We start from the raw sequence: 72,089 nt of genomic DNA on the forward strand, positions 1-72,089 counted from the left end.
TGGCATTTGTCACAGGAGAGACAGAACCGTTTTACGTCTCCCTGGACCCCTGGCCAGTAAAACTCTTTTACAAGACGGTCACGCGTCTTAGCAATTCCCATGTGTCCACCCATGAGACTCTCGTGTGCAAGTTTCAGTACTTCGCAACGCTTTTCCTTTGGCACGACGACTTGCTTGAAGTGTTCGTTGTGTTTCCTGGCGTGGCGATACAAGATTCCCTTCTTGTAGACAAACTTCACCGCGCCGTTCGGAGTTTCCCTTTCTGTTCCCGCTTCTGCGTGTTTGTGCAACTGCGCCAGAGTTGCGTCCTCCTGTTGCAGCTTCCTTAACTCCGCTGGAATAACATTACTAACCGGTGTCGATGTAACTTGGATTGGCTTTTGTTTCGGCTGTCGACTCATGGCCCTGGTTTCAACAGCACTCACTGGCATAGGTGTGCAGGTTTCGGGGTTCGGCTGGGGTAACACATAACGGCAACCCAATATGACGTCATGTGATAGCCCCTCCAAGCAAGCAGCTTCAATTTTCCCCTTCACGTAGGGTGAATCGAGGTCAATGACAGCTACTGGTAATGAGTCACGCGCGCAGTTCGCGTACTGAACTTCTATTACCTCCCCTGTATAGTCCTCCGGCTTGACATATTTCTTGTCGACAAGCGCGGGGACGCTGCACCCAGTGTCATACAAGATGGTGGCGCCTTCACCATTGACAGTTGCGGCCGCAAGGTTGGCTGGGTTGCGACTCGCTTCCGGCACACATTCCTTCTTAGCTACGACATTCACCTGGGTCTGCCTGCCCTTGGGACAGTCCCTGGCAAAATGCCCCAGGCGCTTGCAATTAAAACATGTCGGCGGCCCTCGCCGACTTGCAAGTCCTGGTTTCGTGGGTGAGGCCTGTCCAGGTCGATAGGCGGCAGCCCTACCTGTAGGTGCCCCTCCGACCTTCCCGTCGCCCTGACGGTTACGGACAGCCGGCTCAACCTCCCCCATACGACGCGACTCAGAGGGTCGGGGTCGGTCAGCAACCCCGGAACCTCCACTCTTCGAGTGCGCCTGCTCGTATCGCTCCGCCATGTTAGCGATCTCTTCGAGCGTCCGGTGTTCTCTTTCTGCTAAGAAAACTGTCAACTCGCGACGGTAAGTACCCAGGACATGTTCCTTGAGTATTACCTCGCGTAGCCCTTCGTACGTGCGTTCGACTTCGGCCATTTTCATCCACTTCTCAAATAAACCTCGAACACGGTTGTGGAATTGAGAGTGGGTCTCTGTTACCTTTTTCACCGAGTCCCGGAAAAGTTTCCGGTAAGTCTCGGCGGTCAGCCGATAATGGCAGAGAAGCGCCTTCTTGAGGGCAGTGTAGTCATCAGCCTCTTCTGCAGTTAAGCCGTGGTAGACTTCCCGAGCTGCACCTTGCAAAAAGGCTGAGACGTTAATGGCCCAGTGCTGTTCAGGGACCTGATGAGCGCGTGCGAGTTTCTCAAACTGGACGAGAAAATCGTCAATAGCCTCCTCCCTATCATTGAAGCGTGACATGTTGATCTGGACTATCCGGTGGTCGATGAAAGGTCGGCCGGTTGTTCCAGAGCTTGTACTGGCGTCGTCCCGTCCGTTGGTCCTAGCTTCAACTCTGACCTTTTCCATCTCCAGAGTGTGAGCGAGTCTGGCTAGCTCCAGCTCTTTCTGGGCGTCTCGGTCCGCTGCTATCTTGGCTAACTCTTGGTCCGCTGCTATCTTGGCTAGTTCTCTCTGGGCTTCTCGGTCCGCTGCTATCTTGGCTAGTTCTCTCTGGGCTTCTCGGTCCGCGGCTATCTTGGCTAACTCTTGGTCCGCTGCTATCTTGGCTAGTTCTCTCTGGGCTTCTCTTTCCGCTGCTTTTTCGGCCTTCCATTCCTTGATCCTTTCTTCTACAAAGGTTGCCAGGCGATCTCCCTCGTATCCAAGATCTTCCGACCCCATGGCGCGGTATTCCTTTATCATTTGTCGTTCGGTAGCCATTATACTAATGTAAAGTGATACCTTGTCTCAAAATTCAAACAATATACAGATATTTGTAATACCAGTTTAAATACTTACCTGTCGACAACAACTAGTTTCGTTCAGGTAAGATATTTGTTCGATATCTGCTTCACACGTACTGCTATGAATGGAAGATCTACAAAGCCTGCACATATGACAATAAAAATACAAGATGAGAAAATCACAAAATTTCAAATACAAAGAATGGAAAATATCTCACACTGTTCACTAATACTTCTACCAATAACTTTAAGTCCCAAAATAATATATATGTCTAATTCATATCCCGGACGAAGCGCCCACTGTGGGGGTGTAGTGGTTGTCTAGGGGTGGGGTTCTTCTTATAGACTTTAACGAATTATGAGAAGTTCCCCTGGTCCTTATTCAGAAGGTTAATTCTGGACACTATATTATTTATTGACTAAATATATTTATGGCTACGAGCCCCCAGTCAGCAATGCCTACAGTTAAATTAAAAGAAATACAAAGATGAAATTTAAACAATAACAATTTAATAAATGAAATTTAAAAGAATTTAAAGTAATCAATGTCTCTCTTTCACCCAATGATCCCTTTGATCATCATTTGAGTTCACAGTGTGAGGAGATTTTTCCCTTCTTGAGTGCTACTCATCTAAATCTCTTCGTTCCCTTGTCTTTCTCTCCTTTCGTGATCTCCACTTCCGCTTCCTCTTCTATTATCCTTGTTCCTTGCCGTTATCTTGACTTCCGGTTCGTCTTCTAGTATCCGGAACCCTTGACGGTATCCCTTGAGGTCACCCGAAATTCACTCGGTATCTCTCACCGTCACCCGAAATTCTCTGAACTTCTCTCGTCCCCCGAAATTCTCTGAGATTCTTTCGTCCCCCGAAAGCTTCCTGTTGAAAGGTATAATGCATTAGCATAGGGTTATAAAAATCTTCCCTCACACTACGTCACTGAACTGAACCATCAGTTTAAGGCGGGACATTTGGGTCGCGCATGCGCACACATCGAAATTCCCATACACTTCCGCCGCTTACAAAAATGGCGCCATAACACAATCACACAAAGGATTCAAATATCTACATACTGAGCCCTATCAGTATATACATACAAAATATTTCAAATATGATTGTACTAAAATATTACTACGATTAGTAATATGACTATCTATATATTTATATATATTTATATATTTCCTACACAAGCGTACCAAATCCACAATATTCACATTCAAATGGTGATAAACGGCAATCCGTTACTCAATGGCAAAATCTATCATTACGTAAACAAATTTCTTGTCTACCAAAATATAACTACGCAAAGAAATATTAATTCTTATAGCGGCTAGCGAGCAATACAATTCTTCACAAATACAAATCGTCCTTTCAAAAGGGCGTAAACGTAATAATCCACGAAATAATATGCACACATATTACTAGCGAAAGAAGAGAACATTTTCGCCTCACAAAATAAGGTGTACATAGTAACATTATGAATAATGATGCAACGAATCAACATCGTAATCAATCGTAAACAAAAGTACTAGCTAAAGTCATGAAAAAAATGCAAAATATTAAGGTCATAATTAACTATTCATACTTCAATACAAGTAAAATGTATACATACGACAAATTCTCTTCAATTAACAGCAGTCGTATCAAGCAGAATCAACGTAACATCAAACTTACCTGATCGAAGCTATTTCATGAATTCCCTAAATTCCGCCAATTTTTACGAATGGCTAACGGAGTGTGTGTCACTGCGACTCTTAAACACCAACTGACGAATTTCAGGCTTGTACAAGTCTTATTCCAGCTTCTCGAATCAAGTCCCACCTACAACGCATCCCGATTGGATGGCGACGGACTCTGGTCATTTGATCGAACTGTCAATCATAAAATGTCAGTCTGTGTGTCCCCATGTACTGTCCAGCCTACCATTGTCGGCTTCCGGCTCTTTGAAGTTGTCTACGTCACGTGTTCCCATGTACAAAGATTCCCGCCAGATTTCCACTCAAGAGCTCAAACAAAGACTGGGTTACGTAAGAGGATTAGCCAACTTAGGCACTTGGAAAAACAAAGCTTACCTGGCTCCACTTACAGACTTATAAATACATGTATAATACAAGGGGTTGGGGTAAAACATCACATATATATATATATATATATATATATATATATATATATATATGGATCATGTCTACATGAGCATTGCTGATAGCTGTTTATTGGTAATTAAGCACTGGGAAGGACCTAAGGTAACTTGTTCAAGTTCCATATATGGAAAAGGTTAGTTTACCATATAATACTTCACCTTTGTGTGTGTATGTAATAAAAATAAAGATGGTTCGATTAGTGTAAATCAAGGCGAAGAAGCAATGTACATTGATTTTGGGGCAGACCAGAGACATGCAATATTTGTTGGTGGTGTGTAAATAGAAGTTCTTTTTTCGACAAAAATGTTTATTTCTATGTTGGAACCGGTGTTTATTCTTCCGTGGATACTTAGTTGCGTTGCAAATGGACACCTTAACTGGGAAGCTCAAAAATTTGACATATATGTAGTAGTCGAGGAAAATGCAAAAGATGATGTCTTCCAGGAGCTGAGACAAAAATACGATGAGGTGGAGGAACAATCGGTAAGTATTTACCAAACTTTATTCTATTTCCTCATCGACTCGGTTAATTCAGAGATATGTGCTCGATATTATATATTCTGTATGTAGACTCTGTGTGTGTGTGTGTGTGTGTGTGTGTGTGTGTGTGTCTGTGTCTGTCTGTGTGTGTGTGTGTGTGTGTGTGTGAGAGAGAGAGAGAGAGAGAGAGAGAGAGAGAGAAAAGACTCTGGCTAGAGACACGTACTAGTCTTCGGCATGTCCACAGATAAAATTGGAAATGAGAAATATTTATATCCACATTTAAAATAAATAATCACATGGTTTTCCCTCTTTACCCGTAGATGCGTTTGTTCATAACGTAATCTTTAAACACACACTATAATTATTTAGTTACTTTGTTAATCCGAACGTACACACTGACTGACGGACAGTAATATCGCATACACATTGATGGATATGATATTAACAACTTGAGTTAAATATGCATCCACGAGAATGTATATATATATATATATATATATATATATATATATATATATATATATATATATATATATATTCAACAAGTCGCAAGTATCACGAGAGACAGATAGACGGACAAGTAGAACCATATATAAAATATTTGCGTTCATAGGCAAGAATAATTATATCCGATCACGTTTAGGTGGTGTTTTGGACATTTCTTCATACGAGTAAAGACAAATAATAGTGTTAACATAAAGAAGGAATAACCAGTTTTCTTTAAAACATAATTGAATGAATCTGATTTTTAGAATAATGTGTTGTGCTCTCCTCAGGCAATGTACCTAATGCAAGGCCGAAGGCCTGGTTGTTGACGCCCATGTATTTAATTCAAACGAAAATGGTTATAGTGATGATTTAGGCAAAGGATTAGCCTCAATCAAGATTCAATAGTAAGCATATTTCCATATATTTTGTAGCTGTTTTATCTACAAGCATTTAAAATCTTCCATCATAGCTGCAGTATCTTTAGGTCATATTGACTTTGCTTTAGTCAGTTATGTCCCCTGACTGCGATGGTGGGCCTGGTGAATTGTATTTACACCTCTCGTGCTCTTGATACATTTCTTGATCATTTACACGCATATTAGTCCAATACCGAAATTGCTCGCAACATATAATTTGAATCAGCGTGTCTTCGGTGCGTGTTTTACTGAACACATCACAGCAGCAGGGAAGTTTAACAGACCATCCTGAACAGACAAAATAAAGCTTTCTACGCGAACTTTCTCCGTAGAAGCCTCGGATTTCACTTTTACAGCCTTCTACGAAAGCTAATTTTCGTGCATTTCAGACCGGATGCATCAGTTGGTCGCGCCGGTGTGTTAGTAAATATAGCGTCCAGGACAGGAAAAATAAATTAAGAGAAAATTCTCTAGGATAAGTTTTTTGTGTTAATTTTTTTTGTTGTCTTTGGGGGCTGCTTTGGCCAATTTTACGTCGCATTAAAATAATATACTTGAAAATAATATGAGTCGGAAAACCAGCACAGTTGGAGAGCCTCATTCTGCTAGATTAGCGCGAGAACAATTAGCGTCACTAAAGAAACTTATTCCAACAAAACAATTATTTAAGAAAAATGTTCGTGATTACGAAGATACGCAATACGGAATTACCGAGATATCGTCGAAGTGGCTAAAGCCAGTCACCGAAACCGTCGAGAGAGTCGCATATGGTGAGAAAAAAGATGATAAGGAACTCAGGAAGCGCGGAATTGTTCCCATGATGAAAGATATTGAGGAACACACTCGAGTAGTGCCAGATAGACTGGATCAAATTCACCAAGCACAGGTACAAGCACAAGCGCGGCAAGAACAATTACAGCAGGAAGAAGAAGAAGAAGAAGAAGAAGAAGAAAAGGAGGATATTCAGGGGAGAGATCCTCGGGAAGTAATAAAAGAAAAATTTACCGATGATGGTTGGAAAACGTTGATAAAGGAATTTGATTTATTTGGTAATAACATTGGATTACTTGGTATATTTGCGGAAGATACCTTTGACAACAGGAAGGCTTTTTTAACGGAATACGGATTGAAAAAAATTAAATCGCGGGGAATTTGGTATAATAATATATTCCGAGCTAAATTTAATTTAAAGGAGGCGAGAAAAACTAATGCTCTTTATAATAGTTTTCTAGACGCCGCAGATACAAGGAGAAAAGACAACATAGAATCTTCGAAGAAATCACAAAAAACAACTCAACAAGAGAAAGAAAATTTGATATCCGATTATGAAAATCTTCATCGTGCTATCAAACTTGTTTTTACCGATGATGCATATGAAAAACTCAAAAAAGGGGAAAATTTAGTTGATATTGCCGCAGATTATGATGAAAGGGACAAATATTTAAAACCAAGGGTTCAAGGAAAACCTCTTGAAAAACACAAATGGATCGAGTGGATACATTTTGCCAGCAAAAATCCTCCCTACAAATACGATTCTGAATTTCGTGAATTTAAGAAAAGCGTAGAACAAAGAGAAAAGGAGAAAGAAGAAGAAAAAATAAAACAAATAGAAGAAGAAGAGGAAGATGTATTATCGGAGTGGTTTAGTGAGCCATCAACACCATCAGAACCAAAAACAGGAGAAGGATATACCATTTGCCCTGACAGCGTCGTTAACGATGTGTCTCGCCTCGAAATATTAATCGGAGGAAAACGAGCCGGAAACAACTCTCGTGAAATAATCAACGAGGCCTCCGATATTTGTCAGCGATTATTCCGTGGTGGCGTCATCGACTCCTACATTTACAAGGAGCTCATTGATGAACTCATCGATTAAAACAACACAATTGAAATAACATGATTGTTCACAAACATCAGCGCAGACCTAGACAGGTCCGCATAGTTAACTCTCGATTGCCTGTATATAAATATATCCACGGTAATGGAATCGGCGACATCGTTAAAAGCCTCGTCACGCGAGTAGTCCCTAAAATAGGACCCGCAGCCAAACAAATCGCGTCAAAGGCAATAGGAAAGATAGGTGAGACTGTCATTTCTGGTGTTGGTAATTTGGCCACTAAAGGCTTCGATGCTGTCAAAAGCAAAATATCAAATTTAATGCGTAAAAAACAACCCGTCAAATTACCTAGTACCAGCGAAATGCCCCCCGAAGTCAGTAAAGCTATAAACGACGCAGCAAATAAAAAAATAAATGACCTAGCACAGGAAGTCGCGAATACAAGTTTCATATCAGGCAGCAGTCTTCGTTTTAGATGAAATTCTTATTAATAAATGTTCGCACAAGTGTCAAATGAAGTGTTCGACATGGACGAGCCTGTAGGTAGAGATACATCCGTGCGAGATTTCCAGTATTTCTCATACGATGCAGTTGAACCAAATACTGGAAATCGCTTGGAAATTCAAGTTCACGATACAACAAGATATTTTCTTCCATCTGAGGCGTATATTGAAGTTACCGGGGAAGTTATTAAAACGGATAATACCGCCTATGCAGCAGATTTTAGGGTCGGATTTGTTAACAACGGCATTATGGCATTATTCAAAAACGCCACTTACATGATCGACGGAAGAGAGATTGAGTCAATTACTAATGATGTTGACTTAGCAACAACGATAATAGGCCTAGCTAGATACTCGGATGATTTTACTAGATCAGCTGGCCCTAGTATGATGTTCGCCAAAGATAATTCTAATAACGCTGATCATAACCAGTATACCGTCAGGAGACCGAGAAATCACGCTAATAATGCTGACGCTGACGTCGAAGATATGATTATTAATACTAATCCTGATTATAATCTCGGATTTGCCACGCGAAAACTTATGCTAGAAGGAGGTCGCAGAAGATTCTCTTGTGCTATTCCGTTATCCCATATATTCGGATTTTGTAGGCATTTCAGGAAAATTATCTACGGAGCGAAACATACCGTAACGTTTGTCAGAAAAGGAAATAGCGATGATGCTATCTGGCGACAAGGTACTATTGATCCCGCTACTAATTTGCCACATGCCAATGATGCCGCGAATAATGGCGGCCAGGTAAAATTACTCAAATTTACCTTGTGGATGCCAGCGATAACCCCATCAATAATCGAAGAAGAAAAATTATTGTCATTTATGAACCAAGGCGGTAAATCTGTCATGTCATGGCTGACAACAACAACAGATTCCACAAATACCGATATTGATGGTGATTTTACCTGGCGTATTGCATCGCAGCAAGGTACCTCTGCACCTAGGCATATCTTTATCGCTTTTTTGCACACGCGAAGGTATCATCAAATGTACAGCCACATGATATTTGATAGTATACACGCAACAAATGTGTCTCGGAGAGTAAATGGCCAACAAGAACCATCCGAGGAAATATCGATTGATTTTGCCAATTATTCGACGGCCCGCGCGTATCATCGCTTGCTAAGTTTTATGGGTCGCGATCAAAATATCGATACCGGATTGCAAATATCGCAGCTGGATTTTAATAAATTTTATCCTATCTATTACTTTTCCCTGGAACATCTCGATTTGGTAAAGCAATCTGTCGTTGATATCCATTTCAAAGCCAGAATTCGCACGGGAAATAATTTATATAAAGCAATCGCGGTGATTCTCAGCGATAGAACAATGATCTTGGAGGGAATCAGCGGAAGAATGAGAATTATAGACGCTCCTGTCGAGAAAATGTAACTTTAAAATCGAAGATTTTAAGATTTTCTAAATTTAGATTAAATGATTATTAATATGCCATACGAACACGTCAGCGTAACTCTGACCCCGGGTCAGATGATAAAACTCCAAACAGCAACAGCAAAGCGATGCAGTACGAAATTAACCCTGAAAAATGATCAAATTCAGGGCGGTCCTAACAAACTGTCGCTAACTAAAAATCAACGTGAACGATTCACCAAAGCAAAATCAGCGAATTCCGGCGTTCATGTGAATCTTAGTATAGGTGCCATCAGAGACATGGTCAAAACGGGCGGAATTTTCCCTCTGCTAGCCGCTATTCCCGCGTTAATAGCAGGTGCAAAAGCGTTAGGGTTAGGTGCTGTTGGAGCCGCAGGTGCTAAATTAGCGCATAAAGTAATGGGAGGGCGATACGGTAAAAAAAAGGGAAGCGGCCTCTATCTAAGACGACCTCCCATGTACGGATCAGGCCTTTATCTAAGACGACCCCCGTACGGATCCGTCTGAAATTAGCCTACCAGCCTCAAATTTAGATTTATTCAACGAAGCAAAGAATAAAAAAATAAAATTTTTCAGAGGCGTATTTATGCGGGATCAACTACCAGAAAAACCAAATTCCACCGAAACAGGAATAATAAATCTCGATTCAAATACTGGTCCTGGCACACATTGGGTCGCCTACGCGATTAATCCTCGCGAAGTCGTTTATTTTGACTCGTATGGACTAGCGCCACCAAAAGAATTTATCGATTACGTGTCAAAGTTAAATATTCCAATTTGGTATTCGACACTTCCGACGCAGACGTTAATGGATCCACCGATATGCGGTCCTGAATCAATTAACGTCCTCGACGCAATTTCAAAATCATCCGGTCCGTATCATAGAATCGTATTTGAATATGCCATAGATAAATATCATGGTTGATATTTACGGTAGATTTATCTACAGGAAGAAGGAAGCAGAAGTGACTGACGTCGATCTATCAAAATTCGCCACAAGGGATGATATTAATAATCTTCTATCGCTGTCAGAAGTGGATCCTGGCGAAGTTGCTATTTTTCAGAACCGTGAAGGAAGATTACAAACCAGCAACGTAAAAATAACCGATATAATCAAGCGGGGCGAATATAATGATCACATCAATCAATTTACTCGTCAATCAGAATTGGTGTTGAAATCTATAGCTGATATCACCGATATTATCGCGGAGTTTCCCTCGAAGGCTAATATCGCGGATGTGGAAAAAAAGAATAACGAGTTATCAGCAACGTTGCTTCTGAAGGCCGATAAAACATCACACGACGATCTTCAGGACAGAGTGACAAAAAGACTTAACAGGCTAAATAACGATCTTAAAAAACTCGACGATAATTTAGCTAAATTTAGTAAAAAAATCGAGGAAGATATAAAAACATCCAGCGATACTTCCTCCGCCGCAAACGAACTAGCAAAGAAAAAAGCCGATCAAGCATCGCATGACGATCTTAGCGATAAAGTAAGAAAAATCAACGAGGATATTACTAAAATCAACGATGATATTACCGAAATAAATACCGTAATGAGTCAGAAAAGCGATAAAACATCACACGACGATCTCAGCGAGAAAACGAAAAAATTCAACGAGGATATTGCCAAAATTAACGATGAAATTAACGTAGTACGTGAATTGGCGCGTCAAAAATTCGATACATCGGTGTACAGCGGAGAAATTCGAGATTTAAACACGAAACTTCTCGACGCAACTACAAAAATTAGCGATATTAACACAAAAATATCGTCAATGAATCTTGGAAGATTACCGCGTATTTCGATACCAGCGGAGGTAGAAACAAAAAATCTTTCCTGCCATGTACCATTTGTGGTAAAAATACAATATGTTGAATGGACACCCGAGAATAACACATTTAGCTTTACCCCGCCAATTACAGGCGTATATCGAGTATATATTATCACCGCAACGGCAAAACTCAATGTAATAATAGACGATGATTTTAAATTTCGTGAATATTATCCTGGGTTTTTTGTTATTGGTGCATTTGAGGGTAAAATAGAAACCTTTAGGCTAGAACCACAAATTAGAACCTTCATGCATGTCAATTGTCAAGTAATTTTCGAATATTTATCCGGAGAACACGCAATTGGTTAGATAACCTAACTAATAAATGACCGCATCGGACTACCGATACAATCAGGCGCGTTCATGGCAGGATTCGCTAAAAAAGCTCCTCGACGAGTATCAGATAAAAATAAAAAAATATCAACGCAGATTAATTGCCATCGATGTTGCCGTGTACCCGGTAAGTGCAATAGTCGCTGGTGCTGGTATAATCTTATCCGCGGTAACAACAATATCATCGACAACGACAATCGCTGGTGTTCTCAATATCATCGCGAAAAAAATATCCTCGTGCACGAATGAGAAATTGTCTCTATACACGAGTAAATTATCCCAGGTCAACGAGGCGTATTCGAAAATATCGTCGTTGCTTTCTGAGAGTCTCAACGACGGCGTTATATCCGATCTAGAATTTTCGGCAATGGTAAATATCTACTCCGAGATTGAACAAATGAATATCAATAATGTCCGAACTAACTCAAATCGTGACAAACACGACACCGCCGATAACAACGCTGATATCGGCAAGCTCAACCAGGCCAGAATTTAGTATCGATTTTCCAATACCAATTAGCGTCAAGGAAATTGCGCTGTCACAATTACGCGTCTATAATAGCTGGCCCAATGTTAGGTCGAAATCATTCGGTAGATTATCGTCGAATAATTCGCTTGTTTTTGCCAATAAAAACCGTCCTGATGGAACTCCCGATTGGATCGTCGTTGGCATACCAACAGGCAGTTACGAAATTGAGCAACTAGATAAGGAACTTACCAGTAGAATATCAAATATAACCGGCGATGCTACTCCAGGAATAAAAATATCCTCGCACGATCCAACGTTGTCGTCGATAATCGAAGTAAAATCGCCATATATCGTTGATATTTACCAGTCATCGATTAGGACAGTTCTAGGTTGGCCCGAAATCGCACCTCTGGCAAAATCAGAAAAACCAGATTTTATTATTCCAGGTTGGCACGAAGAAGCTCCTCCAGAGCTACCGGAGCCAAACAAATCAGATTTTACCACCGACGAAGGATGGTACGGAGATATCAAACACAAGCCTCTGATCCACAATGCCATCAATCTCATGAATAACCACAAATTTAACTTGGTAATGTTCGCTTTTACTTTTAGGGACAACAAAATTCTCTCGTGGTTGCCTCTTCCTAAAATTCCCCCCGGTGTGAAAATCTTCGACGCTACCAATATTAACAGGATAATATTCCCCATAGACGGTATCTTGATAAGAAAAACCCTCGACGAATTTATTCAAGAACATAAATTACAATTAAATTTATTGCGGGAATCCTTTCATGAATGCATCTTAAATAAATCAGGTTCATGTAGCGAAATTATCGAACGCGTGAAGATTTTAAATCAACTCGCGAATGATGTTGAATATTATCATGGTATGTTCATTCGGGCGATAATCGACGATATATCAATTGCCGATTATGTTCTTCCTATTAGCAAATTCGAGTTGATCAGAAATTCAGGAAAAAAAACAAAATTCATGACAGTATTCGGATTAACCGAGGAAACGCTACCAAATTTCAAATTTCCCGATTATGATGTTGATAAAATGAGAAAATCCGTCACTGATACCATCGATGATTTATTTCCGAAATTACATGCCGCGTGGACTAAAAAAATACAATCAGAATCGATTCTCAAACATAATAATGATCCTGTCGGGCAAGGGCGGCATATCTCGCCGGGTATCGTCAATATAACAGAAGTTATCGCGATTTATCTTCACGCGGATGTCGTTGAAGGTAGCTACAACGTGGATTCGTCTGTGTCAGAGCAGGCACAGCAGGGATTTATCTTATATTCGTTTTCACCTAGCGCATCTCCGGGTTTTTTGATAATAAAAGAGCCAGTAAATCCGTTTTACCTGCGATGCCACAATCGATTATTATCGAAGATAAATTTCAAACTAACAGATCAAAATGGACATTTGCTTGATATACGCGGAGAAACACTGAGTATCAATTTGTTGGTGAGATCGTAAATCTGTCCGCCAAAGAAAAATGGCCAAAAAAATAAATAAAAACCAGGAAATTTTTCAAAATTAGTAAATTTCTTAATTTTGATGGGGTAAATACCCGTCAAATTGAGTAATTTATATAATTTCGTAAATCCGTTGGGGTAAATACCCGTCAAATTGAGTAATTTATATAATTTTATGTTTTTGATGGGGTAAATACCCGTCAAAATTAAGAAAATTGCACAATTTCAATAAATAAATTATTTCGGTAAATAATAAAAAAAATTAATAAAAATCAGAAAAATTAAGAAATTTGCGTAATTTTATGTTTTTTATGGGGTAAATACCCGTCAAATCGAGTAATTTATATAATTTCGTGAATCTGCTGGGGTAAATACCCGTCAAATTGTGCAATTTATATAATTTCGTGAATCTGCTGGGGTAAATACCTGTCAAAATTAAGAATATTGCACAATTTCAGTAAAATAATAAAAAAAAATAATAAAATCAGAAATTTTTGTTTTTTTTTATGATAAAATCTTCAGAATCTTCAAAATCTTCGATTCCAATTCTGATAATATCTGAAATCTTCAGAATCTTCAGATTCTTTAGAATCTTTAGAATCTTCGATTCCAATTCCAATTCTAGAATCAGAAATCGAGGATTCCTTGACTCTAGAGTCTTTGACTCTAAAATCAGAAATCGAGGATTCCTTGATTCTGCTTTCATCGACCAGCTTTTTTATCTGCCTGACACGCGAGCTGGTAATTTTTCTCGACTCATACTCGTCGGATAATCTCGATCTAACTTTTTCTACCAGCGTCGATAATTTAACAAAATTCTCGATTTGATCATCGCTGACGGTCGCAAGTGATTGGTACATGGCAATCTGGATTTTCTTTATAAACTTGTATTCTGACGGTAGCGTGTACCTGTATTCGAGTTTCCCCTGAACAATCGTCTCAAATTCGGACCGGATTTTACCTGTGTGCAAATCTGAGGATAAATTTACGTTTTTTTTCAGATCCTCGATGGCTTCGATGATGTCGTTTACGTTTTCCTTGTTCATTATATAATTTTTGTAATATTCAATTAATTTTTAGAAATCTTCGATTTCACTTTCTGAATCTGAAATTATCGGAATATAGTAAAACTCAATCCACTCGCCAAATAGATATGAGAATGTTGCATTTTGAATTTTTTCTGCCACTCGCCACACCGAGACTATATTAATACCGAAGTATCTTGCAGCGGTCCTCATCGATGTAAATGCAAGTTCCTCGCTTGTTTCTTTATTTATTGATTTAACCGCCTTAGCTATTCGCGGTCCGCCGGTATTGCCGGATCTGCAATTTTCACTCTGAGTTACCGCTCGAAGATTAAATAATTTATTATTAGCTTTATTTCCATCGATATGATCGATAACGAGACCGATTTCTATTGGTCCGTTGAAAACCTCGAATACAAATCTGTGATTACAATAGCTTGTACATCTTCGTTTTTTGTTTTTGTTGATGGTAAATCTGAGATATCCAAATCTATCACCTTTACCAACACGATTCTTTGTTTTAATATGCCTGACGATACCATCCGATGATGCCTCGTATCCCATGATCGTAGGATGAGATTTAAACTCGCATGTCATTGTTGTTTCTGGAGTTGCTGATTTTGGATTCATATATAATAATTATATGTCTAAATCGTTATTTGCCTTGAATCGATTAATATAATCTTCTTCACATGTTATAACCGACGAGGATCTTTTTTCATAATACCGACGCAATTCTCGATAATTGTTTCCTCCGCAGGCTAAACACAATCGAGTTTTTCCTCGCGTGCCAACTTGACAAACTAAGCAACGTTGTGGTCCTTTACTACCACGCCGAATCGCGTGTATATGAGCGCCGCAATAATTGCCTCTGCAGGATTTATCACAGAAATTTGTTGAACCGATTAGTATCCACTTGCAATGCATTATTATAATTTAAACATTTGTCTAAAATATAATCATGGACACATTTGATCTTGATGAGGCAGAATATATTATACCTGAAGTTGATCGGGCCAAGAGAGAGTTTTTCGATGACGGAGCGATTCACACTTGGTCGACTTGGAAAACGAACTCTGTTGACGCTACGATGAATCTGGAACGAGCCAAGAAAATAATCGAGCACATAAAAACCGAACACTCCGAAGAGCGATTTATCTTTGGAATAAAATTTATCGCACAAATGCCCGACGATACTTGGATTATTCGCGATAAACGAGATCCAGTGCGTTGCGGTAAGAAAAATGTTGTTCTCGATAAAAACTCTAAGCATGGATTGTTACTGGGGATCGACGGTCCCTATTACGCTAGGGCATATCCATCTAGTGCAGTTGTTTACGGTATTTATCGGCTAAATAACAACCCGGATGTGAAAAATCTACCTGCGATGAAAGAATCGCCAATGATAAACTGCGTGGCCGAGCGCGTAATCGAACACATGAAAAACGCTCGACGTGGATCTGGTTTGACCCAGTTGAGGCTGAATAAAATTAACGCATGGGCGAAGACTGTCGCTGATGGTGCATCTGTGGACGATGTAGCTGCGTTGAGCAAAAAACTTAAATTTCCTATCACAGTGAAAACGCTATCGGGAGAAATATTATACTCATCACCGTATAGATCTCGAGGAGCGCCAATCGAGATTGTCGATCACAATTCACATGCGTGGTCGCAATCGGTGATGATATTTCCACGAGATCGTGTGGTTAAATTTTATCCCGTGGAATTTTCCACGGTAGATGCCGCGAAAGATAATTCCGATGTTATGTTTAGATTTATCAAAAAATTAAGCGCATCTGATCCAATATCGATATGGTTATTCTCGAGCGAAGAAAGATACGATCAATTTATTCTGCCATGCGGCGATATTTACCGGGATGAAATATTACATGAGTCGATGAAAAATCTCGCGGTGAAATATTCGTCGAATCCCGATCAATTACTGACAAATTGCTTTACAATTTCGTCTGTGGCCGCTCACGCCGCTAGAGAGAAAAACTCGTGGAAACCTACAAGGAACGAATTCCTCGCTGATATTCAACTTAGCTGTATCGAATACGGCCATGGCGGATTGTGGAATACCAAATACAATTTCGAAGATATGATCTCCGTTGACATGAGCGCGTGTTATCCTGGAAGTTTCCTCGGATATGGCGATTGTGCAGATTATTTTGCTAAATTCGGCCATCCTACCAGCGAGATGACAAGAGTAGCGATTAACGGGCCGTTACCTGATTTTGCCATAACCGGATTCGCTTGTGTTACGTCATTCGAGTTTGCTGAAAATTTGCATAAAATTTGCTATATTTGGTTTGGTAGGCATTTCTCTCAGCGCCGTTGGGTTCCTACGGTGTTGTTGAGATATATGCTAGATTCGTCAATGTTAGTGTCGTTGACAGTGAGCGAGGCGATTATATCGTATAGGAAACAAACTAATGTGTGGTTGCCGACGGACTGTGACAACGCAAAAGATATAGGAAGAAAAATAATTGGTAAATTTACTCAAGGTGGATCCGTTGATCATAAACATCGACACGCTAGATTATTTATCAACGACGCCGAGATGGATTTTATAATCGCCGATACGGTATCACGAGGAATATTTTGCAACAGAGAGAATATTATCATTGACGGAGCGAAGTTAGGTACCGTGATTAGCTACCTTGACGGAGAATCAGCGCAATATACGCATTTACGGTCGTCGATGCTCGCTTATGTAAGTATAAATTTACTCTCGATGATAAATAAATTTTCTGATATCGCGGTAAGAGTCGCGACGGATTCATTTTATATCGATAAAAAATACCAGTGCAGGCTGGAAAATTTAATCACCGATGGTAGTTCATGGGGAACCTGGAGGATAAAAAACGAAGATATTCTAGATTATTGCGAAGATGCCGATGTTGAAGATTGTGATAAATTTCATCGAGATAAATTTGAAGATTTTTCCAAAGCCGCATCTGCATTTGATCCAATTTCGCGCAGTAAATTCGTCTACCTAAATGGACCTGGTGGTAGCGGTAAAACAACGCGAGCGATAAATTTATTTGCAAATTCCGATATGATCGTGTTGACTCCGACTCACAGATTAGCGCGAGAAATAAAGCAGCGCGGCGTTGGTTCTTGCACGTATCACAGTTATTTCAAGTACAGCGGTGGATCATGGGATTCGGCTCGTATGGGAAATAAATATATCAACAAGATTATAATATTTGATGAAATTTGCACGGTGAATCTAGATATGCTAAAATCGATCTTAGCTTGGTTGGAAGGGAAAAATACCGCTGTGATAATGTGCGGAGATCACGGCCAGCCTGATCCTATTGATGGTGAATCTCCTCACGAATGGCTCAGAAACTTTGTTGATTATTACGAGGAAATCGACGCTGATTATAGATCGACTGATATTTTACTGACCGAATTTAAGAAATTGATTCGACTACAACCGAATAAGATTCAGTGTGACGTCATGAGGAGAATAATCGACGAGACTCCGATGAGCGATTTTCTAAATTTGTGGCGTCCCGATCATTTGATCGTTGCTAGTAGGAAAGTTGTTCGTGATATTATCCAGGAAATGTTATTTAAGCTGCATTGTGAGAAATTTCCAACGCTGCAGGTACCGTTATGCTATAGGCCCGCCAATACTAGAAAACAAAATATTAATATTATTTTACCATGCGGAGAGGAAAAGATTTTGGTCCTAAATGATATTATCTTTGTTGATATTAATCTTGTTAATGACGCGATAAATGCAGAAAAATCGCCATGGAAACTAGGATACGCAACAACGATACACTCGTCGCAGGGATTGACCGTAGATGGTCAAGTTTGGATTCGTCGATGACAGAATATCTTAGTCAAATTTGGTATATTTGGCCGTATCGAGAGTAAGAAAATTATCCCAACTAGGACGAATTCGAGTAAATTACATCAGTGATGCTGGCGGTAGTTGAGTATCTTCGGGTACTATTTGTAATTCTTCTTTGGTAAATCCGCGTTGTGGCGCTAACGAATCTAGAATATAAATCGCTGGTCTTTCTGACGATCTTGTTACGGCTGATATTTTGTGAGTTGTAACGCTCCAGGTTGGGTCGGTTGCTCTTTTTCTGCCTCCCTCGGCCTCACCTTCCTTATACAAATATCTGACCGTGACACTACCTAGTACAGGTTGAATTGTGGAATCTCGCTTCAAAGGTATATTCGATTTTGTAATTGCAATTGCAGGTTTCATTGCTATTGTTCGAGTTACTTCGTTATTTAACGCGTTGATTACATGAAGGCAATCTTGATACCCAATCGTGAGATCGATTATCTTGAATAAATTCACGCGCGTATTGGTATCCAAATAATCGTTCTGCGAGCGTTTTGTTGAATCTTTCGACGATAGCTTGATTGTGATGAACACCTACAATACCGCGACGGATTTTAACATTATTTTTATTCATTAATGAAGTAACCGCGCCAAGAAATTCTCGACCTGGATCAACCTGAAGAAGATTTGGCCATGTCAACGGGGATCGTGAATAAATTTCGCTAAACGCCTTAGCGATCTCCGTTGCTGTTTTATTCGATAATGGCTCGGCTTCTTTATACCTGCTAGCGATATCAACGACTGTTAGGACATATTTATATGTGACTCCGTCAACGGTATCGTAAGGAAGAAACATAAGATCAGCCTGATGGACCTCATTAGGGATGCTGACAGTGAAACTCGCATATGGTATTTTTTTAGGCGGAAGAAGGTATATTTGCCAAATTGCCTGTTTCGATAACCACGATTCAGCGGTGGATTGTTTTACTTTAGCGGCTTTAGCGAGTTTGGCAATTGCTGATTTTCCTCGCCAGAATCCTCGCGGAGAATAATATATCTGCTCCATTATTATTTACCAGCGCCGAGTACTAATTTACCTTTCATTGCGCCTTTTACCAGCCAGGTTGCTAATTTCTCTTTGAAAGTTTTATCAGGAATCGCGTCTAGTGCGTGAATTAGCCTGATATCAGCGAGATGTCTTTGTTGTAAATCTCCGCTGCGATATGCGAGATCGTGAACATAGCAAGCGCTATCGATGGCGTTTACCGGATCTTCATTTTGTTTTGGTTGGTTATTATCGTCGAGTCTGATATCGAGTCTTGTTCCGGGTCCACAATAATTGTATCCTGGTAGATGCTTCTCTCCGGGATATTTTGCCCAGGGCAGCCCAGGTAGATTTTTCATGGAGGCGGCAATGTCTCCTCCGGTTCTTCTAGTTTTTTTTTTTACAAATCTGAACTTGCGTGTCTTACAAATTTCACATTCTCCTGCAATTGCGTTCCTGTTGTTGCGTGTAATGATTTCGGTTGGATTTATCGTGGCTGTGTGAGTGCGACACTTAACACAATATAAATCCATGTATTCTAGTAACATGAATGTAATTGATTTTTCAGCCACGAAGCGACGCGAGCAGGTGAAACATAATGCGGTATTACCGAATTCGATTAGAATGATAATCATTGGCCCATCTGGATCTGGTAAGACACAATTGTTGCTAAATTTGATCATGCGATGGCTGAAATGGGATAAGTTGTATTTGGTTGCACCGTCAGTTGACGATCAACGATGTTATCAAGTACTAAAAGAATTTAGCGACAATACCGACGAAGGCACAATCGAATTCATCACAGATATCAATGAAGCTCCATCTGTGGAAAATTTAGACGGCGATGTTAATAATCTTGTTGTATTCGACGATGTTATGCTGGACAAGCAAACTAATCCGGCTAGGATATTCTCGCGTGGCAGACACAAGAACACTGATGTGATTTACGTAACACAGAGATTCCAAAGGTGATCAGGGACAATTGTAATATTTTATCGGTGTTCAATGGCGTAGACACGCACACGCTGAGAAATATCCATCAGACTTGGTGTAACGGCGACATGGACATAAACAAATTCAAAAATTTGTTCAGCCGCGCTCAGGCAACACCGCACGGTTTCATCACGATAAATCTTCACGATCCACGCAGTCGGTATCGAATTGGTCTCGATCAAATTTATTCATGAAAAAGCAGCCCAACGTTGCAACAAAAAACATAACACAAAAAATACTATCCTAGAGAACTCTCCGTGGTTTATTTTTCCTGTCCTGGACGCTATATTTTACTAACACACCGGCGCGACCAACTGATGCATCCGGTCTGAAATGCACGAAAATTAGCTTTCGTAGAAGGCTGTAAAAGTGAAATCCGAGGCTTCTACGGAGAAAGTTCGCGTAGAAAGCTTTATTTTGTCTGTTCAGGATGGTCTGTTAAACTTCCCTGCTGCTCATCACTGTCAGATTATTTCTTGACAATACAATTATGCTGCCTATGATATTAGTACAAAGAATTATTGGAAAAGATACACATTATGCTGTGAGAGAGAGAGACAGATACAGATACAGAGAGAGACAGATAGAGTTTATGGTCGGTGGTACTATAACTAAAGCAGAATAATGATTTAGATCAACTGTAAATATATTAAATTAGTACCTCTTGCTGATTTTTCATTTTGCTTAGGGGTTTTTTTTCTCCACATTAATTCCATGCGCCGGTACGTGCATATGAATGGCGTAGCTAACCAAGTGTTTGTAGTGCTGTACTTATCATTAAACCATTAAAACCACCTTTCGTGTATAAATCATAAGTGTGTATTATATTGGTTTAATGAATGTGAAGATAAATAGAAACTAAAAAAGAAAACAATCAACTTATCAATATGCAAAGGTGATTTGGAATAGCCACAAAACGCATAGAACTACGTTTTTTAGCGGACGCACTCGGGGATGTGAGGAGTTCATTCACTCAGTCAATAAACAGCTGCCTGTTGTAAATCTTAACTACCTTCAAATGGCAAATATATGTATTTATTTGTGATATAAATAAAATATATGTACAGTATGTACGCTGTATGAATAATATACTATTCGTTGTTTACATTTTTCATTTAAAGGAAACTCTGCAAGCCTCGTTTTCTTTTAATGTATACTTCTCGCGGTATATCATTGATACAGCGTACATACTATACATATATTCTATATATCTTGCATTGCTCTTCCTCGTGTGGTTTATGAGTCCGGTACGACATGCGTATGCCCTGGATCAGTGTGTGCACTGGATGCATGAGTTGGTTCTTGACGTTGAGGCCTTCCTGTGTTCCCTGGCGTCGGCGACTTACGTCGAGGTGGTGGTTGTGGTTATGTAGAGGATTCCTGCTTTATTAAATATAATCTGAAATTTACAGATGGAGTTTTTTTTATAGATCTGAGTAGAGATATATAATAAAGCATCAGAATCTCCCGTAAGTGAACTGTAACACTTGAATCAATTATATAAAAAAAAAAAAAAAAAAAACTGAAGAATGAAATATTATTAAACTGTCTTAGAAATAGTTACTAGTTCTGACAAAATGCAATTAGCCGTTCTCTTTATAACGATACGACACATTTCATCATAACATCGAGTGACCGATTGAAATATCTTGCTCTGCATGCATGCATAACGTGGATGCCTGCCGGTCACTCCAAATACAACGTTGGTGGCAAGTTAGAATCGTTCTTTTCCTTTTTCTCCTCTCTTTCTCTTATCCATCCCCATTCGGATCATCAACCGTAATGTATTTTCTCTCCTTGATTTAGTATGTGTGCATATATTGAGCTATTTCTATTCTGTTTTCGATACTAGCTCAGTTCTATCGTAGCAGAATCTCACGATACCTTTAAGGTTTCGTTTCTCTAAAATCTCCTGACACCCATCCCATATACAATGGTAACGAGAAAGTACTTCCTATTTAATCTGAGCTCCGAGCTTCCTGCCTTCCAACAGAAACTCTGACTTATGTTTAGACGGAAAAATATTTAAAACATTATATTTCGTCTGAATAACAATAGCCCCTTATTTAGATTAGCCAATCAAGATTAAATCCGTATAACTGCTGAAAATTAACACACGCCTTTCCAGGATTGCGTAACTCCTAATATTTCCGCGTTTCATTAACAAATCACAGCAGTTAAGTGGGGCGATTTGGCAACAGTGGGAATTAGCATTACAAGACCCCCTTGGGCCTGTTTAGCGACAATGGAAACTTAACATGGAGAAAAATCGTGGGCCTGTTTAGCGACAAGGGGAATTAACATGGGAATAAATCGTGGGCCTGTATAGCGACAAGGGGAATTAACATGGGAATAAATTGTGGGCCTGTTTAGCGACAAGGGGAATTAACATGGGAATAAATTGTGGGCCTGTTTAGCGACAAGGGGAATTAACATGGGAATAAATTGTGGGCCTGTATAGGGACAAGGGGAAATTAACATGGGATTTAAAAAAAAAAAAAAAAAAAAAAAAAAAAAAAAATGGGTAGGCAATGGAAAGTCATTCTCTTTTCGAGACCTATGAATGGCCCTGAAAAGGGCCTTTGGGTTTATCTTAATGTATCCATTAATATAAAGGGCAGCGCATTGGTCTTCTTCTTGTCCTTAGGCTACGTCTCACTGTAGGACCGTAAATCAGGACTCTTTTGAGGCATCCTTGTCTTTCTACGTAGATGCTACGTATCCACAGACTGGTGTCTGTCCTGTGGACAACTGTCCACTTGGATCGGACATACATAGGTATGTCCGTCCGGAACATCATTGAAGACGCAAGCGTAGAAGATTGCACATCACTCCACATCTTGAGGCGCCGAGAACAGGTCAATCAATGCAGTGAACTGCGCTTATTTATAGGTAGAGGTAGGATTGAAACGGATTGAGTTTGTTGACCAATCCAAACACGCGTTACAAAATTCAGTCAGCCCGCATCCAATCCGGAGAGAGCAGTCTGTGACGTCACGTGGTCTATATAGATTTGCTAGCACCTGTGTGCAGTCAATCTATGTGACAGTGATTCAACATGACGGAAACTCAGAAAACGATCCATTGGGGTGCACAAGCAGTGGAGACCGCCCAAGGGAACCCGGACTTACTTTCAGAAGAGGTAAATTGGGATTTTGTGGATTTTCTTACCTCGCAAGAATTTGTTCCGGAACCTTCGTCACCTTCTTCATTACCGCAATTGGAGAATTTTAGACAGAGACAGAAAGAAGAATTGGAGAAATTTATACAACGACAAAAGGAAGCGGAACAAGCTTTTCTCCTACAGCAACAGCAGCAAGAAGAAGAGGTAAGAAAAAAACAACAACAAGAAGAAGTAGCAGCAAAGAAACAAGAGGGTGAAAATCAAACGGTCACGGTACTGTTGGACATTTTAGCGGAGTTAAGAAGTCTGAAACAAATGTATCAGACTTCTTTATCACAACCGAAGAGAATACGACCTTCCCGAGCTAAACACGTCAACCCTGTGACTAAGCCTGTCGTACCACCTTTAGTGATTTCAACCAAATCATCATCATCAACATTACGCAGTCCAGAAGTAGGCCTTGGCCGTGGCAAAGGCTTAAGACAGTTAAAGTTGATTGCTTAAACTCACCCCTACACCAAAAAAAGGGCCCTTTTCAGGGCCACCCACGTCTCTCGAAAAGAGATCGACTTTCAATTGCCAATAACTCAAAAAAAAGAAGAAAAAGAACCATTTTACCCTATAGTACGTGTCTGTGTATGAGTGCGTGAGTGTACGTTCTTATATTAAAATCAAAAACCAAAGACACTTACCTTTTTATACCTAATTTATTCTTTTATCAATAATTACAATACAATTCACAATTCACAACAGAGCTCTTTAAAAAGTTCATACACTTCTTCTGTCTCATTGTTTAGTCTCTCTGTTTCTTAAATTTCTTCACCGTTACAGTCTTTTCCTCCTCTTCCTCTTCACTTTCTTCCCTTCTACTTTTCTTCCCCTTTTTCTTTTTCTTTACCTGGCTGCTTTCTTCCTCTGAAGAATCCCTCTCTTCTGAAGAAGAATCCCTCTTTTCTGCTGACTCCTCTTGTGTCTTTTTTGGGCAGTCTGGAGACCAATGTCCTTTTTCTTGACAATAATAACAGGTATCTTGACTTTTGTCTTTTCTAGCCCCTTTTTTTTCTTTTTTGATGATCTGGACACTCTGAAGACCAATGCCCTTTCTTCTGACAGATATAGCAAGTATCTTCACTTTTATCTCGAAACGAAGGAGAGTAGTCCGTCGGCTGGTCTGAAGAGAATTTTCTAATGACCCCTCGCAAAGCTCTGATGAAACGTTCGATTTGGCTAGTCTCTTCCATCGTTGTGCTCGGTTAGAGAGTGAAATGAATAGTGAAAGGACAAGACACACACCCTTTTTTTACGCTGGTCTGCCATGACTATAAATTAGTCTATGGTGTTTAAACTTTAGTCATTTGACGTTTTTCACTCAAGATGAAACGATCCTATTCATTCGAGAAGAAAGAAGAAGAAAGTAAGAGGCAGAAACGTGATATATCGCCTCGTACCAGGGCTGAAGTCTTGGCACAAATTCATGCCAGTGATTTTGAAGAGGACATGAGTGAACCAGAATCCGAACCCTCTAAACAAACTTCATCACCCTTAGTAAACCCTGAAAAGTACTATTTCATTCGAGAGACGGAAAAGCGCTCCTCTAGAAAATTTAGAACCACGGCTTACAAATACACAGTGAAGTTTAAAGATTTCAAGGCTGAAGTACCGTTGGAGAAAGCAGAAGGGTTCATCACTGGGGTGTGGGATTCTTTGCTCACCGTACTCAAGCGACAATGTCAACCCAAAGAAGACGATCGCTTGAGACTTTCCATACAACACGACGGTTTGAAATCCCCTGTTTGGATCGAGTTTAACAGACCCGCAGAACTAACTGCTTCCAAAGTCATGGACAAGATTCAAAACGTGCAACAATCTAATGACCAGTTTGACATCACCGATGGAAAAGCCACACTGGACATGACCCACGTCTCTCCTCCTCAAGGGATCGGACAACGCAATAAGGTGTTACTGGTGAACAACCTTCGCAACACCAAAAAGAGTCCCGTCCTAATTCACGACCCTCAAAACCAGATGTTCTTAGCCCGAGCCATCGTGGTGGGACGAACCTATGCCAACAAGAACGACACGGCAGAATGGAAAAGAGTTTGGAAAACTATCCAACGATCGGACCGAGCCAAACAACGAAACGAAGCAGAACTCCTGTTGCAACAAGTTGACCTATCCAAAGACAAACCCTGCGGCATTCCTGAAATGCAAAAATTGCAAGATGTCCTAGCTCCACGCTACACCTTGAAAGTGCACCCTCAAGAAGTGCGTGGGCCTCTGTTGTTTCGAGGCCAAGACTTTAAGGACGGAAAATACATTCATGTCTATTATCACGATGACCATTTCGATACCATTACCAGTATCACTGCATTCCTGGGATACAGTTATTACTGTGAGAAATGTGACAATGGTTATAACAATCGAAAGCAACACAAGCTTTGCGGATCGAAATGCTCAGGATGTTTGGCCTCTCCACCCTGTCTGAGCGAATGGCAAAAACCATTGCATTGTCCTGCTAGTCTGCGCACGTTTGTCAGCCCTGCCTGTTACCAACAACATCTGAAGACGCAAGGTTCACAGCAGAAATGTGCTTGTCAACTCCTGAGACTGTGCCCTACCTGTGGACAAGGCATACGTACCAAAAATGCCAAGGCACACGTATGTTCAGGAAAGAAAAAATGTCACATTTGTCACCACATCGTGGACTTGGAACACCAATGCTACGTGCAAAAATACCAACCCCCACCAGAGAAAGAGGATGGAGACAAGAAGAAAGGCAATTTCATCTTTTTCGATTTCGAATGCATGCAAGCGACCGGCATTCACATTCCAAATTTCTGCGTGGCTCATCGAGCGTGCGAGAAGTGCATTCAAGAACCTATCTTCAGTCATTGCCCTCACTGCAGCAAGATTCCCGGAGGGAGTGAAAAAATCTTTCGGGGACCGAACACGCTAGCCGATTTCGCCCGATGGGTCTTAGACCCCATCGACAAGACGTGGAGCCAAGAGGACATCGAACGTTACGGAGATTGTCATCGTCATGCCACGGTGATGGCCCACAATTTCTCCGGATACGATGGACAGTTTCTTCTCAGATACTATACGGAACATGGCACCGAACTTCCTAAAGTCACTCTGAACGGAGCCAAAATCATTTTCATGCAAGTGGGACAAGTGTAGTTTAAAGATTCGATGAGCTATTTGGCCATGCCTTTGAGTCGAATGCCTAAAACGTTTGGAATGACAGAAATGGCTAAAGGGTACTTTCCACACTTTTTCAATACGGAAGCCAATCAACATGCCGTTCTACCCCATTTGCCTGAGGCTCACTGTTACGACCCGGACAACATGCGTACCGAACAACGAGAAGCTTTCTACGCTTGGTACCAGGCTCACCCCTCGGACCCTTTTGACTTTCAGGAAGAAATGCTAAAGTATTGTCGTTCCGACCTGGACATTTTACGGCGTTGCTGTGGAAAATTTCGAGAACTGTTCATGGAACACGGAGGGGTCGATCCTTTGAAAGAAGCTTGCACCATTGCCAAAGCGTGTTCCTTAGTGTATCGACAACGATTCATGCCTGAAAACACCGTGGCTGTCATAAGTCCTCAAACGACCAACTATGTCAAACGTCAATACTCGGTCAAAGCCCTACGCTGGTTACATTACTTGTGCGACAACGAAGACAAATGGATTCAGCATGCCCGCAACGGAGGAGGCGAAAAGACCATCGGAACGCATTCGGTCGATGGTTGGGACTTAGAAAACCCCAAGATCGTGTACGAGTTTAACGGTTGCTTATTTCACGGATGTCCCGTCTGTTACCCTGACCGCGACACTAAAAATCAGTTTTTACAACGAACCATGGAAGACTTGTACCAGGACACTTGTCAGCGACGCCTAAAGTTAGAACAGGAAGGATACCAAATGGTGGAAATGTGGGAAGACGAATACGATCACGGTTTGAAAACCGATCCCGAATTTAAATACCTCGTGGAAAGTTACCAGTTCATGGACCCTCTGAACCCGAGGGATAGTTTATAAGGAGGAAGGACCAATGCCACCTGTTTGCTGTACCATGCCGACGAAGAGAAAGGAGAAGAAATCAAATACTTGGACGTGTGTTCGCTGTATCCCTACGTGTGCAAGTATTGTCGCTTTCCTGCAGGGCACCCACAATTGTTCACGGAACACATCGACCTTAAAAACTTTCGACAATACGAAGGCTTGATCAAGTGCAAAGTTTTGCCTCCCACGAACCTATACCATCCCGTCTTACCTCACCATTGCCAAGGCAAACTGATGTTTCCTTTGTGCCGTACTTGTGCCGAAACGTGCAACCAAGATCAGCCTTGTCAGCACACCCAGGAAGAACGGGTCTTGACGGGGACGTGGGTTAGCGTGGAATTGTTCAAAGCTCTGGACATGGGATACCAACTGTTAGAAGTGTACGAAATTTGCCACTTTCCCAAGACACAACAATACCACAAGGGTGACCCCACTCAGAAAGGCATTTTCGCCGACTACGTGGATACCTTTATGAAACTGAAGCAAGAAGCCAGCGGCTATCCTTCCTGGTGTCACACTCCCGAAGACGAAAAGACATTCAAAGAGAAATACTATGAACAAGAAGGCATCCCTTTAGATCACATCGAGAAAAACGAAGGCAGGCGATCGTTTGCCAGAGTGATGTTAAATTGTTTGTGGGGTAAAATGGCACAACGACCGTGTTTACCCAAGACGGAATATTTGACCGAACCATCCCGCTACTTCCAGATGATTCACGACAAAACCAAATACATGAAACACGTGGACGTCGTTCGTGAGGATTTGATCTTGGTCAATTACGAAGAAGATCTGGACTTTGTACAAGACGATCCCTTTGGAAATGTCATCATTGCGGCTTACGTGACAGCCCATGCTCGCTTAAAATTGTACGAAGCTTTAGAACTGTTAGGGGAACGTGTCCTGTACTTTGACACGGACAGTTGCATTTACATCCATCACCCGAGTCAACAGCACCCTGACATCGAAGGAGATCGTTTAGGAACCTGGACAGACGAGCATCCCGACGACAAGATTCTAAGTTTCGTCAGTGGCGGTCCCAAACATTACGGCTACGAATACCGGGACAAACAAGGAGAAGTGCACACGAAGTGTGAAGTGAAAGGATTGACTCTGAATTATCGTACCAGTCGAGTGGTCAACTTTGGGGTACTGAAAGAAGCCTTGCAGTCTGGAAAAGATCAACACTTTAAAGTCACCACCTATCAACCGAACAAGATTGTACGTTTACCCACTCACCACATCGTCAGTCGACCCTTGGAAAAAGTCCATCAAATCGTGTACCAGAAGCGAGTGCGACTACCCAACCACTTTACTTTGCCGTATGGACACGTTGGTATAAAACATTGGTTGTGAGAGGATAGCCACCCACCAGAAGGATGACTTTGCCACAGCAGGAATCGAGTGAGAAACCCGATGAGAACTCCATGTTCAAACCCTACCATTTTCCAGTCTTCTTACCTGACTATTGTGATTGTGCCCGTCGATTGGACACGCTTCAGAAATGGCCTACGGATAGGGAAGGATTACCTTCTTCGCATGTTTAGCTAGAACAGGATTTGTCTACTTGGGACCTGAGTCAGGATTGGGATATGAAGTACAGTGTTTCGCTTGTGGCCTGAAGTTACGAATGGATCTATGTATCTATAAAGATTCAGCTATTCTGGAACATACTCGATGGTCTCCGCACTGCCCTTACCTTTCTATGGCCTTTCCACCCATGACATTACGGTACAATGATGACGGTACCGAACAAGATGAATACTTTCAGAGAAACACAAAACAACTTTAGACAGGCACAATTCAAGTGTGGGGCTTCGGAAGTGGAATGCGATTGTGAGCCTTGCGATGGGTACGATGCTGTACGTTGTGACCTTAGCGATGCCGTAAAGCATCATGGGAACTTTGTTCTCACTACCCCTATCATGGAAAGTGATGCTGTGCGTGTCAAACCTGAGGGATGCGAAAGCGATGCCGCTCGTCCTCTTGGACATTTTACTGGGTTTCGTTTGAAAGGGGAATGTTCACCTTCACGTCTACCTCCCTACGGATGTCATCCAGCCCTGAACAAACTCCTGTCCATGTCACCCAACCCTCATCGAAACGAACCTGTGAAAGACGAATATTCGTTTCCTGTGCGTTTGTCGGAATACTGCGACTTTGAAAATCGTCTTCAATCGTTCAAAGGAAAATGGCCTAAGTATCTGGGAGGACCGACACCCGAAGAATTAGCCAGAGCCGGATTTTTCTACTTGGGCGAAGGAGATAAAGTCAAGTGCTTCAGTTGCGGTGTGTCGCTTCACCACTGGGAACCGCAAGATTCGGCCTACGTAGAACATGCTCGATAGTCACCGAATTGTCATTACTTACCCTTAGTGGGACCGAGACATTGAAGAAACTTACCATAATCTGTTTATGGATACTATACAAGAGAACATTCGCGCTTTGCCTGTGGAGTTGAGAGAAAGGATTTACCGAGAGCTGGTCAAAATACAAGTGAAACGTAAAGAACAATTGCATCCGTTACGTCACCAGATGTTTAATCACTGGTACCTGAATGCTATACAAGGACTGATTCAGTTGAAAGTGTTCCATTGGACAGACATTGATCAACAGCCCCCTTGTTTTAAAAAGGATTGGTTTGCTATTGATGATTATATCTTCTACAATGTAAACGTACTGCATCGAATTCCAGAGGAAGAGTTAACGAATTACCGACATCTTTTTACACAATGTCAACTTAGTGAAAGAGGAAACTTCTGAACGAATTGTAATATGTAAATTAGTGACTAAACGATTTCGATTCGACAATGAATTAAAACTATGTCTGTGCAAACAGTACATTTCTTGTGTCAGACAAAAGAGCATTTAGTATGACCTATTCATGGATACTTTACAAGAGAACATTCGTGCTTTTCCTGTGGAGTTGAGAGAAAGGATTTACCGAGAGCTGGTCAAAATACAAGTGAAACGTAAAGAACAGTTGCATCCGTTACGTCACCAGATTTTTAACCACTGGTACCTGAATGGTATAAAAGAACTGATTCGTCAGAAATTGTTTCAGTGGCCAGACCTTGTTCAATACTTCCAGGCCCCCGATGATCGACGTGTTGATCATTTTGGTTACTTCGAGATTCACCTAGTACAACACATTGAGGAAGACAAGGTGAAGGATTACCGACATATTTTACGTGGAATCTACTTAGCGGAAGAGGAAACTTCTAAACGAAGTCTGACGTTTCGGTTACAGTATGCAACATTTAAATTTCCCACTGGAAAACGAAGATCTCTGGCTAAAAAGTACGTGTATTGTTTCCGAAACAAAGAGACTATAAAAACAGGCTGCCATGCCACGACTTTTATCACATGTAAATCCAACAGATTCCGTGGAAGGAAGTCAATGACCATATTCAAACCGTGGATCATTACCATCGATTATTACAAGAACTGTATCCATTCAATTTGGGTCGACAAGTGGTGTGTGTCTTAGTGACTTGTTTTCTGGGATTTCGTTTACCAGCCGATTCCTTGTGGACTCTTTACGAACAGTATTTACCACCCCATTCAACATGAAAGTGGTACCTTTAAATGTTCACGAGAGACTCCTTTTGCTCCAAGCCTTACGTTTTCATCTGGATACTTCTCGACCTCTACGTGAAAAAAAGATTCGTCAACTTTTAGCTACCCAAGACGTGTATGACGATGTGTGTGTAGCTTGTGACTTACACCCCCATTGGACAGATGTCCGTACCTGGAAAAAATGGGATTTTGAGGCTTGGACCCAAGAAGTGGCCCAGTGTGCTCGAGAGTTTTGATAAATCCTTTCAACGTCCAAAGAAAAAAGTTGCTTTTCAACCTGTGTTAGTGACGGTGCCAGAAGAACCCGTCACCCAGGACAGGACTGTCGTGGACAGACCTGAAAGACCCTTTCGGGAGGACACTTGTGTGACCTTACCCCCATAGAACTGGTCAGAACTTTACCCAAAACATGTTGTAAAGACACTTGTTTCTATTCCACGTTGATGGTCATCATGTGCCTTTTCTCGTTGTACTTAAGCCTTTGGCTTTTATGTATTTTTGTCTTTCGTGTTCATGTTTAAAACATTCAATAAACGTGTTCTGAAAAAAAGTATATAAACTCTCGTCTCGTTTGTTTTCGTGTCACAAGTGACATTCCTGACACTATGGCTACTTCTGCTGTCTCTGCTCCTTCTTCCTCCACTGTCAAAGTCATTGACGAACACTTAGATCGTGCCAGTTGGGAGACTTTGTATCTTCGTCATCCCTTTAACATGCTCATTGCCGGACCTAGCGGTTCAGGCAAAACCGAATTCGTCAAACGTTTGATCGAACATAAACATCATTTGATCGATCGACCCCCTCAGCGGATCGTGTGGTGTTACAAAGAGTGCCAATCGGCGTACAGCCTCTTGCGAGAAAGTCAAGGCGATTCCACCATGTTTGTGGAAGGCATTCCTAAAGAAGATGACGGCATCGTCTCTGACTCCCGTCAAACCCATTTGGTCATTTTCGACGACATGTTAGGAGAAGACGAAGAAGAAATTGAACTGTGGTTCACGCGCAAAGGGCATCACCGTAATGCCAGTGTCGTTTACATCACCCAAAATGTGTTTCAACAAAGTAAAGCCCATCGCACCATCAGTCTCAATGCGCATTACGTGGTCTTGTTTAAAAGCCCTCGAGATAAATCGCAAGTGCAAGTCTTAGCCAAACAGTTAGGAACGCCTTGGCTGACTCAGGCGTACGACGATGCCACTCAAACTCCACACGCCTATTTACTCGTCGATTTGAAACCTACGACTCCCGAGGATTTGCGATTTCGTACCCACTTGTTTCACCACTAGTGCCAAGACGGAGGGCCTGTCCTATACACGTTTCCGTCCTCGACTTAATTTCACTCCACAAAAAAATCTATAAAACCTCAGACCCTTTTCGTCTGTCTCACACACATTTTGAACATGACGTCCGTTCAGTCGCATCTTCCCGTCAAATTGATTCGTGCCTTGTATGGCATCAGTCGAGAAAAAAATCCACAAATACGAGCTCGTGTCTTAGAAGCTAGTCTCAAAGAAGTCTTACGATGGTTCACGGTGACGGCACGTCAATTACTCCAAGGAATCATTCAGATTCCTCATCAAACCAAACGCGTTTTTGATCGAAACAAAGTCGCTTTGACCCAACTGGCCGATCCCCGCATCGGCACTCAAACCAAAAAACAAATCAGTTTGAAACCTGGAGGGAGCGGTACTCTAGGAGGGGTCATCATTCGCTCTCTCTTAAGATGGGATCCTAATGCCCCAAAACTTCTCCCCAAGAAAAAAGTCAAACGAAGCTCCAAGAAGAAGAAAAAGACCAGGTCCCCAAGGAGAACTTCTCCAGTGGCGGGACTCTCCTCTTACCAGACACCACTCCGGAAAAAAAAGAAGCCCCCAGAAAAAGAAACAGAGAAAAAGTCCCCAGAAAAAGAAAAGTCCACAGAATAAAACTAGTCGCAAGAGAGGCACTTCGGCCAAGACGCAACCTTACACTCGCAATCCACGACCTGCCACGGCGGTGACCGCGTCTCCGGCAGCCTCACGTTCATCCACTTATCCGTTGATGACACCAAGAACTGAAGAGTACTTGGAGACGTTGAGCACACCAAGAACTTCTCCGTTGATGACCCCAAGAACTTCCCCAGTGGCAGGACCCTCCAATTTAGTGACAGTGGCTGCTGCTCACAAAGTACCTGCTCCCAAAATCAAGGTTCAAGAAAGATCGGGCATATTACAAAGTTTACTGGATTTATCCAAGCAAGAACTGGCTCGATTTAGTCCGTTGTGTACCCCTGCACGACGTGTCATGCCTGTCCTGAAGTTGATGCGACGTAAAGACAATCAGTGGCGACGCGTTCCAGTATAAAAAAAGGTGTGTGACCAAGTAGGGTATCAGTGTTTTGGTGCTCCTGAAGATGTCACCCTCCAGAAAACATCCCTCTTCTAAACAACTCCAAGGAAAGAAAAGGAAAGGACTGCCTCCTCATTTAGTCAAACATGGGGACATGTTATCTGTCCTGTCCAAAGCTTCTCCACCTCTACGAAAAAAGCTCATTCAATCAGCCTCCAAAGAGGTCATCGATACCGTGTGCGAATGTTGTTTGAACGTCTTGAAAGGCACGATCCCTTTGCCCAAACACCAGAAACAATGCTTAGGCAAACATCGTCACGTTCATCGCCAAATGGTTCAAAATTCCCATTCGTCAAAAGAAGAAGATGTTGGTCCAACGTGGAGGCATTTTACCCCTCTTGTTAGGCCCCTTACTGAAAGGAGTCTTGTGAACCATGTTGGGAGGACTGGTGGGAGCGAGATAAAAAGGCCCTCTGAAGTCTCAATATCTCAGAATCGACCCCTGACAACCCCATCGAAGGACGAAAACTAGCTTTAGTGCCTTACAAACGATGGATGGAATACTATCGTTGGCAAGAACAACGCACCCCGCATTTACCTCCCAATCCCCATTTGAGCGAGATGTCCCAGTTACAACACGAATTGCAGTCCTTGATGGATCGCCAAGATTTGTCCTAAACAGAAAAATCGCAAAAGTACGATCAACTCTTGCTACAACTGCAACTCTTTCACCAGAAAGCTTTAGACGAAACAGCTCTACCCACTCTGAAAGATTTTAAGACCTTGATGAAAAGTCCAGCACCATCATCACTACCACCACCACCACTACTACCATCCCCAGGGGTCACCAGAGATGCTACCCCACGAAGACCTGAGGAAGAAGAGATGCGAGAAGTGTTTCAAACACCATCAGCAGCTCCCATTTCGAGTAAGATTGCAGCATCGATGTCCACTCCTCCTTCGACAGAAGTGAAAAAGAAAGAAGGGAAACCAGAAGTGAAAAAAGAAAAGAAGACCAAAGAGATTCCATTACCACCTCCACCACCACTACCTTCGACTTCTACTCCCGTAGCCCATCGGATACGTAAATCCGTTTCTAAACCATCCTTTCGTCCCACCCAAAGCAGCATCACCGAAGAGTGGGTAACTTATTAACACACAAACAAACACAAAAATGGAAAAAGTCTTAGCCAGTATTTACTACGATCCCTCCCATCCTGCAGGTTACGCAGGAGTTCAAAAATTGTATCGTGCTGCCAAAACGCGACTGAAAAGTCTCCGTTTACCTCAAGTGCAACGATGGTTACAAGAACAAGCTACCTACACTTTACACAAACCCATTCGACGCAAGTTTGCCAGAAGTCGCACCCGAGTGGAAGGCATCGATCATCAATGGCAAGCCGATTTAGCCGATGTCTCTCATTTGGCCAGCTACAATCGTGGCTACAAATATTTGTTTTGTGTCATCGACGTCTTTTCCAAATTTGCCTGGGTCGTGCCCTTGACTTCCAAATCGAGCAGCGAGTTAGTGCGAACCCTGCAACGGGTGTTGAAACAAAGCGGTCGTCAGCCTCTTCGATGGCAAACGGACAAAGGTACAGAATTTCTGAACCAAGCTTTCCAAAAAGAATTAAAGAAACGTGACATTCATTTTTTTACCACCGAGAATCCCGAAACCAAAGCCAGCATCGTGGAACGTTTTCAACGCACTTTGAAAGAACGCATGTGGAAATCTTTTACGCATCACCACACTCTGAAGTACATCGACATCTTACCGCACCTGGTGCAAGCGTACAACCAATCTTACCATCGAAGCATCGGACGTGCCCCGCAAGAAGTGACCCCCGATAACGAAGTGCTGGTGTTTGAGCGCCTGTTTGGTACGTCCCCAACGAGGGCTGTCCCCAAGAAAAGTGGAGAGTTGACCGTAGGAGATTGGGTGCGCATTGGCAAAACCAAACGCACTTTCGACAAAGGTTACTTACCTAACTGGACGACCGAATTGTTTCGTGTCACTGGACGAGTGCATGGCCGTCATCCTGCCATCTATAAATTGGAAGACATGAACGGAGAAGTGCTCAAAGGAACGTTTTATTTGCCCGAGTTACAACGTGTGACCAAAAAAGAAGACGACGTGTACGACATCGAAAGCATTCTCGAACGCAGAACCCGTAAAGTGGGCAAACGACGTGTCAAAGAAGTCAAAGTACGTTGGAAAGGATACCCACCCAGTTTTGATTCTTGGATCGACGCTTCGCAAGTCATCGACTATAAAAAGAAGTGACCATCATGCCCTTTCACACAGACGCAGCTACGTCGACCACTCCTTTACCCAGTTCTTCTGTGCAAGATTTACAAAAACAACCCTTGTGGGTGTGGTGTGGAGAACGTGTGCCTAAAACGCAAATCGTCTTTTTCTGCCAAATCTTTGTGATGTATTGTGTCATCGGGGCAGCCATCGCCAATTTGAGTTTGCAACAAGGAGACAAACAATTGTTTGACCATTTTATTGAGCAGTTGCACGGTTACCTGCTTCCTAATCCCTCCCTGAAATTCACCTCGAACGGGAACCACGGGAACCTTGTGTCCAGTGCCAGTGCCAGTCACCACTCCAACCACAACCAGAACCCCATTTTGAGCGGAGACACGCCTCTGACTTCCAGTAACCCCTCTGAGAGCCACCGAACTCTGGAATTATGAGCCACCAAAACCAATTTTACTTAACCTTACCCAGTGACAGTTCCATGGAGGTGTTTCCCAAGAACACGTTGTGCTGTTACACGGCCAAATTACCTCAGGCCATCCCATTAGATCATGAAGCCCATTGGGAAGTGGCTTTGGTAGAAATGATTTATCCAACACAAATCAAAAACATCACTGAAACTCAAAACACTTTTGACGTCGAAATTCTGGACCCAATAGTGCAGCAAACCATGACGGCCACTTCTCAACATAAATCACTTCCGAAGACCCCAATACCCCGCAGCAGCAGTGACCCTTCTCCTCCTTTTTACGTTTATCACTTTAAAATTAACTGACAAATTCTATGCAGCATTTGACAAAGTTCTGACCGGACTAAAAAGACGTGTCACCATTGAGTACCACAAACTGTCTCACCGTCTACTCATCAAATTTGAAAGTGAGGACAAAAGTATACGTATTAAATTTTGCCCTGAATTGTATGACATTTTGGGTGGAGACCTCAATTTGGTCACGGATAAGCACTCCAAAAAGATTGAGAAAGCAGAGATTGACAACAACGGGCATTTTGCGAGGTATTTTCGTTTCCCGGTAGAACTGAACCAAGGACTGAATTTGATGTTGGTGTACTCCGATGTGGTGGAGTACAACGTGGTGGGACACACCTCCGTGCCGTTACTGCGTGTCATTCCTTTCAAAGTGGATTCTGCCACGGTCACTGACGAGGAAGGTGGAAACACTTACCACGTCCACCGCGAATTTGTACATCCTCATTATTTGCCTGTCAGCAAGTGGTATTAGGACACGGTCAACATTGCTATAAAAGGAGATTTGGGACAAAATATTTCATTCACCAAAGGAAAAGTCACGGTGAAACTCCATTTTCGAAAACGGTTCTCTCACGACTCGTAAGTCATGTATCCAGTGTACCGAGGGATTGCTCGACAGCGAGGACACGGTTTAGGAGATATGTTAAAATCGGCCTTTCGTTCGGTGGCCCCTGTGTTGAAACCGATGGTGACACGCGGATTGCACGCCTTGAAAGATGCGGCACTGACGCAAGGCAAAGAATTTCTCCAAAATGTCATCATCGACAAACAAAACCCCAAAGAAGCCTTCATGAGGGCAGGCAAAAATGTCTTGCTACAAACGGGTAAAGACCTTTTGGGCCGACGAGACACACCTATAAATGCCCTGCACGCTACCGAGTCAGGCATTCAGCAAGGACAAGGCAGAAAGAGACGACGAAGAAAACACCCTTTCACCAGACTTCACACGTCTAAAGCTAGAAAGGCAAAGAAAAGAAGAACGGTTCGAGACTTAGACATTTTCGATTATTGAGAAACAGCAACAAAACAAATGATGCACCGAGAGTCTTGCGCCTGTTCCAAGTCGAAACTGGATCTGTTTGCCATGCCCTCCACCATGATGACCATGCAAGAATCCCAATGGGTGGAATTTCACCCCGTCTCCTCTTTAACAGATTCCGCTCCCATCGAGTTTGAAATCCGAAGATTACATCGATCTGAATAGCAGTTACTTGTACCTGAAAGTCAAAGTTCTAGATAAGAATGGAGGTGGTATAGACGGTGACGAGAAAGTAGCTCCCGTCAACAATTTCATGCGTTCCTTGTGCAGCTCAGTGGACTTGTACTTGAATAACAAACTGGTCAGCAGCAGCATGGATACTTACCCTTACCGTGCCTACCTGGAAAATCTCTTGACGTACGGAATAGATGCCAAGAATACTCATCTCAATGCTTGTGTGCTATGGGAACCTGACGAAGCGACCAAGTTTGACATAATAGATAAAGACAATGACGGCTTTGATGAAAGACAAAACATAATCAAAGATGGAAAGAGTTTAGATATGATGGATCGTTTGCATTTGGACATGTGGTTGCAAGAGAAATATTTGCTGAACGGGGTAATGTTCGCTTGAGACTGAATCGTAGCAGTACTGCTTTCCATTTGTTGGCTGATGCTGATGCTACTACTGGTGGCAATCCTAAAAGCAAAATCGAGGAGGTCAAACTCTACATACGACGCGTGGACGTGTTACCCAAAGTGGGAAACGACATTAGTCAGACGTTGAGCAGAACGACCGCCAAATATCCCATACGACGCGTGGAAGTGAAAACCTTCACCATTCCCACTGGACATCATTCCATGATCGAAGATCATCTGTTTCAAGGACAGTTACCCAAACGTTTAATCCTTGGTATGGTCAAGAATTCAGCCTTCAACGGAGACTTCACTAAAAATCCTTTCAAGTTTAAACACTTTAAGGTGAAGAAAATCGAAGTCAGTCGCGATGGCAAGACCTTCTGTACCAAACCTTTTGAACCGGACTTTGATCCCACGAAGATGAATTACTTGAGATCATACTTGTCCCTGTACGAAGCCACCGGCTAGTTAGGGACCAACACCAGTCACGGCATTACGTACGACGATTACGCAGGAGGCTATTCTTTGTGGGCTTTCGATTTCACTCCAGACCAAGGCAGTGACGAGGGACATTTCCACCCTATAAAATCCGGCCAGATTCGTGTGGAACTTCAGTTTGGAGAAGAAGTGAAAGAGACAGTAAACGTCATCCTGTATGCAGAACTCGATAATACCATAGAAATCAACAGTTTGAGAGAAGTCATTCTAGATTATTAGAAGTCATGGAAGACTGTTATCCCTCTTTACCTAGTGGAGAAACTTTGGAGATGGAATGTGAGGAGACCGTGGAAGGAGAATCCCAAGACAAAGACGAAGAAGTTGTCATGATGAAGTCGAGATGGCCAGAACAATAAGCCCATTTAGTCTCCTGTTTTGCCAAACACTTGGTCGAAAAAATGACGGAATTGATCAAGAAAGATTGCTATGGATGTCAAAACGATCATCCCAGTCAAATTCAACACGATAAATGCCTGATACTGAGTCAAGAAGAAATATTGAACGAGTATCTGGACGAAGCTTGGAGTCTCATCTCGGACGAAGTCGTGTTGCACCAGTGGTATAAAGACTTGCGTGAACATTCGTGTCCACCATTAACCACTCAAGAGATCGATCGTATCGAAGCTCTCCTGAATCAGAGTGAGGAGACGAAACGAAGAAACGGTTATTTGTCAGACATTTTCAAGCAAAAAGTCAGGATCGAATTGATGACTTATTATTACCTGTGAAGAAGAAAAAAACAAAACATGGATACCTGGGAACTTTATTACCTTTTGAACCACAGTTCGTATACGGCTTCTTGGAATCCTGTCGTCTGTGCTAAAGATGAACTCCCTCATCGCAAACCTCAAGACCATCTAGCTTATGTGATCAACACGGACGACAGTCATCTCCCAGGAACCCACTGGGTTGCCGTTTACTTTCCTCAAGAAGGATGTGTGGAATATTTCGATTCGTACGGATTGCCCCCTTTGGAAGATGATATCATTGACTTTATGGGAAGAAATGCTCAGACCACCCGATTCAATAATGTGAAATTACAAGGCACATATTCCTTGGTGTGTGGACAATATTGTGTGTATTTTCTGCATCATCGCAGCCTGGGCTATTCCTTAGAACATTTAGTGACTCATTTTGATCCTCGTTCATCTTCTAGAAACGATGTGAAAGTAGATCAATGGTTTTGTGACCATTATGCTTATCTTTTGTCTCAAGCTAGGAAACGTAGTGTCCATCAATGGCCTAATGACTTCCAACAATGGAAATTACAATTTCATTCACAACGTTGTCAACCCTGTTTAATGTAGAGTGTTAATTAAAAAATGTTTGATGTTATATTGTTGAATTATTATTGAAAATGTTAGAGTTGTTGTTGGTTAGTTTAAGTGATTTTGAATAAAAAATGTTGTGTTTTGAAAAAAAAATGCCTTTGTCTTTTGTTTGGCTATAAGAATGTTGATTCATGGTCTTTGACTTCTCTCTATCTCTCTCATGACACTCATTGATCGTTCCGGCTCGAAAACCGTGGAGGGATGTTTTCCATCACGTCCGCGCTTTGACTTTAAGAACCGGGGTAGTTTCCAGTCTAACCATCCATTGTCGACTCATCCTCCTACGAAAATGTGCTCCAAACTAGCTAAGCTAAACGAAGCCTACGTGAATTTGCATAGGGTCAGACACAGTCTGATACCGAAGCCAGAAGAGATAGAGAATGTGAGAATGTTAAAAGTCACTGAAGACCTGATAGAAGAGCTCTTCAGAGAAGAAGTGAACATGGAGAAAGAAGAATGGACAGAGAAGTATAGACTTCAGAGACAGCAGCAACAGCAACAACAGCAGCAGCAGCAGCAACCTGAACCTGACAGAGGCTTTGTCGATTGTCGTATCGACACCAAAGAGTTCTTCTTCTATTTCCGAAGAAGCAGACCTATCGTCAGAAAGTCTATCCTCAGAAGACGACGCATTCTTAGAAACTAAAAGATTGCCATAGCAAACAAAAAAACCCAGCCCTTTTCAGGGCTACCCCAAACTCTAGAAAAGAAATAACAATCGATTTGCAAATGTGTGTAGGTAGAGTAGTGTGAATATAAACACTGACTCTTTTGTGATGTGAGTGTATGTGTTTGTGTATAGGATTGTGTGTTTGTAAGTGCTCACGTACGTTTGTGTGGATAGTAGATTAAGATGATGTTTTTGGCTGTTTGAGGTGTGGGGAGAGTAGATTTGGAGTTTGATTGGATTGCTTTACGTATGTGAATAGTATATTGCTTGTTTAATAAAATGTTTTAGGATAGTGATGGGCAGTATAAAAAAGTGAGTGAGTGTTTCTTTTAGGTCCGCGCGTTGTTTGGTCATGATCTAGGTAAGATCAATTTTGTTTTAAGGGATGTTTTCCATCACGTCCGCGCTTTCACTATAAATTGAAACTCTCTGGGGATTCTAGCTACCCTGTTCATTCGTTAACAAGACAATGAATACCAGAATTGTAAAGCTTCTAGAACTCCAGATGCACCTGGAATATGCCAGACGCATACTAAATGAACTGGCCGCGGAGGCCATTGTCGAAGAGGGAAGGATGAAAGAGGAGGAGGAAAGAAGAAAAAAAAAGAAGAGGAGGAAAAGGAGAGAAGAAATTTCAGAATCCCAGAAACAGAAAATTGGGATTCTGAAGCCACTTATCCCGCCTCTACACTCCCAAGAAAAAAGATAAGAGGAGACTGGGGAAGAAGATGTGTGTGTGGTGCCAGGCCAGGAAGGTGCCAGCATTAGATAGGTGCATCTAGAGTTAAAAACAAACAGCCCTTTTCAGGGCTACCCAAACCTTTAGAAAAGAAATAACAATCGATTTGCCAATGTGTGTAGGTAGATTAGTGTGAATATAAACACTGACTCTTTTTTTTATAGTGTTTGTGTTTGTGTTTGTAAGCGCTGACGTAGGTTTGTGTGGATAGTAGATTTGGGTTTCATTTTAATGCTTTGCATGTGTAAATAGTAGATTAGGGGTTTGTTTATTGATGCTTAACGTATGTGGATAGTAGATCATATGAAATGAGAAAAGTGGGGGATGTTTTCCTTCACGTCCGTGCGTTGTTCGGTTATGATCTAGGTAATATCAATTTTATGTTTTAGGGGGATGTTTTCCATCACGTCCGCGCTTTCACTATAAGAACCCACAGTATTCATCGTTCAAACCATTCTACAAAGAAGAAAAAAGAAGATGGCTTCGAACCAGCTTGATAAAATGAAAACATTGCAAGACTTCCTGGACAATTTGGGTATGATGGAGCAAATGTTAGTGAGGTTAAACGAGGATCACTATTCTTATAGCCCCCATCGAGTGAAGATGGAGATTAACAACTTAAGAAAAGTAAAGGAAATGATAAGTGATGTGATGAAAGAAATAAAGGAGGAGAAGGAGGATGAAGAGGAAAGGATAAGGATAAGAGCATGGAATAAAAAAATTGAAAAAGAAGAAGAAAATGAGAAGAGGAAGAAAGAAGAGGAGGAGAAGAAGAAAGAAGGGAAGAAAAAGGAAGAAAAGAAAGAAAAGAAGAGAAAGAGTGTAGGACAGAAAATACGAAGTTGGTGGAGAAATAGAAGAAATTAGAAGCAGAAGGAACCCAAAGGCCCTTTTCAGGGCCTTTCATAGGTCTCGAAAAGAGAATGACTTTCCATTGCCTACCCTTTTTTTTTTATTTTTTTTATTTTTTTTAAAATCCCATGTTAATTTCCCCTTGTCCCTATGCAGGCCCACAATTTATTCCCATATTAATTCCCCTTGTCGCTAAACAGGCCCACAATTTATTCCCATGTTAATTCCCCTTGTCGCTAAACAGGCCCACAATTTATTCCCATGTTAATTCCCCTTGTCGCTATACAGGCCCACGATTTATTCCCATGTTAATTCCCCTTGTCGCTAAACAGGCCCACAATTTTTCTCCATGTTAATTTTCCATTGTCGCTAAACAGGCCCAAGGGGGTCTTGTAATGCTAATTCCCATTGTCGCCAAATCGCCCCACTTAACTACTAATCACGTTCTGGAAAGTCTCAGCCTATGACACTTATTTAAATTGGTACAAAAATTGTTTCCGCATTGATTCAACTTTGTGATTTTTCGATATATAACTCTCCCACCCATCCCAATTCACCTTGCCGTAACCTGTCTGACCGTTACCATGAACTCTAACTAAAAATCAATCACGCCAACATCCAGGGATATTTAAACCACTGCTGTCTAGCGAGGTAATAAGGTGCCAAGCCCATTAGTCAATCTTAGATGGTATGTGACTCGCTGACTCGCTGCTAATGTACTTTATCAGATCTTCTAAAACACACAATTCATCCCTCAATCCATCCAATATATATATATATATATATATATATATATATATATATATATATATATATATATATATATATATATATATATATATATATATATATATATATATATATATATATATATATATATATATCTGTGTGTGTGTGTGTGTGTGTGTAGTTATCTATATTACAATTACTTGCTTGTCTGTTAGTTTTACAATATTTTCCCCATTAAATGTTATTGTAATGTAACAGTGTTTACTGGACTTGATTTTGTCCAGAATTTAGTTAAGCTCTGTTTGACTTGATTATTTTAATTTATTTCATTGATGTAAATACCTAATAATAGAAACATTATATAAAGCTGCTGATCTTAAAATTATTGACAGTTTTGGTAAACAGCATTTTTTTATTTTTTTATTCATTCTATGAGTAAGAATCATTAAGTTGAGTGAAGGTCATACCTGGACTACATGATTTGAAGCACATGTCAATTTGTAAACAAACGTCTATTTTTTCCAGAACAATGATCCTTTGATCCTCATCCGGGAATCTATTTTGCGTTTTAAGTATAACATATATTATGATAAAAAATTCTATCAGTCGTGCTTTAACATCTGACACGTTAAGTTGTATTATTTTGTGACCAGATTGGGCTGAATGTTTTTTTTTCTTCTTTAAATTATTTGAATTTAAGTGACTATGTTCTCTGGAAATACAAAATTGTTCTAAATAAATTATTGGGCAAAGACATTCACTGGAATTTATACGGAATTAAAAACTGGAATAATATTTTGTGTGATTCAACAAGAGACTGTTGACGCATCAGTACGGCGCTGTTTGTTATTATATACATCTATACATACATATAAATATACATATATTCATATATATATATATACATATAGACATATAGACATGAATCCTTTTACGAACCCTAAATAAAGGTATTTATACCCAAGGAAGACATACAACATATTTGTTTTCTGTAATACAAGGAAAGAACGATAGCCCACCCACCCACCCCCGCCTTTTTGTTTTCAGTGTTTCTAATGAGAAACACAACTTTAAATTTATTTCAGTTCTTCCTACCCAATAAGGCTCTGCTTGTAGCAAGATCAAAGAGACAAATTGCCGGATTCCACATAAAGAATATGTCAACCGATGAAGAAATCATGGAGGACGTTCAAACCTTCAGGCAAAGACCAAATGTGTGTATATTTATGCTATTAATATTGGCTTTTTGTGTCCATTCGCTAGGAATATATCATATTCATATATGTAATGAAACCTAACTTTGTATTGCTCTACCCCTATTAATACACTACAGAGTGTTCATGTCTTAAAATATTTTACACGTATCATTTCATACAAAGTTAAGAAAGGAAGACAGAACACACACACACACACACAGTATATATATATATATATATATATATATATATATATATATATATATATATATATGCCATTATTACATCAATTAAGTGATACCCAATTCAATCAAAACAGCAAGCTTCACAGAGGACGGTCAATTACAGACCTCATAACTAACAACACAAAGGACGGTCAATTACAGACCAAATAACTAACATCATATACAATAGGCTGGACATTATAGATATTATTATTCTATCCATGCTAATTTATTTTATTAATGCTTTAGATATCTACAAAACTATTACAAGCTATTGACACTGTCATTGATTCAACACAAAATCGGAAAGTTACATTTACTCTCATCACGAATTCTCAATTGTGACTTTAATTTATAATGTGGACTTACTGGTCGGAATAAGCGCTACTAAATTGCTTATTGTGCAGATGCCTGAGAAAGCAGCTTTAAAACTGCAACATGCTATCAAATGTATTAAGCGACAAATTACCTTGATTGACACAGCTGAACCGCATTACCACTGAATAATGCCATATCATATATCATTCCAGAAAGAGACTCACAAATAACCTATATTATAATTAAAACGATTCATTCCCGAAAGAGTTCACGTTTGACTTGTTCTAATACAAATGATTCATTGCAGAAAGAGGATCACATATGAATTTTGTAATAATTAAAATGATTTTCATGCCTGAATTCTCCATTTACAGCTGGCAAATAATGATTGCTACGCTGAATGCACAAACCAGCATAGTGGAATATTTTATGATTAATATTTATCGTCCTTTACGTCAGACATTTCGTGAACCTTTAGAAACAATCGCGTTTTGCTGGACATTCATTACCAATAATACAAAGATGTTTCAAATGTACGTAATATACTTGTATTCTGTTTGTTGTCAGGTTTTTCTCTCAAATAAAGTAGAACTGTTAGAGAGACACGTGAGATATTTTGGAACCAATGATACACAGTGGTCAAACATGTGGCAGATTGTAAGTTGATATCACTTCACTATTTGCAATTGTACATCCGGTTTAAAATACATTGGATATATGGAACTTTAGAGCAGTTACCAACGGAATACATTATCGCAAATATGGATAGAAACTAAAATATTTTAGCCTGTGTACGCTTTAAAAAAAATGAATATATCTATCTATCTATCAATATAATCTAATGTACCTAATCTAATCTATCTTAATCCATCATAATCTAATGTAATCTATCGTAATCTAATGTAATCTATCGTAATTTATCGTAATCTAATCTAATCTAATCTAATGTAATCTAATGTAATGTAATGTAATCTAATCTATCTATCTATCTATCTATCTATCTATCTATCCCACGAATACTTTAACGCACCCTAAATAACGATATAACTAGCGCACACTGTCGACCATATCCCATGTTCATTAAAGTGTCATAACAATGGAAGAAAATGTTGTAGGTTTCAGCAAATTCTACCGCTAACATTTTAACTATTTGATGCATTTCGGGTGGTATTGTTTTCATCCTCGAGGACGGACTTTAATTGAACTCAGAAGTGATTCAAATCACAGCATATCATTTTTACTACTACTACTACTACTACTAATAATAATAATAATAATAATAATAATTCAGAATGGGGACGTGTCACCGTCTATGAAAGTCATGGAAGCCTGGCAGTCTGGCTATAACGGAAGTGGAATTATTGTGTCAGTTGTGGACGACGGACTGCAAACGAACCACAGCGATCTGGATGCAAATGTTAGAGTAAGTCTTCGTCGCGAAATGGCCACGAAAATTTAGCTATGTTTCGGATTTGTTATTTCAGATCGGAATAAGAAATCAGATAATTTTTAAGAACAATAAGGGTATTCTTTCCTGGCCTCCTAAATTTCATTATGATTGATCACCTCAGTTCGAAGTTAATCTGGATAGTATCTTCAGATGATCATTTTGTGTTTTATAGTACAGTGTGCGTAAAACATATTATCTTTTTGTGCGTCTTACAGTACCGTGTGTTTAAAACATAATTATCCACTGTATTTTGTAGTACAGTGTGTGTAACACAGATAATTATCTACTGTGTTTTGAATTACAGTTTGTGTAACACAGATAAGTATCCACTGTGTTTTGAATTACATTGTGTGTAACATAGATAAGTATCCACTGTGTTTTATAGTACAGTGTCTGTAGCACAGATAATTATCCACTGTATTTTGTAGTATAGTGTCTGTAACACAGATAATTATTCACTGTATTTTATAGTATAGTGTCTGTAACACGGATAATTATCTACTGTATTTTGTAGTATAGTGTGTGTAATACAGATAATTACCATCTATGTTTTGAAGTATAGTTTTTTAAACATATGATTATTCTCTGTATTTTGTAGTAAAGTGTGTATAATGTAGATAATTATCTGTTCTCTAGTATATTGTGTGTAATATATATCATCGTCTTCAGTGTTTTGTAGTATAGTGTATCATAGAGATTGTCATCATCTGTGTTTTGTAGCATAGAGTGTGTAATGAAAAAGAGCATCTTCGATATTTTGTAGTATAGTGTGTGTAATAGAACATCATGTCGGTTCTGAAAAAAAACGTATTTTCCAGAAAATGGTTAATGTTTACTGTGAATGGAAGTGTATTATTGGAAATGAGTTATGAGAACTGAATTATTGTCGAAATTCCAGAAAGTTTAAATGCTTGACATGTTCAAAGTATGTGGACTGTTGTTGCTAAATAATATTAAATGACATGGAATAATACGATAAAATATTCAATTAAATTTTATGATGCTGCGTTCTATTATGTTCTGTCCGTTTTTACACTATCCTGTAAGATACAGATTTATTTCAGTAATTAAACTGTATCAATAGGAAAATTTTATAATGCAAATTCAAGTCAGGATTCGTCTTTCGTTACAGTTGGACGGCCATTACGACCTTGTAGATAATGACACTAATCCTTATCCACCTATTAACTTCAGGTGAGTAATACTGTTGAGCAAATGGTGATGCTAATACTACTTGCAATAATATAGATACTATTAATAAGAACAATCTTTGCTAAACGATTACACACTTGCTTATTAAAGACGTATCTTCCGCGCGATTAAGAGTGTATAAACAGGTTATGACATTCAAAAATCAATTAAGAACATTCAGGTAAAATCGCACACCCACACATACAGATTTAAAATGGATTGATATGTTGGATTTATATTTTATATTTGTTAATGTTTAAACAGCCCTGTCCGTGGAAAGTGACTCTAAATTATGGGTATGGATCATTAACTTCAATATATTTTTAATATATAGAGTTGAATAAATATATAACATCATCTCTCTCACAGTATATATATATATATATATATATATATATATATATATATATATATATATATATATATATATATATATATATATATGACTAGTTTTCAGAATATAGAACTATGAACATGCATGATAACGTGCCACACATATTGTACGATGTCGGAAGTCATAACAACAAATAAGGAATAAAAAAGCCATTGCTCTTTGTTTTATTGACGGGAGTAGAGAGTTTGGAATAATTAAATAGCTTTGAAAAGTTTTCTTCTCGACCTCGGAAACTGCAGTTCGTTATTAGCGGAAAATCTGAGATTACGCTGAGTTTTAGATGATGTTATCTTAGTTAGGTTAAATATATAATGCATAGAACGTCTGTGCAAACATTTACACGGCATTATTCCTTAAAAATAAAGGAAATATAAAATACCTTTCTGTGTTGGTATTGTAGGTGTTAAAGCAAAACATTCGAAGGAGAAAAAAGTAGATCGTTTCAGAATTATGTGTGGGTTTTTTATGTAGTTTGTGAATTATACAGAATTGTTTATTTGACTTGTTTCCCAATTTACCAAAGCCATAATCTCTCAGTGGTAGTATATTTATAAACATGAATTTTAAGCGACTGGGGACGTCTCATGTTCAACAGCAATTTTAAGGGAGCAGTTTCTCTGGCGACCACAGTACAATTGTGATCCACAGACGTATTCCATATGAGGTGTTCATCGGTGTAGTTACGAATAACTACTCTGTGATTTTGAACACAAAACATGTTTTAGTCATTTTCAGTGGGATAAAATGTCAGTGGTTAAGCGTTGTTTTGTTACAATCGTCATACATTTCGTTGTAGATTCGTTGTAAACACGGTCTGTTTTGTTTACACCAAACACAAAGTGTTGATGTCGATTGTTTTCAGTTGAGTTAAATTATTTACCAGATTTATGCAGTGTAGAAGCTTTACAGAAGAGATCCGTGCTACAGTGTACTTGACGCTAAGTGAAGTCATTGATAAATAATATAGAAAAGAAGAATCCCTAATAAAGAGCACCAAGGAACATTCCTTAAAATATGATTCGAAAGTGAAGTATATTTCTCCGTAAAACCAACAATTAATCTGTCCACGAGTTTAGAAGTAAATTTACAAACTATGTATGACAAACATGTGTAGGCCGAAACAGTCTGATGGACCTCCGAATGGTCAACCAAATTGATTTTTAAACATGATCAATAATATCTGCACCAGTAAATTCATCGGATTCAGTCGCTACATAGCCACTGTTTTATGACTGTAGTCAAGGTAAACTGACATAAATATGTTTGTTTGGTATATGATAGTGATTCTTTGTAAGGAACTGGTACTTGCAAAAATATCCTAAAATATGCTTGTTGACATGCTTCTTCACTCATATTTAAAAGTACATACGGAATAGATAAGAGAGAGTGATTGTGCGTCATTCCCTTCGTTTGCCTCGTACATTTTTGTGATTGTGCGTCATTTCTTTCGTTTGCCTCGTACACTGCTGTGATTGTGCGTCATTCCCTTCGTTTGCCTCGTACACTGCTGTGATTTTGTGTCATTTCCTTCGTTTTCCTGATACACTGCTGTGATTTGTGACATTCCTTTCATTTGCTTCATACACGGCTGATACCGTGGCTAATTTAAATGACGTTGGAAATGTATGATATAGCTGATTACTTCTTTCAGTGAATCAAAGGTTGACAACATCGATATTAATATAATCTTGTTGTGACGTGTATCTAGACCCGCCGATTAGTTAGTGTCTCTTTTATTGATAATGTCAATATTATATATATATATATATATATATATATATATATATATATATATATATATATATATATATATATATATATATATATTATATACATATTAGTATATTATGGGATGATACTGAAATGAACCGGAACGGGCACACCTTCATTAACGAAGACTGAAATCCTCTGTTGGACCAAAGATGGACCTTTTATATGTTATGGGAAACCTGAAATTAAAAGATGTGCATTTTGTTTTGTAATATCGGGATCACCAGTACAACTAGTGTTATTAACTATAGTTTAGGAAGGACTCAAAATGCTAAATTGGCAGAAGTTAACTTTCGCAATGCTTCCAAAAGTATATGTTGTTGGTGTCTCAGGCAAGCATTTATGTTTCATCACAAGGGATTTGGCTTGGTTCGAACAGAAAAGATATATCTTTATATATATGATAGTGCCTCATTTACGTTGCACCTCAGCTGTTTTATTGGCATACCATTATGTTTGTTTTTAGTGTTTAATTCTTGTAACCTTTAGTGGAATATGTGCATTTATGATTGCTAAACAACATTGGTTCGAGATAGACAAGTCATAATCCTGTTTCGTTTCATAAAAAGTATATGTATTACTATTTAAAGACGATTCAGATAGAAATGCATTGTGGTAAATTCTTATTTGGTTGGCATTCTTAGGTATTGCACACTAAATGTGAATTGTTTTATTTCGCTCTGGTTCTGACAAGTTAAAAAGCCGAATAGTGATCGTCAGTAAAGGTAAATTTACTTTGACCATGAGGAGATTGTCAGGGTGGTTAGTGTGCTTGTAATTTTTATGGTAGCACAATGAGATGATTTTTTGTAGAAATATTAACTATCTGTGTAAGAACTTAGTCTTGTATAATATAAAGCCATGTCGAATTCATAACGGACGTTAAGTAAATAATATAGTCTCCCATGATTATTTTTGTGTTCGCTTTGGCACTGATCAGTCCATGATGAGAGAGAGAGAGAGAGAGACAGAGAGAGAGAGAGACAATCATGTACTCTGCAGACAAAAAATGTCACAGTGTATAATCGTCATTCATCTTCGGCATATGGGCATCAATGTACTGATTACATATTAGACGGTGAGATGCGCCTGTCTTTCTCTCCATTTACGTCTTCATTTACGTCCTCATTTCGTTACTTCTTGTTTCAGCTTTCGAGCATTCGGTGGTACTTCAATCATAGGCATGTTCTTTATATAATAAGTTTCGCTTTCAGGAAATCCTTTTTTATAATTATTATTGCAATTGGGTAAAGACGAGTGTCTACACAAATCGTTTAATTTTACTGACATTTTATTACAAGAGCTTATCGCATTAAATAAGAGATCTCTAATCAGGGATACATATCTTTTTCGTTATTCCGTCTAAGCTTTTGCACGTTTTTGACTCCTTTTCGTTGTTTCACTAAAGACTTTACTAATTATATATTTTAAGGTTTGTATTCAAACCCTACACGAATACTCTTACAGTAAACATGATTAGAATAAAAAAGAGTGTTATATTAAGAATATATATATATATATATATATATATATATATTATATATATATATATATATTGTATTTTGAGCTGTATAGCTTAGATCCAGTACAGACAGTGTAGTAAAAGTAGTCCTTATCTTAGGTAATGCATGGTGTGATAAGCTGGATCATTAGATCTTCGTGGGGTATGAAACTGCAACCCGTCCGACCACCTGACCTATAATTGGGTCAAACTTGGGTCTGACACATATATATATGGTATATCTATTAAGTACATATTATTCTCCTGTCAAACACACGCGGATAATTTAAGAGGTAATTTGAAAAACCACTTTACCGTGCCAATACATGATTCATAACTTTTGCGCATTACAGTCGTAACACAAATGCTCATGCTATGTAAGTGTACACAACGTAATACATAATGTTAACGCTGACATAGTAAAAGCTTCAGAAATGTACATGATAACAAAGTTCGTACATGAAATATATGTACTGTATATTATATTTCCCATCATTTGACCGTTTATCTGACTGCAAAAGCAAATGATGATGAAATATCAAAACTCATTGTTAAAACAAACCGTGAAGTAGAAACATACGGTAAAATTACTTAGCTTGGGCATCATACGTATTTTCGGCATACCAAGTAGCAGCTCGCACCAGCCTTTATAATTCAGTAATTTGAGTGAGCAAATCGGCACGTTTGATGGTTGATTTCAGAGACACTGAATACAAATCAAGCCAAAATCCTTTAAAAAATTTGAGGTTTCCAAATCATTTTTGTTGATATTAATTTCAAACCCCTGCAAGAAAGTACAGAAGGAAAAAGTCTAACGAAGCAATATCATGGTGTTTGTGTACCGAATATTAAACGGACGATATGTCCCTCTTAATGTCAAGAAATGTAAAACGGAAAACAAGGCCAACCTCTGGAGTCCGTCAAAAAAGTTTGTGAGTCTTAGTTGCAAATTTCATTATCAAAGATGGTTGCGACGATGGCCATAGGAAGTCTGGAAGTGGTCAGTTTAAGTATTCACATCCAATGAGAGAGACAAGCAACATTAATAACGTCTCTTTTATGTGTTATAAACATGTGAAGACATTCAGAATGTAATCTCGATCTTATAATTATCAGACTGTTTACCCTCTGATGCTTTAGTGATAGTACAGAAATCGAATGTTTTTTTGACATGTATTTGTTCTATTGTTTATCTCAATATTTTGAAATTTAAATTCATATTTGTCAACAGTACCAATTTCGTAAATAAATAAGTGGCATTTTTCGTGTTACATTGTTTTTCTATGGCCATTTTCCTACAAAATAACAAAGTACAAATATATATATGAAATTCTATGATATTCAGCTGAAGCTATATGTTGTACCTATCATCCAAATAACCGAGCAAAAGTGCTTTGAAACAAAAATAGTTAATATTATCATAAATGAGTGGAATGATGACCTTATTAATAAAGGATAAACCCGACAAAATCCACCATATTATACAATAACTTGTGCATACGTTTATTTTATAATAGTTTTAATCATTAACATGATCATCTTCATTATCATCGCTAGGAACGGGTTGTCGATCACATTGTTCTACATCGAATGGAGTAAAATAATATGATTCGACTAATCCTGGCCCCATTATCATCACCATGTTATGAATGTAATACGTACATTTATTATTATTGTTATTATTATTATTATTATTAAGGCACGGGACGCAAGTTGCAGGGTTGATAGCAGCAGAAAGAGACAACGACAACTGCATTGTAGGCGTGGCGTACGGCTCGACACTTATCGGTATGTTCTGAAGAACAGATCATCCTTGAGTGGATACCATAAATGATTTCTGACATTCAGATGGTCCATGAGTGGATACTTTAAATGATTTATTGAATATTGGTGGCAGGTACACGAGTACAATGCTATTATGTTCTTACGTCAGTACCAAAAGTTCATCAATAAAATGGGAATGGCACCTAAACTCTAGAAACATATCATGGCGACAACATGGTGCCACTACATAACAAAAATAAGCAAACACAACACAAACAAAACATACAATAAATCATAATATATAAATGGTTCATTTATATCCATAACTGAGGGTTTAAATTGATGTATAGTGACGGTTATTATGCAAGTTTTGTCATTATTATTGCTAATTGGAACAGCGACATAATTATGCGGACATATAAGTCTGATAAATTCTGTTGAGAAACATTTTGTCTAAATTCGGCAAAAAGCAGTTCGAAAATCGCATAAGAAAGAATTAAAATGATGAGATGGAAGAAAGACGATTCTGGTTTCTTAGAATATGTTCAAGGGTATTGTGATTAATGCAAAACTATTTACGTCTTCCCAAGAATACATTTTGGCATGCAATGTTGTATAAGAATTTAAATGTTCCAAGGTAAATCTAATTAAGACATATTGATATTTACATTCATTTCTGAGTAAAATCTGTAACAACATCTTTATCGTCTTTAATCATCAGAGATGTTCGATTTTCTGTTTTTACTAAAGCATCATGGTTATTGAAATGACTCGCTTCAGACCGGACAATCAACACAAGCATCAAGTAAAGTAACAAATAAACAGAGGACGATCCAGTTTATTTTACATCATATGTAATTATAAGTTATACGTAATAATTTGAAACAATTCTGACACATAATTATAAGAAGTTACATTAGGCAGTAATGAGTTTTCTGTGTTCCATATGCAGTTTTAATACATATTTGCAAGCTTCTTACCTACAGTGTTTAATCAGTTGCGAAGTCTTCCACTGGTGATTCAATGGGAACATTTCAGTATTACGAATGTTTAGATTGCGGTTTAAATCTTTCAGGAATTCGGTTTTTGGGCTCCAGCCACACGACCGACATCAAAGAAGCACAGGCGATAACTCACGGATACGACAATATTGACATATCGTGCAATAGCTGGGGCCCACCAGATAGGCGTGGGTACTTTGAGCCAGGGGCCTTAGCTGCGGCAGCCTTTGAATTTGGAGTAACTCAGGCAAGTGTCCTTACGGTCGTACTGTGAATGCAATATATAACAATTCTACTTGGAATATTCAAAACTCGGTCGTCTCCAAACACTTATCGACATGATTCATAGCTTATTAAATTATATGCCAGAAAGAAAGTTCGTCAAAGGTATATGATAATGAACCTGCATTTATCAAGGTCAGGAAAGAATAGGAAATGAATAAGGTTGACTAAGTATTTATGTTAATATTTTTATTCGCTTATCCATGGCATCTCATCAGAAGCCACACTAATTATCAAAGACAGTATATTTATTTTAAACTGTCAAAAGGTTACTCAGAAATGGTCCAAAATGTATCGGCATAAAGATTTGTTTGTAAAGCGACATTTTGTACCCGCTAACTTAGGCGAGAAGTTCAGAGTGATTTATATCACATCAGCACATTAATTTCAATGACTATTAAAATTAAAGGAACATCTGCAGAAATAAAAACGTTGGGGCTTTCTTCTACTTTTTCATAACTAACTGAGTTAATAGAAAAGAACCATATTAATCAACTATAGTAATTGCCGAGTCTCATACGTTCATTAATGTTTATTTTCATTATTCCATTCAATCAATAGGGTCGAAGAGGAAAAGGTGTAATTTACGTATGGGCAGCTGGGAATGGAGGAACAACGGACAACTGTAATGCAGATGGTTATGCCAACAGTATATATACAGTGACCATATCAAGTGTTAATGCTAAAGGTCAGCCAGCTTATTACTCCGAAGTTTGTCCTCCTGCCTTGGCCGTAACTTACAGTGGAGATCGATATCACAAATATATGGTATTCATTGTGGAAATATATAAGCTGAAAGACTGGGCACAATTTGCAGTTAGCAGATTGTTTTTGACGAATAGGGATTGTTAAAACATTATATAGAAAGTAGCACAAAAATGTACCTTAAAGATATTTCATTACTTTATTGTGCGGTTAGCTCTTCAGATCTACGATAAAATGTTGATTACTCTTCGAGGTTTGTCTGTTCAGATAAATCATGATATGACCTCGTTTTTGGTGTAATGGAATAGCTTAGAAATAATTATAGTTTTGTTTTTACCCACTTTTGTCATTTCACTATGTATTTAGGTCATTTAATTTCACATGACCGCAACCAAAACTATACATTGTAGGTAGTATAATACATTCAATCGTTTAGTAATATACCATATAATAAACTACCATCAAACTAAAACATTTTGTTAGTTGATAAGCCTTCACGACAATTGAATAGGTCAAAAACATGTCAAAGGCCTTTTGAAACAACTCCCCGTAAATGTACAAGGAAGCAAAAGGTTAAAATGTCTTCCACCATAATGGTTATGTACTCAAATCATGATGATCACTGGTGTGTGTAGCAACATTGGGAAGAGGGACTGTACATCAATAGTGAGTGACTTTTGCATCTTTCCCGCCTCTGCTTACTACGTGTAGCAATCGTGCATCATGGGCTTGTTTTACCCAAGGCCCTAGTTAAAAGATCTTTCAATGATGCGATCTATAAGGAAAGGAATTGGCCAGAAATGATTTTCCTACTGCAAGAAATCACTGTTTCCTTTGCTAAGATGTGGGCCTGAAATGCCAGTTATGTTAACCTGTATATGCACTGTGATATCGACGGTGTCATGTTGAATATTTCAAAAGTGTTAGATGGTGCACATGCTGATGATCCTGGTGATATTCTGCAATGCCTTACCTTGTTGAAGTGTTCATGTTTCATTTCTTTCAGTAATTTGAGTAATTTCCTTTTTGATACTGCTTTGCGATATCCGTCAATGTATCAGCTTTGTCTTTATATCAAAGTACGTGAATCTTTATAAAGGAACTCTTCAGGCTTTACTGTCTAAAGATTGCAACGTGTAAGTATCCTATTCCATCATTGGTTTACATATATATGCAAATCAGTTCAGAAAACGCTTTGGTGATGCAGATGCAATGAATTCGTGTAGGATTGATGGTATACTGTGAGAAAGATAGCGACACACGATCATTGATTATCGTTATACGGGTACTCTTAAATTAGAATTATCTCTGCACCCTTGATACTTTTAAAGTAACATCTCTTTAAATTTGTTGAATGCTTCCTAAATTGGAAATTATTCTTTACTACTCCTCCTAGAGATATGTTGATACCTTCCATTATGTCATTATTTGTTTCAACTGATTTAAATTCCAATCTCCACCCTTTTCAGGTCACTACATCCAATTTAGATTCGTGTAGTGGTGGTATGGAGGGGTCTTCCTTGTCGGCTCCTCAAGCTGCTGGAATGGTGGCTCTCACCTTACAAGCCAAGTAAGTTGATTGTTTTAGTTGATTTGATTTTCTAAACAAATATGTATCTTTTAGATGTCTTATATTTGTATTTCTTCTGAAGTGTTCTAACACTATTTACTCTTTTAAATAAATGTGTACAATATATTTGTACAATACAAGAAAAGTTAGATATTGATATCATAGTGTATTTTTTAGCGATAGGAGGAAATCTCTCGTTGAATATTCGCAAACATTGTTTCATCTTTTGTATATTGAAATTTGTTCTTGTAATATACTTTCTTTTTTTTCCCCAAATAACAAAGTCACATAACTTACTCAATACTTTACTGAGAATATCGTAGGACATATATTAATCTACACCTCCCCACCTCCCTAAAACCCAAAACAAAACAAAACAAACTAAATGTAACTCAAACACACGCACGCAAACACGCACACATACAAGACCTGTATGATTAATCAAACAATTGTTTACACATAATTAATGAATTTACATAGATTTTGGAATGCCTCAAATCAATAGCAAACGAATTAGCTATATATAAGTTTCTGACTATGTAATGAGACATTAATATTGTTTGTATCTATTCAATTTATTCATAACAACTGATGATCATATAATCTAGGCATGTCTCTTGCAACATTGCATTATATGAGTTTGCTTCAATATTGTTAATGAATTATGATAAAAAACTAAAATCACACTTGATTTAAATCAGAAAATATACAACCTTGGAAACAAACTCTAATGTCTTTTCAACAAATCGTTTCAGTCCAAACCTGACATGGAGGGATGTTCAACACTTGATTGTAAAGACGGCAAAGTATCAACATCTGACGGAGGCTACAGAGTACGGTTTTACACTCAACGGAGCCGGAAACTATGGTAAAGATCATTCTAAACTTAAAAGGAATATACGACGAATGTCGTTATGAAGCGGAAATAACACCCCCATAAGCAGCAACAAATATGCAATTACACAGCTTGTGTTCATTTGTGTAGTGGGAACTAGTGGCTATTAGCATATACGATTTATACTGTATAGACTAATAAATTCAAAAAATGTTCAGGGGATTGTACTCGGTCAAAATATTGAGTAAAGATAATATGCAATTCTGCATTTTCTTTATTGAAAATATGTCTCATGTAAGTGTCGTTAGATATACATTCTTCGGAAATGTTACCTTTCACCAATGCTTATAAAAGAATACCTGAACAAGTTTTTAAACGTTTAGAAAAAGAAATGATAATCATAAAAAATTCAACGTTTATCAAAACAGCAAGGTAAATGATATGTTGGTTATACATTCAGTAATTTTGATATGATATATTGAGAAAAGTAAGCATTTGTGATACAAAAAGAATCTCCTTCAATGGACGAATATGACAAATATCACGCTGCGTATATCGACATAACCCTGTTATCGCATGCATGATTTAAAAATTAGGGTCTACAATATTCACTTGAAATCATTGATGTAATGAACAAAGTGCAGTATGATTTGCCATCAGATTATGTGAAATAGAATTACATGCAATAATTACCTAGACCAATCAAGCATTTGCAGCACTCAGGAGTTCATGGAAGCCAGGAGCATCATGGTGAAAACAAAGATCAGGCTTTGCACGAGTAAAAGAGTAATGTATGTATATATATAGGTACACTTCCATCCTCTCTCGAGACCTACGGATGCCAACCAATATATATACTACAAATAAACTGATTCCACATGCTCTAAACATACGTCTCATTCATTTACTCTATCCAAATATTCACAAATAAGAAAATAAAAACATGATGTTTCATATATTCAAATGTATGACGGTAAGATTCGTATAATCTCCCGTAATGAAAGTAAGATTCAGAACATCTCATACAATGTCATGTAATGAAAGTGAAATTCAAATAATCTCGTGGAATGAAAATGAGATTCAATAATCTCCTGTGATGAAACTGAGATCACATAATCTCATGTAATCGAAATGACTCAAATTGTACTCAGTTGAAACAACAATTGAAACAAACATAAGACTCGGTCATTTGTACAGCCGCACAATTCATAAATATTTGCAAAAACTTGCAAATGTGTCCACCGACAAACCGCACAGTTCTCCCGAATTCTTGGGTCGTCCCACACTTGTATCGGTCGCACACACCGTTCATGGATCCACCATGCGCACAAGTTTACAAATTAGTGGTTTCGTCATTGTATGACCTAGATGGTTACATCATCTCCCATATCCATATAGACACACAGTTGACCAGACAGACAGCCTGATATACCCGCACACACATACGTAGAGACAGACCACAGTTCTCCTGAACTGGGTTGGCCCACTTGTATTGGCCGCACCCATACTTCATGGATCCGTCATGCGCACAGCCATACGTATAGAACACATACACACAGACAGCTACAATAAAACCAGACTGGTAACGATAACAGGTACGGAATTTAAATATATAGATACATGCTACTAAATTAAACCCCGAATAGCAACTTGTAAAATTCAAAAGTTCACAACGTTTCAAATTCGCATAGTAGTAAAGGCATCATTTCACGATACGACACAAAAATACTGAATATGATTCACATATCAAATAAAATACAAATGTAACATTTACCCCTATGGCTGGAGAACAAAAATGGAGAACGTTCACTCCTTGACAAGATCCAAAAACCAGTGTGTCAGTTAGAAAAGACCTTGCCTTAATCTACGTGAGAATGAGTATTAGTAAGGGTAAAATATCCGTGCATACCGTGCTTTTAGTGTCTCTGACCGCAAGCGATCTACGACGAGATACATGCTAGTTCAGTTGCTTACATATAAAACCATTATACACCCTAGGTAACGTTGTATTCATTACAAGGAAAATGATCAAATCGTTCTAAGGCGAAACTAAGTTATTTCTTGCCTTATTCTGTGACTATATATATATATATATATATATATATATATATATATATATGGAACGGAATCTCGGAAAATGACCAAAGCCATAAGCCATAGGTTAGAAGTGTTCCATGACAGATGAAAGCGCAGAATCTTCAACATCTTCTAGCCTCACACTATCTCGAACACTGAACTGCATAGAAGGACTGAAACCAAACATATCACCCAAGAAGTTCAGATGCGCAGATGGAGGCGGATCAGACGCATGCTTTAAACGTCACTCTCTTTCCTGCACAGAAGCGCCTTCAGATGGACCCTAGTCGGCCGATGAAGGAGAGGCAGACCCAAATAGACCTCGAAGAGGAGAGTGGAGAAGGAGAAGAATGAACATTAAGTGGACCTGGGGTCACCTGGAGAGATGTGATTCAGACCGACCGACTCTCGTTGCGGCCTTGTTCGCAACTCCGCGCGAAGATGATTAAGTATTAAGTATGAGAACAGATCTTACTAATACCGTTCATAGATTTTGAAGAGAAAAACACACAACAAGGGGAAAAATACTTTATTTCAAAATGAAGACTAGTGATTTATAATGAAGAATGTTATCATAATTTGTTTTTAAATGCCGATTAGGTTGTCTATTTAATGTGTAAAATCCGTGAAGTTGCGTTTTATGGAAAGATGTTCCACCAATGTTTAAGAAGAGATTTTGTTCGAGTTGTTTTCATCAAATTATTATGATCAGTTCTTTTCGAATCAAGTTATTTTCATCATCATGCCCCAATTCATGAATGGGACAATTCTGAGAGAGAGAGAGAGAGAGAGAGAGAGAGAGATTATTCTGTTTTCGTTTTTGGATGAGACACTCTAGGCGATGAAGATATTTTACATCGCTTGGGTGGGGCAAGGTTGAGGACTCGAACTGCAGAAGGACGTCAGACCCTGAAGCTTGTGGCGCAGCAACTGTTGTTACGAAAAATCAAACACCACTTAATTTAGGAAAAGTATGTGTACACCAAATGCTATATTTTAGAGAAAAATTTATTATTATATTTCTTCAATGTTTACAAAACCACACAATTCTGGAATTTGTGTATCTTAGAATACAATATAAATTGATAAAGGTAATTGGTTGTTAGCAAAATCGTTTACGCAACACGTCTATACTATAATAACAAATTCATACAAATTCTAAATAAAGTTGTATAGTAAAAACATTACAGAACGCTTTAAAAGTAAGCGAAACATTTTCTAAAGACGTCTTTTATCAATAATTAACTGTGCTAATGCTTTAGGAAAAAGAAAGCTATACAATATGACTAGATATGTTTCTCGTACCTGGAAGTTAGACCATGAAGCTTGTGGTCAGCAACGTTTGACTAGATTATCGGATTATATACATATATATATATATATATATATATATATATATATATATATATATATATATATATATATATATATATATATGTGTGTGTGTGTGTGTGTGTGTGTGTGTGTGTGTTTCTACAGGAATGTATAAATGGCTATGGGCTATAACACCTAACTTGAACCCTTGTACTCTGGAAACATCTAAGCAGCGTGCTCGTATCGTATTCCGTAACCCTTGTACTCTGGAAAGATCTAAGAAGCGTGTTCGTATCGTATTCCGTAACCCTTATACACTGGAAACATCTAAAAAGCGTCCTCGTACCGTACTCCGTAACCCTTGTACTCTGGAAGCATCTAAGAAGCGTGATCGTATCGTATTCCGTTCCTAAACAATTGCCGATCAAATGATGCTCCCGTTGCTTGACCTCTGACCTTTAAACATTTATTTCAATGTTATTGACGCCAGTACAGAGGAATTTGCTACCATGCACACCTCTCCTATATTGTACGGGTTTTGTTACCTTTCTCGCTCGAATATACGAGAAACAATATTATATTTCTGCAATGTACACGTGTTGTGGAACATATACAGCAATTATACTCTTTATTAAAAGTATACAGCATTGAGTTACAAAAATAATAATCATAGCAACCATAATGTTTATTCAAATACTATATATTGAAATCAATGTCATAACAATTGCGTTTTATAAAAAAAAATCTTTAAAATCTCAACCGTAATACCTATACAACATTTAATTATAACCAGACTTTGACGAAGTTGATGAGGATTGTTACTGATCACGATTTCCATTCATCAACAGTCAGGAATATTATTTCCAGAAAATAACTTAATATTACTGGAAATAACACTATTTTAACGAAATTTTTTCTCAAGCCTTATATCGATAAGACTTGGAGAGATTTCTGCAACATGTATTCTAGTTCGTAATTTAGTGGAGTAATGTGTTCTGATTGCCCGTCCTATGAAGAATTCTTTCCGATGTTACTTCTACCAAGGATTGCTGTATTTTATCAGTATTTATTTATCACGGAGATAGGAATGCTTTTGATCTTCATTTTTCAATAATATCATTTACCAAATTATGTTCCCTGATTTCCCGTCCTCCTGAATTTGGTTTCCGCAGTATAACTTTATCAGCAATTATTGGATTTCGAGCGAAGTTAGAGGCTGACGTTATCTAGCAAGCCTTTAGGAGTGTCATTTACAGCATTCGATTGCACCTTTAACAAGAGTTACACTATACTGATTGCCTTTCCTGTGGGATTTTGTCTCAACAGCATAACGTGACTAATGGTTGCTGGATATCACTACCGAATTTTGAATGATCTTTATATTGACGAAGCCTTAATTATGGAAGTTTGATTTCAAGCTTTCACGTAATCATTCCCACGAGACATGTTTCCTGATTGTCATACTTCTGACACTGGTTTCTGAAACACAACGTTACCAAATTTAATGTTACTTGATGTTGATCAGACACCAAATTTGATTTATTACCTGATTTTGATCAGGCACCAAATTTGATTTATTGCCTGATTTTGATTAGGTACTAATCAGGTAATTGGGTATGTTACGTGATGGTGATCAGAAATTTGTATATTAAAATTTGCAGAATTTCAGAACACCATCTTTTAAATATTATGCTCCAGATTTCGCATCCTTTAGAAATTGGCTATCTTTTACGATTGATTTCAATCCAGTTCGTCACAGCATCTGTATTCATGAATCCTTAAAGTGTCTTTATTTACAGAGTTTTAGATTAATGTACGGACACCTATTTTAAGTCCTCCTTATTTCATTTGTTTGCACATAGGTTTGAACAGAAATGTGGATTTAACTGACTTAAACAAACACCTTTGTGTTGATAATAATTTGAATTTTGGTAGCTTTTATTTGTGGCCCTATATTTATATTATCTAACATATCTTAATAGTCATTTTTATAGGAATCTTAAGCACTGCATTCACACTAACATTCACATTTTAGGCTGAGAATAGAGGATAAATCAAACTCTTATAATGTTTATTGCCTATTTGTCTATGCTATAACCATCCTCACCCCAGCCAGCCCCAAAAGCCACCCCGCCCCAAAAAAAAAAAAAGAAATCATAGAAACAACGCTGTGAGCAGGTACTAAAGTGTATACTGCTTCGCCAGAAAATACAACATTCGGAACTACATGATTATTTTATGTAATTTATACCACTCACATCTACAAGTTCGAAAAACTTGGGTATGATCTGTATATCTTAAAACATATAACAAAATATTAAACATACTCTACGAAGCAAAAGTATAATTTTGGTGAACGACTTTTGTCTTGAAATTGGCAGTTGGCCAAATGTTTGGTTACGGTCTGATGGACGCGGAAGCAATGGTCAGGTACGCCAAGACCTGGGTAACCGTACCACAGCAAGAAATCTACACTAGCAACATCAGCACTCCATACCGGTAGGTAAACAATACATCATATCCATTTCTATTTGTGTAACTTTTGTTACATATATTTTTGTATTTATTAGTTTATATACGGCACAATATAGTCATTATACATAATATATAATCGTTATATAGTATAATGTATACCCTCTACCGCCGCCTGTCTTTCTCACTCACCGTTTTGGTTGGTCAGTTAGTATGTCAGTTTGAAATCATTTGATTTAAATTACTATGTAGCTGCACCTCAGAGTAGATATGTGTTGATAAAAACTGACAGACTAAATTTCCAATAGAAAAACAAATCGATCGACAATAAAAAAATTCGTATGGTAGGTCACACACACGCAGACACATACACGAACACAGACATGCACACACACACAAACATTAAACGTAACATGCGTAACTGAGGCACGCAATATACAATGCAAGAAAAGATGAAGCGTTGGTTTCTATTGTTTTTCCTATTATTTTAGGGTGCTTAATTCAACATTATATGAAGGATCCGAAACCCTGGAAGTAGAGAAAACATGCCCGATCAATTACTTGGAGCACGTAAGGGTACTAACAACTTTTCAAAGCAGTCAGCGTGCGAACGTAGAGCTAGAGTTGATGTCCCCAGCAGGGACACGAAGTAAGCTGATGACCCGAAGAATTTTCGATCATGGGGTCAGTAGTGAACAGGTGTGGGCGTTCATGTCTGTTCAGTTTTGGGGCGAAGACCCTAATGGAAACTGGACATTCTCCATTAGAATTCCTAGTATTGATACAGGTGAGGTGATTTTATATAATGTATTCAATTTGAAAGCAATTCTATTTTTTAAGACTGTGGATGTGGTTATAAGAGTGCTTAGAGTATATGACTAGTCACGCAAAAACATTAAATATTTTTATAATATACCAGCAACAGCCGGTATGAATATCATGTGTAATACACCAGCAAAAGCAGGTATGAATATCATGTGTAATACACCAGTACAAACCAGTATGAATACATTCTGTAATACATCAGAACAAATTAGTATGAACACCATATGTAATATACCACTAAAATCCAATATGAATATCCTGTGAAAAACACCAGTAAATACCAGTATAAACATCATGTGGAAAACACCAGTCAAAGCCAGCATAAAAATCGTGTAAATGCACCAGTAAAATCCAGTATGAATAACATGTGTAATACACTATATAGAACCAGTATGAATATCATATGTAATACACAAGTAAAAACCAGTACAAACATCATGTGTAAAACACCAGTCAAAGCCAGCATGAAAATCGTGCGTAATACACCAGTAAAATTCAGTATGAATGTCATGTGTCAAACACCAGTAAATACCAGTGTGAACATCGTGTGTAAAACACAAGTAAAATCCAGCATGAATATCATGTGTAATACACAAGTAAAAACCAGTATAAACATCATGTGTAAAACACCAGTCAAAGCCAGCATGAAAACTTTGTGTAATACACCAGTAAAATCCAGTATGAATATCATGTGTAATACACTATACAGAACCAGTATGAATATAATGTGTAATACACCAGTAAAATCCTGTATGAATATAAAATGTAATACACCAGGAAAAACCTGTATGAATATAATATGTAATACACCAGGAAAACTCGGTATGAATATCATTTGTGATACACCAGTAAGAACCACTATGAACACAATGTGTGAAACTCCATATAGAACCAATATGAACACCATGTGTAATACACCTGTAAAAAACCAGTATGAATAACATGTGTAATACATAAATAACATCCAGTATGAATAACCTATGTAATACAGAAAGAAAAACCAGCATGAATACCAGGTGTAGCAAAGGGCAAATATATTGTACTTTCTTACCGAAATGATGGTAATAATAATAATAATAATGATCATTACTCAGAATGATTTTATCAACTTGAAAGCCGCTCATAATACACGAGGGGTTTATTGACACCAAATGGCGTATGTTTCCTTAGCAAATTGGATATAAGTCAAGAGCCAACCCCTCTTTTAAAAATGCACATCACACATAAGCCATTTTGTTATTCAAAGTATACACTAGCCAGTCAACAAATAGACATCCCCAACCATTAATACTAGGCAAAATGGTTGCATGTTTTACTAGTAAACCAACCTTTATAGCAAACCTGGGATTTTACTGCACAAGTGATGAGCTATTACTTCAAAAGTATTTGCACGCCTGAGATTTTGCTTACATTATAGGCAGACACTGTTCGACGTTATTTTCAACATTTTGCTTTTAGGAAAATACTCTTGAAAGAATCATGTATATCAGTAAGCAAGAGAGTGATGATTCAACCGACCAAAATAAAGAAGAGCCATGTTTTTGTTGTGTTTGATCTGTTTTGTTTCAACTGTACTTCTCCTTATAGCCTCCAGATCTCATACGTGCTGTGACAGCCCGATGGTTTACTTCACTTTTAGCAAAATAGCCTTTGCTACGCGTAAGAGATGCACGTTAACCATTTTTAGAGTATTCTCACATTTTGGATTAAACCATGCATGGCTGATGCCACGCGTATACATGAGACCTTTGCCGGACGTCTTGCCTAGTGTGACCTAGATTTCATATATATATATATATATATATATATATATATATATATATATATATATATATATATATATATATATTGTTCAAATTTATGTTTACACTGACTTTCTGTACGAGGTCCAAAATGTACTTAAGAAACCACGAGTAGATGTGAATCTCGAGGACAAGAGTGGGTCAGAGCTGAAGAAGTGGGCGAAATACGTGTAACCTGGTTATTATGGAATCTGTTGATATCCGTATTTGCCACAAGTTGAAAAGTGGTCATTTTATGGTGAGACCAATATTTTATTTCTTTTAACCATTTCTTTATGTTTGTTATCACCATGCTGTTCACAGGATACTTAACCTCATGGCAACTGATACTGTATGGCACATCAGCGGATCCTCTTTCAGGTAATCACGCAGTCTGCATTCAGTATTTTTTTTAATTATATGAAAATAGTTTCGGCTTGAATATGTGTAAAGAATCAATTGATGTACATTACATAAAAAAGAAGTGATTTTAATTGTAAGAAATCCTTTGTAGGATAAGAGCTTTTAGGTATCAGAATTGTTGATCTTAAAATTGAACTTAACGGCACTTGCTTTGCTTGATTTAGGGTACAGTAGTACATGTATGATCATTATTGCTCAGATCATACATATCTTTAAGAGTGCGTACTTTTAGGCAATATCACAGCCTTCATCAGCGACCTATGTTGATCACGTGACATACAATGATATCGTTATATGAGGAGTCTTGTGGGTGGTAATTCAAGCTCCTCGTCCTTGTTAAGTGTTGGCCCCCGCTGTCAGATTTCAAACGCCTCCTTCGCCTTTCTTTTCCATACATTGTCTTCTCATGCGATCACCTTTGATTTGGTTGGGGACGACGAAATGTCTAAAATTGCTACAGTGATCATATATGACCCATGACTACCTACTGACATGTTCTTGAATCCTGGTATCTAATATTCTGCCTATTTCCGCGATGTAATCCTTGTAATCATTACATTTTTAAGTAATAAACCACACCACATTTGTTTTCAAATTTTAAGTTTTGTCCTTCACATGGGCACGTTGTTATCTTAAAGAGCTGCATGGTCTGTAATATACGTTGATCCCATGTTGTATTAATACCCTGGTTAGGGCTTCTGATATACCACATATATATGGCATGCCAATGTGGTTCTATTTTAGTCAAGTCGCCTCGTATTGCGTGACCATTATATGTCACGTGATCAACATTAGTCGCGGAAGAAGGCAGTGTGATATTGCCGAAATGTTGAAGATATTTTTGCTTTGAGTATGGAAATTACTTAAGATCATCATCTATAGCAATGATGCAACTATCTCAGTAGTAGTACACTGACTGGAAGTAAATATGCATTTCCTACCATAAATTATTTTGTTTCAAAGAATATTACAGTTAATATGCAAGTCCTTGAAAATTGTGTTTCGATAAAGTTTCAATAATACACAAGGGTTTTACTTTGGTGCATTCTCTTTTTAAAATTTAATTTGCTTGCGCTGAATGAGTCTTTTTTTCATCGGCCGTTATTTGGATCAACATAATCTGCTGTGGTTTTAATACTTTTAATGCCATTTTATATTTATCAAGATTCGGTAAAAATGACTACCAACTGCATGGTGCAAACTTTCTCTCACAATCTGATCTAAATAATTCGACTGGTGCACAATGCATCTCGTATTGCTGTTCAATTTGCATTTGATTTAGAGCTTGGAGTAAATTACTTGGACTCAACATGCATTAATCCATTCCTTTTGACCTCGCTCGAACGTGTGAGCAATTAATTATTCTTCGGGAATTAATAATACTGGCTCTTAGCGTTGCTCACGCAACTGTCGACATTTACTCTCCCCCCCCCCCCCTTGTCTCTCCACACGCATATATAATATGGTGTACGTGTTCAGGTTCCTAATGCTTTATGTTGTACTCTGCGCGATCTCGCCGAAATACATATACCAAATCTTTTAGACTTTGATATGGAGTGCATTCTTTTTCTTCATCACTGGTTACAGTTTCTTTCATCTCTTGTAGTCAATGTCAAGGAAAGCTTCGCATTTTCGCACGCATTGAAAGCGCTATTGAGAATATTTTCTTTTTAAAGCAAGTTTTACAAATAAGGAAGACTTATATTTTAACGTATCAGTTGCATTGTAATATAATATTTAAACGTATTAGGGTTCTAAGTTAAGAGTTGGTAAAATTTGTCTGAGATTTTCAAGGATTGTTTTGATTTTTGTCGCTGTTCTTATGGATAATAAGTGTTCATTGCTAAACTAAAGAGATTTCTTTTAACTTGTGTGTTTGGAAGTGAAACAAGATAACTGGGTGGGATTTCCGGATTCATAAACAAAACAGTTTTGACGATGATATAAATACAATGTTTAATAATTAATGATGCAAAGGAGCAATTAATTATGAATATGTGCGTGTATATATGATCCAAATATTGGAATTAATTAACATAAGGACGCACAGACTTAATGAAAAATACAAATAAATTAATTTACAAAATGCAAAAAGACAATGGGTGAATGGTTCACAACGATTTCACAATGAAAAGATGGATATAGTTTACTTAGCTAGCAAACAATGTAGAATTTTACTCGTGTAGTGAAATTATGGTGATAAAAAGGGACAGATATACAACTTATCTGTACAGTCCCGAAATATACAATGGGTTTTACGAACCCCAAAATTAGCTAACGGCTAATCGATTATATGTACGGAGATACATTCATCAGCACACTATTTCAGCTCGACGGCTGCTACAGTTCAGCTTCACGGCTGCTACTGTTAATTCCTGTGGTTGGCTTTACAGCTTGCGCCTCGTCGAACCCGATCACTCTGATAACTTTGAACGCTCGGGTCACTATGGTCACTTTAGACACTTTAGATACTCAGGACACTCCAGACAGCGCTAGACACTCATGACACTCCAGACAGCTCTACACACTCCGGACATTCCGGACAGCTGAAAATATATCCAATACCGTGTACTATATATGACACGATCATAATAACGAAATGACATTATACACGGTAAATTATACGGATTACATTACCGGTACAATAATTACACAACAACAGGTTCAGAAGTAAACCTAATCCTGCTTGATGAGAATCCTACTAAACATTTCTTAAAAATGTAGCTTTATGTTACTAATATAAATACCTTGCTACTTCGCAAACAAGAATATCAATACGTGCATTATACTGCGTAAACCAAACCTACATAGCAAACATACAAAAATAAATGTGGTAGTGCAATAATTATATCTTATACACAAGAAATTAATAAACTTACTTACCTCTACAGCTGAAGATATGCAAGTCCTTACAGTAGACCGCTGACTGACAAGACTCTCCGTAATGTAAAGAGTTTTACCTACTGTGAGGTATTTATACACAGATATCGTCTGTGCACTGAAAGCATTCGGTTCGTCCCATCGAAATCCTTTCGCACGTGCGGGATAGGATGAACCGAACTCATTATTTCGAAATACAACGCAATATACATAAATCACCCTCGGGTATCGTTGTACATAAAAAACGAAACCCGAGTACATTTAATTAATAAATAAAAGAATTTGTCCAATTCCGTGACAGGAAGTAAAAGGAACCCGTCTCTAACTATCAACTACCGGCTTTGGCTCAAAACGTGACTGATGTTAGGACAATATAGCACCCACAGGCGGTGTTTATAATATGTTGTTTACGTAATAATACATATTAATCATAGATTATTATTCAGTAGATACTGCTTGGCAAACAATTAAAAGGACAAAAATAATTGTTCTCAAATCATTCTCAAATGTCAGATTCTCAAATATTTTAATGCCTGTCGCTGCTTTGAAGGTGACTATTTGATCTTTGTACAATAAATGGATGAAATGAGTTGAGTTGTGGGTATAAATATATCACTACAACCAGTCTTGGTATAGTCCATGCTCTCTCTCTCAGACGTAAATATTTAGCTATTCCCAATATATTTTGTACCTGTCCCTTTATATGCATGCAAGTTTGATTTTGCTCTCTCAACTATGTCTGCATTTCAGGTATTTCTAATCAGAACGAAATATATATTTACGTGTATTATTTACATATATTCTTTTAGACAACATTAACGTTACAGCCATATGCCGATAGCTAATGTTATCTGAAAGTACAGGCATATGGCTTTTAGGTGCCAACAGAGATACAAAGGAAATACAAATTTCAGTAGATATAATGCGACTTCCTTGAAATATACCATATTTTGTCCTATTGTTTACCTCATGTTGGATATCAAGCTTGAAGCAAGCTCTAATTGTCCAAGAGAAAGTTCAATTTTTAGTCAGCTTGCCCCAGGTATGCTGACTTTTATAATTTGCTTGTAAATCAAGGTGTATATATATATATATATATATATATATATATATATATATATATATATATATATATATATATTCGTTTACATGCAAGAACCTCTGAGGAATTATTGCACTGACGTTACTCACAAATGATCCAGAGTAGCCATTTCTTTTTTCTTCATTTAAATGAAATGTAAATGTATGTTAGGGTGCATGACAGCAGAAATATGATTCATCTTGAATCACGAGTCAGATGGTTTGATGACTTTAGTAAAACTTGATCTTCAACATCAATCATTTCTTTTCAGAATAGGAAATGTCATCGATGTGCATAAGTAAAAAAAAAATTGTTTCCAACACCAAGCCACAGGCCTGCACCAAAAAAGAAATCAATCTCATTTAGGACATACGCACCTTTATTAATATGTGAAATAGACCATATACTGCCTGCCATATCTGTAGGGACACTATTTGTTGATAGACGCATATATGAAATCAAGGAAGCAAAATACTGGATAAAGCACATGCTATAGTTGGTTTCGTCGATTTACCTCAGTTTTGTCCTGTAATCTCCAGGGATTTAAAATTGTAACCGTTAGAAAAATTGTAGCAATCAGAGAATCAAATTTAGTTAGATATTATTTCTTTTTGCCGGCATTTGTATTCATTTTTTAAATATATCTAGGAATACCCCCATGTGACGAATCGCCATGCGAGAATGGTGGCAGCTGCACGTCAAACTCAAAGTATGACATGTATTCTTGCAAGTGCGCACCTGGGTATACTGGGAAAACATGTGAGACAGGTACAGCAAACACAATGAAAATAAAGTTACATTTTACATGTAAACGTCCTGACTAGCGATTAGAGCAATCGCTAGATCTGCTTTATTTACACTAAACATGTCTATTGTATAAGAGAGATTTAACATTCACGTTGTTAGACAGATCGAAATTTGTTACTGACTCAAAAATAAATTAAGACATTACAGTTAATATGCAAAATGATCATGTAACTTAAATTTGCTTCGAATCAAAGCACAGATACTATTAAATGTTGGCAGATATCTGGAATATGTGTGCCTGAAATACAAGTAGGAAAAGACTATAGACTGTTCTGTGTACAGAAAACAATCACCTATTTAGTACGCAGGATACCAGTCATCAATGTATAGAGTACACTGGATACCTTTTTTACTTCTAGGAAGTCGAACAGGTACCTGTAATATCATTATTCATTATTTAAATACGCAATTATTTATATCAATTCACTTGGTTTACGTTTGTCTCTGTGCACAAATGCGACTCGACCCGGTGACCTGTAATTATTTTGCGCCAACCAATTTCGAATCGAATCTGATGATTAAGGATGTATTTTGTTTGGTTTATTGGTTGGCCGATTTATGGATATTTATCCTAATATAATGCCTATCAGTGCGTATAGGTTGTGCTTATTTGAGTGACGATGTATATGTATACACCGTGTCATGTACTTTATACAATAGTTGTATTTTCAGAAACCTTAACATTGATGTCAACGGAAAATGGGTTAGTGGGTTTATTTAGTCATATCAAAAGAACAATACGAACCATATTTTCAGTAGTTGCGTCACACCAAAAAGGGCATTATGTGATTTTAGTTAAACTACTTTTGCTTTGCAAGATATTCGCTTTTGGAGAAAATCCCATATGTAATGTGATATTTCATGATATAAGGATTTCCTTATTTATATAAATCCAGTTAGTTTAAGAATGGCAATACAGCAAGAAACCCCACCTAAAGGTCATTACACACCGAGTTAGCATGACACTACGGTCCCTGCATACAGTTTTCATATTCTTCTCCGTTGCACCTACGATTGGAAAGTGTGTTTCGTTCACATCAAAAAAAAAAAACCCGAATGAATAACCAGAGCCTTCAGGCTTCATGGAAGGACTTCGCGTGCATTTAACTTTGTGGCCAGTGTAATGTTATACAGTCAATATATTTTCTTGTAGGGAGATATGAAAATGTTTTCTCCAAGGCACGTTATGTTCTATGAGGATTATTGGCTTAAACTAATGAAATAACATAATTAACAATTGCTGCTTTTATAGATATAATTTGGCGTATAACTCTATCGAATCCACTGTAGTCATCGTTTGGAATCAATACTTTAATAACAATATATAGCCATGTGTTAGTCTTCGGATCATTTGCATTTTGATGTCAATA

At 38.5% G+C, this 72,089-nt stretch overlaps 2 protein-coding genes across 2 annotated transcripts in view; both read left to right on the top strand.

The window, feature by feature from the left end:
* Nucleotides 1-4,457: 4,457 nt before the first annotated feature.
* On the top strand, nt 4,458-57,143 carry LOC149800384 (furin-like protease kpc-1). The gene is made up of 10 exons (XM_089958410.1): nt 4,458-4,637; nt 43,945-44,073; nt 45,165-45,254; nt 45,889-46,020; nt 47,180-47,241; nt 52,603-52,691; nt 53,743-53,915; nt 54,512-54,718; nt 56,125-56,225; nt 56,981-57,143. Exons 1-10 carry the CDS (start codon nt 4,458-4,460, stop codon nt 57,141-57,143), a joined length of 1,326 nt encoding a protein of 441 aa, XP_089814536.1.
* Nucleotides 57,144-63,465: 6,322 nt separating this feature from the next.
* Nucleotides 63,466-72,089, top strand: part of LOC149800385 (uncharacterized) — a 19,949-nt gene continuing 11,325 nt past the window's right edge. The window contains exons 1-3 of the mRNA XM_089957229.1: nt 63,466-63,709; nt 65,853-65,909; nt 70,561-70,680. Of these exons, the coding sequence (XP_089813355.1) occupies nt 63,550-63,709; nt 65,853-65,909; nt 70,561-70,680 (337 nt within the window). The 5' untranslated portion in view covers nt 63,466-63,549. The remainder of the gene's footprint in view (nt 63,710-65,852; nt 65,910-70,560; nt 70,681-72,089) is intronic.

Source organism: Sinohyriopsis cumingii, chromosome 5 (genome assembly GCF_028554795.1).
Source record: "Sinohyriopsis cumingii isolate HCF-2022 chromosome 5, ASM2855479v2, whole genome shotgun sequence".
Lineage (NCBI taxonomy): Eukaryota > Metazoa > Mollusca > Bivalvia > Unionida > Unionidae > Sinohyriopsis > Sinohyriopsis cumingii.

Bases quoted from the DNA above. Each gene is read 5' to 3' on its own strand.
- LOC149800384 (XM_089958410.1), top strand. From the start codon at position 4,458: ATGTTTATTTCTATGTTGGAACCGGTGTTTATTCTTCCGTGGATACTT. The intron at 52,692-53,742 runs GTATGTTCTGAA...TAAATCTTTCAG, and splicing joins GTACGGCTCGACACTTATCG to GAATTCGGTTTTTGGGCTCC. The intron at 54,719-56,124 runs GTATTCATTGTG...CACCCTTTTCAG, and splicing joins ATCGATATCACAAATATATG to GTCACTACATCCAATTTAGA.